The sequence below is a fragment of the Homarus americanus genome, unplaced genomic scaffold (genome assembly GCF_018991925.1).
Source record: "Homarus americanus isolate GMGI-L3 unplaced genomic scaffold, GMGI_Hamer_2.0 scaffold32531, whole genome shotgun sequence".
Lineage (NCBI taxonomy): Eukaryota > Metazoa > Arthropoda > Malacostraca > Decapoda > Nephropidae > Homarus > Homarus americanus.
In genome coordinates, this window is record NW_024755865.1 from 399,993 (window position 1) to 472,081 (window position 72,089).

At 39.6% G+C, this 72,089-nt stretch overlaps 1 protein-coding gene across 1 annotated transcript; it reads left to right on the forward strand.

Moving 5' to 3' along the window:
- The first annotated feature begins 8,860 nt into the window (after positions 1-8,860).
- Positions 8,861-48,318, forward strand: LOC121856686 (neural cell adhesion molecule 1-like). The gene is made up of 13 exons (XM_042352373.1): positions 8,861-9,009; positions 24,019-24,221; positions 27,661-27,771; positions 27,993-28,196; positions 29,075-29,226; positions 29,651-29,795; positions 32,380-32,510; positions 33,141-33,300; positions 38,907-39,200; positions 39,943-40,521; positions 42,842-42,906; positions 44,656-45,286; positions 46,539-48,318. The coding sequence occupies exons 1-12, from the start codon at positions 8,861-8,863 to the stop codon at positions 45,277-45,279; spliced, it is 2,817 nt and encodes a 938-aa protein (XP_042208307.1). The 3' UTR covers positions 45,280-45,286; positions 46,539-48,318.
- Positions 48,319-72,089: the final 23,771 nt, after the last annotated feature.

Consider the following 72,089-nt stretch of genomic DNA (forward strand, 5'->3'; position numbering starts at 1 on the left):
TCCTAGTGAGTGTTACCTAGCACCCTGATCATTCTACCTGCTGGGGTTATAAGCTCTCAGAAACAACAAGAATTCATCACGGGTCAGTAGGAAGTCTCCCCTTCTGCGGTAGTGCGTCCTTATGGCCTCAGTTAAGTGGCATGAAGGAGAGTATGACATCTTTACATGCTTGTTCTCCTAGACCAAAGATCGACAATTGATGTAACAACTTCCTACCCAGATAGTGGTTAAGGTGGAGTGAAGAGCTGTCAACTGTGGTTATTTGGTGAGAGAATTATAAAGAGCAAATTATAGCCAAGATGACCAAGATGGGCAAGATAACACGAGTTGATAATTTACCTGAAGTTCTCGATTATATCAAAACAAACACAGGACAATATTTCATCGTAATAAGGAAGGTGTTATGTTTTTTTCTCACTGTATTAATGGTTTAATTTATTTCAATCAATAATCATCATCGTATTGCATCAAGCGTTAAACACAACCTCAGATTTCCACATTTTGATTATATTACTACTATTGCAACCAATAACAGTAGTAGTATTTGTGGTAGTAGCAATAGTTGTGGTAGTAGCAGTAGTAGGAATAGTAGTAGTAGTAGGAATAATAGAAATAGTAGGTAATAGTAGAAGTAGCAGTATTAATGAAAAAACTACTATTACTACTTTTACTACTCCCCGTGTGTCCAGTAATATCAGTGAGGGAGGATCACTCACTACTCTACGGTACTGGCCCACCACGTTTCAATACATCTCTCTTCCTTTCTCTCTGTGGATTTTCCCTGGTCGTATTTGTGTTTTTCTTTCAGTCTTCCTCTCTGCTTCTCTTTCATTCTCCCTTTCTATTGTGTGTGTGTGTGTTTAAAGAATTGAGTTTGTATCAACTATTTACCCGTTGTTGAGAAATTACTGTGGGACCTCTCTCAGATGCATTACTTTTATAAAGAAACACCATACATGTTGGTGCAGAAGTTGCTCGGTTACCTGTTATCTGATGGGGAGTTCAGTGGTTAGGTGTGTGTGTGTGGGGGTGTGGGGAGGATGCAGGATCTGCTGGGGGTGGAGAGAATGTGTTGGGGTGGGGATAATTCTTTGTAGGTAGTGCAGGTGTGTATGTATGTATGTATGTATGTATGTATGTATGTATGTATGTATGTATGTATGTGTCTTGTTATTTACTACCACTGAACATCATTCTCCCCCTCTTCATATAATACAACTAACACATTACTTACGCTCCCCAGAAAACTAAACAAAAACAAAAAAATAATCCTAAAAATGTCATGAAAATTGGACCCTTTATCGTCTCTCTCTCCCCGAAAACGTACAATGTTACCAGAAATACCGCCCTTAGCTTACTGTTAACCTGGTCAGAGAACGGGAAAAAAAATCACTACAAAACTTTGATAAATAGGATATGCCGATGTCTCTCAATAGTGTATAAAGAAAGAGCCGATATTATATAGGCCTATACATATATCGTTGTTTATATAATGGTTTCTGGGAGGCTGGGATTTAGGCAGTATCCCCCCACTTCCCCTATACACACACCAGACTATTCAGTACCCTCTCATCCCCACTCACCCCACATACACACACACACACTATAGGGAATATTTACGTTTTGAGAACTGAAAATGGAAAGAATATAACAGAGAAAAACACTGAAATAACGTATCATGTGTTGTGATTTTTTTTTCTGTGTGTGTGTGTGTGTGTGTGTGTGTGTGTGTGTGTGTGTGTGTGTGGAATTGAGTCCTCAGATACAAGGGTCATCTGGGGTCTACTGAGGTCAGATCTGATGTCATTTTTCTCAGCTCTTGGGGGGTCGATTTAAGGCAGTTTGTCAAGGTTTAATGGAGGAAGTTGAGTTGCAAAGTTCAGCTGTTTTCACATTTTGACCATTAGAGAGGTCACAACACGAGTGGTCAGATGTATTTTTTTGAAGGTATAACAACCGAATTTAGTGTTTTTCTACGTATTCCAAATTCAATACAGCTGTAATTAAGTGTCTGTATTTATTCTAACAATCAACAACTGTATTTAAATCACTTGTATGCATTTCAAATTACATTACTAGAAAAATTTCACGGTGGTAGATGTATACATTTTAAGTATACTACAGCTGTATTTAATGACCCTTTATATAACCTTAATACTCACTACAGCTGTATCTAAATTACCTGTATACATTCTAACAAGACTACACCTGTATTTAAATCACACGTATGTATATCAAGTTACTCTACTATGTGAATTTAAGGTACCTGTATATATTGGCAGCGAGGGGAAGAGGTAGGAGCGATGAGAATCCAAAACAAGTTAGGCTTTTTTATTTAAAATCAGGAATTACTTGACAAGAACGTAAGACATACACGTAGAATACAAAATGGAAACCAGGAATTTCCCCTCCTTGATTATACTAGAGACAGTCAAGGAAAGAGAGATACATAGGGTGAAAGAGAGAGAGAGAGAGATTAATTGATACTGGGAGAGACAGACAGGAAAACAAAGAGAGAGAGAGAGAGAGAGAGAGAGAGAGAGATTAATTGATACTGGGAGAGACAGACAGGAAAACAAAGAGGAACAGAAGAGGGAGAGAGAGAGAGAGGTGGAGAAAAGTAGATAGATTAAATAACAGAGATAAATTAAGATACAGACAAACATAAAGAGGGAGAGAAAGATTAATAGATACAAGGAAAACAAATAGGAAGGTAGAGAGAGGAACGGAGACAGAATGATCAATGAAGAGAGATTAATAGACAAACTGAGAGACAGATAGAAAGAAACAGAGGTGGACATAGACGAAAAAAGAAAGATAAAAACTAAGAAAAAATAAACACAGGAATAAAGAGACAGTCAGAGATATAGACAGATCGAATGTAAGAGACATACAGACAGTTACAGACAGATCCATAGAGAGAGACAGATACAGACAGACAGACAGACAGACAGACAGAGATACACCAAGTGCCGCCAAGTCCTCGTCAAGTCTCCCTGTCTCTCTCTCTCTCTCATCTCTGTCTCTCTCTCATCTGTGTCTTTCTCTCTCATCTCTGTCTCTCTCTCTTTCCTCCCTTCACTAAATCCTGCTTGATGTCGCTATCATCCTTCCCTTGTGCCATTCACCTTCCCCTCCTTAGTATTATTCCTCCCCTTTATCGCCGTTCATCTGTTCCACTCTCCAGGCGTTCATCTCTTTCGTTCCCGGCGTTCATATGTCTCTCTCTGTCTATCTGCCTGTCTGCCTCTCTCTCTCTCTCTCATCCATTCCACATATCTTTTCATCTCTTTAGTTCACCCATTCCTTCTCTTCCTCTGTCTGTTCTATCCGGCATCTCACACCACAAGACCGTCCTTCCTCTTCCCCCCCTCCTCCTGTTATATATATATATATGTATGTATCTCTTCTTCCTATCCCCCTACGTGATCTCTCATTTGTCTTCCTTTCTTCCTCCCTCCCTACGTTCTTCTCCTCCTCCTCCTCCTCCTTCCTCTCCCCTCTCCCTCACCACACACTTCCTGCCTCCACTGATTGAGTATTGCAGAGGGTCAGATTCTCAACATTTTTCGTACGATAATTTATAAAACTATATCAAGATAGAGGGGGATATAAGAGAGTGTATATATATACAGAAGGGGAACCAAAAGCCCTTGGGTATAAAGTCTTGGTGTAATATCGACGCCATCTTGAATTGTTGACTTTGTGTCGTATCAGAAGGTTGGTTGGTTACGAGACGTGTATTACTTATGTCTTGTGGCTGTTGGGGGTCAGGTGGTTGAGGTGATGTTAGGTTTTATTTGTGTAGGGTAAGTTATAGTGACTGTGTGTGTGTGTGTGTGACTGTGTGTGTGTGTGTGTGTGTGTGTGTGTGTGTGTGTGTGTGTGTGTGTGTGTGTGTGTGTGTGTGTGTGTGTGTGTGTGTGTGACTGTGTGTGTGTGTGTGTGTGTGTGACTGTGTGTGTGTGTATGTGTGTGTGTGTGTGTGTGTGTGTGTGTGTGACTGTGTGTGTAGTATGTGTATGCATGTGACAGATGTGTATAGGTGTCTATCTGACTACACAGCTATTTATGCGGATGTACTTTGCCGTCCTGTGTATATTTCATCTGGTCTGTGCATTCCTGTATACACACACACACATAAGCTCTCACACGGGCTCACACATGTATACATACTTGAGAACACGAACACACACACACACACACAAACTATATAACATCCTAGGAAAAGAATCATTGTAATACCTTGAGATTACAACACAATATTCGTTACCTTCCCTCTGAAATACAATATACTACCAATACAAAGCAACAAATCTTATATAAACTAAAATACACAAGATAAGAAAATACACAAAGAATATACCATCATTGTAAGACCGATAATACTGGTAATACACAATAGATACACAGCGTTACTCCTACATATGTGTGAAAATGAATAGACGAAAAATATACAATGCAAATCTAGTTATCAGCTTTAATGGCCTAAAAATACACTGAAATACACCAGTTATGTCCCCTGCCCGATATTACATTTTCTATCTGATTTTCAAATAACTAGCTACGCCAGTCAGGTAGTCACTAATTTGTTACGTCATAGTCAGGTTAAGTAATTAACAAAAATAATTTACATCAACGTCTGTTTACCTTTAATAACATGATACGTCAGCTGGCCAACAATAACATTTGACGTCATAGACAGGAAATCAATAATAAAACATGTTAGTTCATCGTCATCATCATTATCATCATCATCAGGTAATTAACAATAACACGGAACTGACACACGCTGTGAATACATCTCAGACCTGATAAATATCTCATCTGCCTGGTAGGTGGGTGGTGGTGACGCGGTAGGTGGGTGTAGTGTACGTGGGTTGTAATAGGTTGGTGTTCAGTGGGTTTAGAACTATTAAAACAAAAACGAAAACTGAAACCATAAAAAAAACATTGAAAAATAAACCAATCGGCATGGGGAATAAAACGACATCGTCTTCACAGAGTCGTATAAGAGATTTGGAGTCAAATGAAGACCCGAGGGAGAATATAAAGGGACGGTGGCCGTGAGAGGCGCGGCCGGGTGCTAGACTGACGCTGTCATGAACAAGTCAACGCGAGTAAAGTCTCTTTCCTGGTGAAGAGGCGTGACGCAGTCTGGCGCAAGATACCAGGGGGAGGAGGCACTGAGAGAATGACACGTAATGAGAGAACGACACATACTCAGTGAATGAAACACACACACACACACACACAGGAACTCTCAGTGGATGACACATACGTGTACTCGGTGAATGAGACACACACTTAGTAAATGACACACTCTAAATAACTTGGAGTGAATGCAGTATAAGACACGTACTTAATAAATGATACAAAGTAAATGGCACATAATCAGTCACGACACACTCACAGTCAACGAAACACACTCAATGAATTATATGGATAACAAGTAACACACTGTGCAAATGACACAGACTAAGTGTATGACAAACTCTGAGAAAGAGACGTGTACAGGTCAAGAGTTAAGCTTCCGTAAAGAAACCAACAGCTGCGATGGCCAGTGAACATAGGAGCAGAAACTCTTCATTTCAGTGGTAAAAATAAGTTAATAAAGAAGTCTTATAGCCTTATTTTCTGATGAACGCATATATTAAAGTTCCATACGTTTGGCTGTCTGAGAATTTTAATGAAAAAGAATAGCCACATACTTTAAAGGGAAAGAATTAGGGGAAATGTAAATAAAAAAAATTAAAACGTATGTCTTTGTCTATTGATTTTTTTCTGTAAATATTATCGGGAAAGTGAACAATGATTGGTAATAATTAAAGTGGGGGAAGCGATTCTACACTTTCTGTAGTTTAATGAACACTTTTTTATGACGTTGTGTACCAATCTTCCTGAGTCTCAGTTTTTTTAAATTAATTATGTATTCGGAAGTAGCAAAAACTCAGTTACTTGATAAATATTTGCTTTGTCAGTAATTTTGGTATCACTCGTGTGTGTGTGTGTGTGCGTGTGTGTATGTGTGAGTGAGTGTGTGTGTGTGTGTGTGTAGTAGACATGAATTAATTTACCCAAAAGTGCTAGTTTTTTCCTCCCCAAACTTGTCCCCTGGGTTGTATTGTGTTGACCTCTCCTCCTCACACCATGAACCCCTATCCTTAATACATCACTCCTAACATCGTAAATACGTTATTAACATATAATTACGTTTACAGAGTCAATACCTGGTTGAGAAGAAAAAAGTTATTCTGTTTCGCGTGATAACTGCCTTAGAAAACTTGGTATGTCGCTGTACAAGGTGATTTTTTTTTATAATGCTGTTTAATAATCCATGAAATGATATGATTACACACAAGGGAGGGAATTATAGGTGAGTACTATACCAGCTGGACTAATAAAGAGTACAAGACTGCTAGAGTACAAGAAGGAGTGGAAGGATGTATGTGCACTGAAACCCAATTGTAAAGTAGAGAGAGTGAATCGAGTGAAGGAATAAGGAGGTGATAGGTAGTATAAAGGAGGGGAATAAGGAATTGGTGAGAATCAATGAAGGATGCAAGTACTGAGCTGGTTTGGTCAAGTAGAGAGAGAGAGAGAGAGAATGGATTGACACAGATTGACAGAGAGAAGATACCACGGGAGGAGAGAAAGGTTAGGAGGAATAACAGGCGACTGAGAGAGAGAGAGAGAGAGAGAGAGAGAGAGAGAGAGAGAGAGAGAGAGAGAGAGAGAGAGAGAGAGAGAGAGAGAGAGAGAGAGAGAGAGAGAGAGAGAGAGAGAGAGAGAGAGAGAGAGAGAGAGAGAGAGAGAGAGAGAGAGAGAGGAGCAAAAACATAAGACAACGCACATGTTTTAGTCATAGAAAAATAAATTATGTAACATGTCTAAACGTCAAGTCATAATGTAAAAAGCTTATACTTACATCTCTAGTTCAACATTGTTAACAAAAGACGTCAAGGATGTCATAATGTCGTGTTATGGAATGTTTGAGTGGCCGAGGCTCTGTAAATGATGTAATGGGATGACATCTGTGGAATAATTTTAAGTGTTATTATGAAATTATTACGATCTCTCTCTCTCTCTCTCTCTCTCTCTCTCTCTCCATTCAGTTACAGTATGAAAGAATCGTTGTTTGTTGGAGAGTTGTTAGTCACGCTACGTGTTTCTTTGTGGTGGTAGCGTGAACACACGTATTCAGTGGTGGAGATACGACCTCTTCCACACACACACGCACACACGCACACGCACACACACACACACGCACATCGTCTTGAAATGGTGGGCAGCTGTTTTGATTACGAGACCATTGTATTTGTGTGTGGGGGGGAGGAGGGGTGGGGGTTATACATTATGTGTGTGTGGGGGGAGGGGTGGGGGGTATATGTGTGTGTATGGGTGGGTAGGTATGTGTGTGTGTGGGGGGGAAGAAGGTATGTCTGTATGTACTTTATATGTTTGCTTTTTTTTTGTGTGTGTGTGTGTGTGTGTGAATGTTCCGTGAGTGCATTCCATACTAATAAAAACTGGCTAGACTGAATGTTAATATTTATACAAGACAATCTTTCCATGTGGCTAATATTTAATCAATATAACTATCCATCTGGTGAATGTTTATACAATTGAACCTGACTGTATGTTGAATGTTTATACAATAGAACCTGACTGTATGTTCAATGTTTACTGAGTGTATTAGTGGATACTGCAGGTTCTACAAATTATAGTATAGGTTATAACAGGCTATTAGAATTATCACAAGGTCTTTCAGGTTAATAGAGAATAAATGATGGTTTTGAACGTCATAAGAGCTGAGGGTTACAACACGACCAAAACCCGGAGCTGCAAGCTGTAGTTCAGGTCTTTAAACAGCGGTCTGGGGACTATATCGCAACATGCAGTGACAATCAATATGCTGAAGGCTTTATAAGGGTGATGACTATGTTTCAGGCAATTCGTTTGTAAATACATCTCTCTCTCTCTCTATCTCTCTCTCTCTCTCTCTCTCTCTCTCTCTCTCTCTCTCTCTCTCTCTCTCTCTCTCTCTCTCTCTCTCTCTGTATATACGAGTATCCATTTATTTATCTCTATATCTCTATCTCTCTTTCTAGCTCTATTAATTGCATTTCATTAAATAAGTTATTGATGTGTGTTGATGTATTAGAGACGTCTCCTATCTGAAATCGTGCAGTAGGATATGTAAATATATTTTTTTATTAATGTAGTTCGATCCAGTGATGATAAATGGAGAGGTTTCAAGTGAGTTGTTTTGTGTATCCAAGGCTGTGTGGATGTTGAGAGGTGATTATTATTTTATGTTGTGTTTATATTATCGCATTTCTCTTTCTCTCTCTCTCTTACTGTCTTCTCCCTGAGTGTGTTAAATTTCTCTTTCTCTCCCGTTCTCTCTCTTTTTATCTCTCTCTCGCTCTTACTCTCGTTCTTGCTCTTGCTCTAGCTCTCGCTCTCGCTTTCGCTCTCTTGCTCTTGCTCTCGCTCTCGCTCTCTCTGAACCTAAGGGTGTTATTCCTTTATTCAATACTCGTGTAGAAGAGGTCCAAGGTCGTCATCTGTAAGTCGATGATGGGTGTTGGCATGGGTGGCGAGTCAAGAGACAGGAGCTGGAGTAACGAGAAGCGTCCGGGTGTACAGACAAACGAACACTGCAATACTTTTAGTTTTATTTTGACATATTGTTTCTACCTTTCACTCGTATACTTAATTTTCTTTTTCTTTTTCACATTTCTTTTCCTTTCTTTGTTTTCTCCTTATTGTTTATCATTTTCTCCAATAAAGTGTAAAATATTGATAGGGAAGATGAAAACGAAAGGTCTAGAGGGGTGACTATGATAATGACAATATGCCGTTGTTTCCTCTCGCAGGTCGAGTGACGGAGGTGATAACTATTGTGGGGGGAAAAGCCCGTCTTCCGTGTGACGTCTCGCAGCCCGGCGACACACCCATCTTAGTCCTCATCTACAACGGAGCGACAGGAAGACCCGTCTACAGGTGAGTATGTTACCAGTAGATTCTTCTACAGGTGGGTGTAATACAGGTAAAACAGTCAACAGGTAGGTTCTTCTACAGGTAGGTATATTACAAATAGATCCATATACAGGTGGGCATTTTAAAGGTTTATTCGTGTACAGGTGAATGTATTACATGTATATCCCTCGATGATTGGGTAAAATACAGGTAGGTCCTTCTACAGGTAATGAGGTCAACTACTGAGATGGAAAACAAGACAAAAATATACCTATCACAGCCCGTCTATTCTGTTGGTTGTATTGATTGACTGACTGATTGATTGACTGACTGATTGATTGATTGATTGATTGATTCATTCATTCATTCATTCATCATTTTTTATTTAATTTATTCATTATTTCACGAGACATATAACTTATTCATTCAGTCGTTTATTGGTTCATTTCATTCATAGTACACAGTAATAATAGATTAGCAATATAATCTACGTAAAAATTAACAACACGACACCAAACTTTTAATGTGTATATGAGAACAAGACAAATATTTTTCTTTACATAGTTACATTTCCTTTAGTAAGTTAGTTATAAGTGGACCACACACACACACACACACACACACACACACACACACACACACACACAGAGAGAGAGGATGGAACTAAGATTAATTCACCAACCCGGGTTAGTTACAGAACGAATCTATTAGCGTCCAGAAGTAATTTATTTTCCATCTGATTATAGGTTATGAACATTTACATACTGAATTACGCTGCATTGGTCACAGGAACATTTTCTGTACAGGGAAGTGTATGATCTCTCATTGAGTTTTACTACAGTGAATTATTAGGACTCTCAGCGGGGGCCAGGGTAATATCTAGTCATGAAGTAGTTAGCGTGGGTGACTGAGAGAGAGGGGGGAGTGGGAAGGGGCGAGGGAGAGAGTGGGTAGAGAGTGAGAGTGGGGTTTTTGGAGTTAGTAGGAGAGAGAGAGAGAGAGAGAGAGAGAGAGAGAGAGAGAGAGAGAGAGAGAGAGAGAGAGAGAGAGAGAGAGAGAGGGAGGGAGGAGGGATGGACCCCCCAACCCACAGCCTATAGTGGTGGTCCAGGTAAGAACGCAATGTAAAATCGACTCTCTGGTGAGGAGGTTGAAAGGAGAATATTTCCGAGGTCCTTCCCAAGTCAAAACTTAATTTTCCCCACGAGAGATGAGGAAGGACCAATCTGCACGCGACCCCAACAACCACCCCCCAAAAAAGTGAGAAAAAAAAAGCGAGAAAAAAAACGAAAAAAAAGCATTATATACGACTTGATGCTTGTGATTTACAGGCGAAAAAAAATGGGGAGGTGGGTCATAAAAGGTTATTATTGACTCATGATAGGATGAAATGTATGATGAGGTTATGGTGGAAGAAAGTGATAGTGGTGGTGGTGATGATGGTGGTGATGGTGATGATGGTGGTGGTGATGATGATGATGGATGTATTAACACTGTGAGACATCTACCCGCTAGACGAATATCTACTGCATGAATAACAGGGAAATATCCATCAAGATAATATCCTTCAAATACTATCAACCGGGGGGAATATCCTTCATATGAATATACTTAAGAGTTTATATGAATATCCGCCAAGGGAATATCCGCCTAACTTCCTCCTCGTCCAGGTCATATAGTACGTGTCCTGGTATATACTGTTTATATTCCATACAAGTTGAAGCTGCACAGGGAGCAAGCTTAATTAAACTTGTAAAACTTATTAAGCTCTGGTACACTGAAATTATGATAAAGACGTCAACACATGGTACCGTCAACACATGGTACCGATTACTGTACCTCTATACCATTAAATTTGTAACTGTACTCTATACCATTAAATTTGTAACTGTACTCTATACCATAAATCATTATCTGTACTCTATACCAAAAATCATTATCTGTACTCTATACCATAAATCATTACCTGTACTCTATAACATAAATCTTTACCTGTACTCTAGACCATAAATCATTACCTGTACTCTATACCATAAATCATTACCTGTACTCTATACCATAAATCATTACCTGTACTCTAGACCTCAAATCATGTATGCTAATTAACCTTGAATGCTTAGCCCGGACATATTTACTACTGTATTGGAATAAATTACTCCATTTATTACTTATCCTGGTTGTAAATATCCTACGAACATAATATATGATGCGAGTTTATAGGGAAAAATTACCATCCATATGCTTATAAAAATTCAACAATCAGTAAATAAACAAAGATATGAAGTAGGGTTTTGTGATGCGTGTTTGTCAGCGCCATCTAGGTAATGTATCCTCAACTATTGGCAGGCCATTGTTGATTCTCTATATTGATGATATCTCCAGTTTTAATGCAGTTCTGAATTGTGATTGGCTGATCATTTTTCTTTCCATTGGGTGTATTTTTTATGAGTAACTGTCATAGAGTGCAATATCCACTCACAAAAAATATGGCCACACGAAAATTATATTGTAATTACGTGTACGTTATAATTTATAGAGTGCAAGATAAAATTACTTAATTCGAAAATTCCACATAATAACGTGTTTATTCTGAATATATCGGTGATAAATTGAAATACTCGTCAAGAACATTAAAACGATATTGTATTTTATCGATGTGGGTATAAAATATTCTGGGGATATTATCTACAGTTTATTGAGGTGTGATAATAGAAGTATAGTAGTAGTAGTAGTAGTAGTAGTAGTAGTAGTAGTAGTAGTAGTAGTAGTAGGAGTAGTAGTAGTTTCAGTGTCGGTAGTTGTAGTAGCAGAAGTAATAATAATAATAATAATAATAATAATAATAATAATAATAATAATAATAATAATAATAATAATAATAATAATAATAATAATAATAATAATAATAATAATAATAATAATAATAATAATAATAATAATAATAATAATAATAGTATCTTTAGTACTAATAGCAGTCAATACTATTAATGGTAAAAGTATTCGTACTAGTAAAAGCAGAAATAGGAGACAGGTGAGGAATAGAATAGTACCTGTCTAAAAGGTCGATGAATTTTCTTAAGTTTTTCAGATATAAAGGTCACTGGCGGCCCAAGTAGAGACTTCAACAGATCGATGGATTAAATCTTCATTTCGTATTTTGTCTCGTAATTCTGGGAGAGATACTGTAGATAGATGGGATTTAAAGGTCAGAGTTATCAGAGACGCGTCAGTAACATGATTAGGATACTCTTATGGATGAAGGTCATTGGAAATAAAACTTGATAAGGGATTATAGATTTTAGCCTTAGTGGGATTAAGGGCTGTTTTTCTTAATTCTAGTTTTCGCTATTGTGTTGGTAGGCTTAAAGGACTACTGATTGGAAAAAAATAATTATACATTGGTAAAAGTATTTGACATTGTTCTCTTAGGGTTAACGTACACACACAAACACGCACACGCACACACAAGCGCGCGCGCACCCAGCAACATCAAGAGGCAGTATATATAACATATTTCATCACAATACACTACCTACCTTCACCCTCGTGTCCCCTGTAAGTCAAGTATGTGGCCTTAGTACCCGGCCACCAGGAATTATTTCCCTCCCCCAGTGTCACGGCTCATTGTTCCCCGGGGAAATATTACCCCAGCGAGGGTTGTGGACGCTCTTGTCTGTCTAAATCTTTACCCAGAAATGAAAAGGAAAAAAAATACCCAGAAATGTTATGTTTGCCTGTGTGTCGGGGAAGGCGCGACCGGTGTGGGTATACGAGTATGTTAGATGTATATGAGCTCTCAATGCAAACATAGTGTAACGTAACCTAAATTAGACTGTGCTAGATTGTAAATTATAAATGACTCAGGTCGGAGGTAAGGCAGTAATTCCCCGTGACGCTGTTACTGGCTGCCTCTCTCTCATACTCAATGATGGGAGGTATATTGAAGCTAGTTGGGTCATCTTATGTCCTTCAATTCCTAGGCGAGTCCTTCAAATCCTTGGTGGGTCCTCCAAGTCCTAGGCGGGTTCTTGTAGTCCTTGGCGAGTCCTCCAAGTTCTAAGCGAAGTTGGAAAAATCAAAAGTTCCTGAGTCTCTCATTAGAAATGTTTCCCGGTGTCTTGCTTTCTGTCCTTATTTCCAGGTTTGCTTTGACTCGGTCGGCGTGGCAGCGGCAACAAACCCAGCGACTGTGACGGTGAATATCCCATTTCCAAGTCAGCGCCACTATTACATAAATTTCCTTGGTACATAGAGCTAAAAGCAAAGGAAATTAACGTCGACGTATTTTATGCATTCCATTAAAGGTGAAGGTAATATTTTTGGATTGAGTTTTTTACTAAAGGTCAGTGAATGTCAATAGCGGCGTAACTCAGCGGTGAAGAAGTTAAACCCGGGTCACGTATTGGCACAACCCCTTTCTTAGCCTTTGTTGCCAAGACTTGAAATATGTAATTACAAAGTGAGAGAACTGTAAGGTGGAAAATATATATTACAAGTTGCAGGAGTGATTAAGAGTTTGCATCGATTGTTGCTGTCACCCGAGACCTAGCTGGCCTAAATGTTCTTTTATTTAGACAATTACGGTCAAAGGTAACAACAGGGTGAGAGTAATGGCCACTGAAATATGAAGTACACACACACCAACACACACGAGACCACACCAAATCACTTATCTTCTTTCTAATTTACCTGCGACTAGTAACACAGGGGGTGTTCACTTGTTGCAGGTAACGCAAAGCTATCAGAACCAGGAAGTCTGTACACCACTACCGACTCTACTCACCTGACTCATAAACTCTGTAGATAAGACGTTAACTCTGAGATACAAAGACCATCAGGTAACGCAAAGCTATCAGAACCAGGAAGTCTGTACACCACTACCGACTCTACTCACCTGACTCATAAACTCTGTAGATAAGACGTTAACTCTGAGATACAAAGACCATCACGGAAGTCATAAAGAAAATAATGTTGCAGCAAGTACCAATCATTGCTGAAGAACCTTGAGAGTAACAAATGGTATAACAAATAGAGATAATTAGTCTATTTGGGTATAACTAAACTCCGGTAAAAGGGATAATACACACACACACGCTGGCGACATCTCTCAAGCACCCGGAGTAATCATGAATAATGTCAGCGATAAATGTCACAGAAGACGATTAATTACTGGACTCCAAGCAGAGCCTTCACTCCCTGGCATGTCTATTGTGGGGTAAATTCTAAATGTAACTGAGTATATCTCCTTTTTAAATGACATGAATGACTCGGCTTACAAATAGAGACTTTAATTTGTCTTCCAGGAGAGAAAGATGTCAGACCCGCCAGCAGGAGGGAATGTTTACTGATCCACAACAAAACAGACCTGAAAAGTCTTATTAAGGTGTAAGAAGGAGATGTCTAGTGTCTGTATGATGTAGGATGTCTCTAATATTCCAGCAAATCATATTTAAACTCTACTATTTATTTACCTATCTCTGGTGTGTTTTACAGACGATAGATGTTATATTTCATGATTACAAATTCTTTATTTTTTTTCCTATAAACATTAATTAATTCTGTCATCTCTTAGTTACTGTATGACGAGGCTCTGGGCTACGTGATCACCAGTAGAAAAAATTAAGTTATTTTTACACTATTCATTTGTAACTTTGTATCCTCTTAAACTATTAGTAAAGTTTTTTTCAAAACTTTAATAAATGTACTACAAGAGTCACATTACAACAGTACAAATAGGACAGTACATCATGGCATTTCTACTGGTCCGATATAGATATTGCAAAAAAAAACAAAAAAAAAATGTGATATACGAGTATGTTAATGATATGAAACTAATATCAATAATTAATTTCAAATATGCAGGATATGACAGCTATGAAACAAAATTATATTGAGTAGTATTAATTAAAATTGATGATGGAATAAATGACAGATTGTAACGGGCTGTACGCTGAAAAGTATCATTTCAGATATGCCATTGTGAATGTACAGTGTTTGTGAATGATGAGTTTTATCATAGGAATATAATGTGTAAAATAAATTGTATAACTTGGAATAAATTTGCATTTTTTGTGGTAGGGGTAATGGGGCTAATGTGTATTGTACTAAATCAAAACGTATCTCTCTCATCATCTTCATCACAACACGCCCCAGATAATTTGCTTATAATTCCAGTTGATGTCAGTTTAATGTATTCCGCTTCATGGTCTCCTGCACACGAATCCCCCCCACCACCACCACCATCACCATCACCACTGTCATTACCATTACCACCATCCACCACCACCACCACCACCGCTACCAACACTGACATCACCACCACCATCATCCACCGTCACTGGCATCAACCACCAGCATCATCACCATCATCCACCACCAACACTACCACTACCACCACCATCCACCGCCGCTGGCATCAACACCACCATCACCACCACCACCACCACAACCACTACCACCACCACTAATACCAATACCACTATCAATACCACTATCAATACCACTACCACCACCATCCACCGCCACTGGCATCACCACCACCACCGCCTTCCCCCACAGCCCAGACCTGGAAAACCATCGATTTTTAATGTGAAGTCATTGGGCTCTCTCTCTCTCTCTCTCTCTCTTTCCGAGCCTGTCTGTCTGTCTGTCTATCTGTCTGTCTGTCTCTCAAACAGGACATACAGGGGTCGTGAAGGGTGTGAGTCACTTCCCCCCAAAAGACTCTTGTTATCTGTTGTGACTTAGGGTGGATGGCCTAGGATTAATTACCTTCACTCTGTTATTCATTAGGTGGTTGAGACGCCCTGATAAGGTTGTATGTAAACACCCATGTCCTATGAGACCTGCCATGGCAACGAAGCTGGTAACCAACCCTACTTTGGGGAGAATGGCAACGTGAAGAGTTTAATGGCAACGTATAATATTTGTCTTATGAGAGGCAATTAAAATGTATATCCTCGTATGTGTGTATAGTTTATTGCCTACTTAAATTACATATCTATTTGTGCCAGTGTAGATTATGGCAATTTTATTATTATAGATTATATTAGCACTACACTATGGCAACTAATAACAGTATACATTAAATCCCCCCCCCCCCTCCCCAAAAAATAATTATGGCAATATAAGAAATGTATATAATGCCAACTTAAACGTGCCATATGACTTCCTTTTGCTATATATTATGGCAAATCTATAGTGCATTTTACAACAACCTCGTAATGTACTTTATGGCATCCTTAAAATATATATTAACCTTAAAATATACCAAATTATCTCCTAAAAAATGTACAGTGCAGTAACTTTAAAAGGTTCAAAATGTTCACTTAAAATGTACAATAGGACCACTTAAATTGTACAATAAGACCACTTAAAATGTACAATAGGACCACTTAATATGTACAATAGGACCACTTAAAATGTACAATAGGACCACTTAAAATGTACACCCGGAGTAATCAGTGTAATGTCAATGGAAACTTTCAACAGTTTAGTTTATTATCGCCCGAGTTTTATTATAACTATTTATTAACTCCATTTATTTGAGTCTTATTTATCCTGTGTATACACCGATAACGGATATATACACCGATAACAGGCATATACACCGATAATAGAGACATACACCGATAACAGATATATACACCGATAACGGAGGTATACACTGATAACAGATATATACACCGATAACAGAACAGAGACGTATACACCGATAACAGATATATACACCGATATCAGAGATATACACCGATAACAGAGACACATACATACATACATATATAAACACTGTTGCATTAACCAACACCATTTTTTCACACACACACACACACACACACACACACACACACACACACACACACTCCATTAGGTAATATATAGATGCTCGAAAAAGGAAAAAGATAAATGGCCTCAAAACAACACGAAGTAACCAGAAGATAATATGAAACCATCCATTATGACATCGAGTCTTAATGGATGGTAAGACGATATCATTGGCCATCAACTAAGAATTGACAAGATAACAGAGAGGAGATGGATGGATTAAGTGCCATCAATCGTCGAACAACCTGAATGAACTGCCACATTAGTGATATCAGTCTGATTAATTTCACCGAGAAAAGTTAAACGACGGTTATAATTTCTCCCAAGACCGATGACCGATAAAGTGAAAATCGGTAACTCACTGAAAGGAAGATGTAATCGGTTCGTTATCGTCACCTTTTAGTAAACATTATCTACCACTAGTGTCATTGGCTCTCTCTAAACAACAACCATATGTGAGGAGCTTCTTGAAATCTAATATGAAAATGTATGAATATATTAAACATCTCTGATAATCTCTGGACTGTGGGCTGCATCGTGACCCAGGGCAGGACTGAGAGATATTATACTCTGAATGATTTATCTATTGGAACGACGCATTGTATTGGTAAAGTAATAATTCGTCCTTGGTAATATCTTCTATACACATTTACACGATTATTATGGGTAATATTTATAGTATGTGAGTAAAACTGTAGACCTAACGCCTTTGGTGCTAGTGTCGATAAAGTATAGAATAAAAAGAGCCTACTTCCCCAAAACTTCCTTCCAGCTATTAAGATTAATTAGTCATTCACAGTTGGGTGAACCGTGGGTGCCCTTGGGGTGAAACAGCAATTCTAAGGACAAGAGGCGAATGATGTATCAACTGCGCCGCTGCTCCCCTTATTCATACCCTAACACGGGGTTAATATTCGTAAGTTCTGGCAAGGATAACAACAGCCAACAGTGCCTCCGGTGTTGGCTGTACTGTACGACATAAGACCTCTCTCACTCGTGTACAATAGAGAACCAGATGAATCCTGCTTTTATAATGCTGTTTTATATATATATATAGGGAATTAATTACTACCGTACCTGTTTTGATTTCTTGTCGACCTTTGAAACTGAAGTAGAGTGAGTTTGTTGAAGAGATTTAATTTATTTGAATATTTGACTTCATACGTTCATATCTAAACGAACAAAAATAATAACAACAACAAAAACAGGAACAACAACAATCACAATACTACTAATACTACTGCTAATACTACTACTACTACTACTACTACTACTACTAAGAACAACGATATTACAACTACTTTACTTTATGTTTTGTGAAAGAAAGGTAACGACAAGCATCAAGTAGCAACTAATCCCTTTATGCAGAGACAACGGACCGAGCTTTTATCACCCCTTGCCGCCGCCATTAGAATCTCCTTAGCGTAAAACTATTGGCTGAAATATATGGGATTAAGTTTACAATGTCAAACGCAAAAACAAAATCGTAATACATAGCATAATAGTGCAGGCAGAAGAAAGTAATACTCTCGCTGCTTATAAACAACTTTTACCTTTTCCTGAAGAGTTACATCATTAACAAGCAAGTGTCAGGGGGTACTAACATAAGCAAAAATATCATGTTGTATAGTGCTTCAGTTTGTTTCAATGTTTTATCTAACAATATTGTTGGGTAGACTGTACAATACAAACAGGCATGAGAATAAAGAGAGAGAGAGAGAGAGAGAGAGAGAGAGAGAGAGAGAGAGAGAGAGAGAGAGAGAGAGAGAGCAATGTGTCGAAACAGACAAGCATAAAGAAAAAAAAAAGACATACCAAATTGCAATATGAAATACATAGCTTACACAATTTTCCACCCCCACTGCTGGTATCGTCAGCACTCACTCGCAAAGCACAACACAGTCAGCCGGCCATGAAACAAGGCTGCCGGGCATTCGACAGACAATTGTGATTATGAAATCATGAAAAATGGGACGGGGGGAGACTGTCAAATTTTGTATGGTCAGGCAACCAACCTATGCAACCGGCCGACAGAGAGCATGACCTGCCCCTACTCCCTGACCTCCTACACCCTCACCCACTACACCCTCACCCACTACACCCTCACCCACTACACCTTCACCCCTTACACCCTCACCTCCTACACCTTGACCTTCTACAACCCTGACCTCTTACACCCCTGACCTGACCTCTTACACCCTGACCTCCTACACCCTCCCTCCCACACCTCACCTCTTACACCCTCACCCCTACACCCTGACCTCTTACACCCTGACATTCTACACCCTGACCTCTTACACCCTGACCTTCTACACCCTGACCCTCTTACACCCTCACCCCTACACCGTCACCAACCAACACTCCTCCATCATCCCTCAGGTGTACTCATCTCCCAGGTGCCCCATAACTCACCTACCCTCACTGCTTCACCTTCCCAAAAAAAATGTTCGACAACCAGGCGGATAATATTCATTTTTTCCATTTTTATTTTTACGTGAGTCAATCAAATCTTTGTACATCTATCATGACTTTTGACTGAGGGTAACTTTTTTTTTTAACCAATTCCTCTCCGCTACGACCAGTCTACGATAACACAGTAACAAGTTTGGTATTTGGTCATTCAGTCTTGTTTATCTGTAGTAAAGATTGTTGTTGTTGTTATTTATATTCTTCTGTTTCCTACGCAGGTATATGATATTTGCTCTTCCCAAAATATTTTATGGTGAATTTTGGGTTTTCCTCTCTCTCTCTCTCTCTCTCACACACACACACACACACACACACACACATCTAAGCTGCCATGAATAATCCCTGAATAATAATGAGACAATGAAAACCATTAATTTCCCAACTCACAAACTTTCACCCAAGAGACCATACGATATAAGGCTATTACATCTCATTAATTAACACGTGACAACTTTCCTAACAACTTCTTAATTAATTGCTCACCTGTTTGTGTTTGTGTGTTTTTTTTTCGTTACTTTAAGACGTTTGTAAAAATTTTGGTCTGGTGTCTTGGCTGTGGGGGAATGCTGAGAGAAGGTAGACTTAATATTTCTTACCTGTTATAGATCTAAAGGCTTACGTACCTAGATTATTCTCATTAATATCGAAGTTTGGTTAGGTTAGGTTATGTTAGGTTAGGTTAATGTTGAATTTGATTTTGGTTATGATAGGTTAGGTTACCTTAAGTTAGGTTAGCTTAAATTAGGTTAAGTTGATGTTTGGTTAGGTTAAGTTAAATTAAGTTAGGTTAGATTATTTTGATGTTACTGTAAATTAAATTAGGTTAAGTTAGATTAGGTTAAGGTCTACTTCTGGGTCCGGTAATTAAAGCCGTCACCTTCTGAGCTTTGGTACATAATGTTCCGCTCTTGAACGAGTTGAAATGAGGTTTTGATCTTTAAAGAACTACTCGCTAATTGCTAAGGTAAATAGCCTCATTATTACTCTCGTCAGGTCAACCTCGTTAATTTGAAACTCTTGAAATCGAGTTTAGTTAGGTTGAAAGACTTGTTAAGAAGCAATTAAATGTGAATACGTGATTTAGTATTGATGGAAGGTAATTAATCTAATTCGTGGCGTTTGGTGAGTCTTCCTTACGTATGTTTCTGAAGCATATCTAATGGTGTTTCTTCTCAGTATAAGTGACCTTTATGAAAACCAGTCCGCACTCACTCACTCACTCTAGTTACTCTTGTTCCTTTATTCATTATTTGTTTTCCATTCATATTCTGTTCCGTGATAAAGGTTCGTTAATAATGTTATAGTGTAGTTCATGGTAGTCGGTGTGATGGTTGTCTCATCATGTGTTTATTGTGCAGGAGACACAACACATCACGTGTGGTGCGGCACCTAAAAGGAATGTATGATGACAGTGAGTGAAGGAGAGACTGCGTTTATCTTGATTCCGGCCACCTACCCTGCCTCATGCAAGACAACCATTGTGTGTGAGAGAGAGAGAGAGAGAGAGAGAGAGAGAGAGAGAGAGAGAGAGAGAGAGAGAGAGAGGATACGGCGGCCGAATGAATACAGTGCTCGCTTCTTGTATATTCACACACACACACACATATATATATATATATATATATATATATATATATATATATATATATATATATATATATATATATATATATATATATATATATATATATATATATATATATATGTATATATATATATACATATACATATAAATAAAGGTTTATATCAGTTTTACGAGCATTAGACAAGTGGTAACACTAGCCAGAATTGTTTGCTTGTAAAACTTGAAATATTCACTAAATGTAAATTTTTGTATGCGAGATTCGAGGGAAATTATTATTTTTAATATAACAGATGCTGGTAGCGGCACTGTGGCCAAATATTCCTGTGGGCGCCGACGTGTCCGAAACGTCCCAGAATAAAGGGTTAGATTTTTGTGTATTTGGTTGGAAAAATTGTAGATGTAACCCATCACAGATATGCAAAATTTTGTCAATAAAAACCTGGCAGCGGGAAATTGGAAAAAACAGAATATTTGGTGAATCCCTGAGCGACCAGAGCACCATGGTGTGGCTACGAGGGTGTAGCTACAAGGGAGTGGCTCCTAGGGTGTGGCTGTGAGGATGTGCCTGTGAGGGTGTAGCTCCGAGGGTGTGGCTTCGAGGGTGTGGCCTTGAGGGTGTGGCTATAAGGGTGAAGCACTGAGTGTGTGGCCGTGTGGGTGTGGCTTACTCTCCTCAGAATCCTAGCTAGAATTACATTGATTGCAGGCAAGAAAATATGTGTTTGCTGCACTTGATTACAAATGATCTATTTTGTCCCTTGGGAGAAATGAATTCCTTTATAATGACCGAATTAGTATTTAGAGATCTAGAGTCATACTGACTGGCGTCTTATTACACTCAAACTCTTTTCTAAAAGGCAATCAATATCATAATGGTTTAGCTCGTAACTCTGGAGGCACAGTTTATAATTAATTCACCTGTACACAGAAAGCGAGTGCGTTGGTTATAACAAATGACTACCACCACTACCCAGATTTCGTAAACTTTTCTCTCATATTAGCGAGGAACAAAACTTTAACCGAAACTATCCGGGAAAGTTTATAAACACACTCATTTAACTTCTTTCATGGCCTTTAAATTTGGGAAAACTCTCTCTCTGATGACGTCAAGCTGTATGTAATAACCTGATAAATTTTGTTCTTACCCCCTGGCAACGCGGACGCCACCAGGGTGATGCTCCCCACAACTGACACTGACACACACACACACACACACACACACACACACACACACACACACACACACACCTAATTCGGTTTCTCAAGGGATCCGACGTCAAATTTCCTCTATCCTACCAACACCTCCCCTCCCACCGGGTGAATAAGCAAGAACATCTCTCTCTCTCTCTCTCTCTCTCTCTCTCTCTCTCCAGCCCCAAGCATACATCAAAGCCAACAACACTTACCCAACAGACTAACAGATGACGATTTTATTTCCAGAATTAAATATTATTAAAAAATTAGACATACTAAGATGAAAAGAGAATATACTCGTAGTCATTAATTAACTTTTGACATACACCTTTGATAACTGTGGATAGGGTGTAGAGAAATGACCTGCCACGTGATACCTTATATATGAATTTAATACCATGAGCCAATGTAAATATTATGACCAATTGCAAATACTAGTCGTCGATTCCTTTGTTAGTGTTATGACTAATTTAGAGCAAATGCCTACAGTTTTTTCCTTGAGTTATGTATTTAATAATGATATTCTGAAGAGAAAAAAAGCACTAATATGTTTCAAAAATTTTTGAGGCGTGAAATTACTTTATGATTATTAGGCTTAAGATCTATGACCGTAATTTGAGTCATTTTCTTGTTGAGTTGACCTGTAGGTTATGACGCGGAGTTTGTCTTTTTTAAGTTATGACGCAGTTAGTCTTTAAGTTATGACGCAGTTAGTCTTTAAGTTATGACGCAGAGTTGGTCTTTAAGTTATGACACAGAGTTGGTCTTTAAGTTATGACACAGAGTTGGTCTTTAAGTTATGACACAGAGTTGGTCTTTAAGTTATGACACAGAGTTGGTCTTTAAGTTATGACACAGAGTTGGTCTTTAAGTTATGACGCAGTTAGTTTTTAAGTTATTACTCAGAGTTTTCTTCCCTTATTATCTACTGATATAATTTTATCTTACCTGACATATACTGTATATACCTTTGACTTTTATGGGTATATGTCTCTCTTTCCTTCTTATATACTATTACTATATCCCGGTATAATATATTTCTATCTTTTATTGCACATGTAACTATATCTTCTCTAATGGCTTCTCTTATATTTGAATTTTATGGTATATTTGAAGTATTCTCAGCCAGGCTAATTTCAACTCATGTTTACCCTTTTCATCACATATATCGACTCTTGCATATATAATTTTCCCTTGCCTGACATACACATATACAGTATATAATCTTATCGTCCTTATCATCTCGTCTTGCTTGGCACCGAGACGCAGGCACAGGATGTCCTCAGTGCCACCATCATCCCTCGAGGCCTGAACTAATGAGATGCTTCTGACGGACTTCCAGGCAATGTTGTTGTATCCGGCTTGGAGGAGACTAGTAGGGATCTCTATGAAATGTCATATATCCGGCAAGGTTCACGTACACTGCGTACAGTATATATGTTTATCTAAGTAAATATATGTATCCAGCAGGTGGGAGGATGTACTGTACAGTATATATCCTGCAGGAGGGAGGATGTATATATCCGGCAGGAGAGGATTTTACAGTTATCTCCAAGGAAAATGGTGTACCTGCCAGGTAGAAAGACTGACAGGATAAAAAACTTGAGAAGTGTCGATGTTTGTTTATTTACGTATAGTGTATCTGACATCACAACAGCTCGAGGTATATAACGTTGAACACACCAAGTAAAAATTAATATAAAAAATGAATAAATTAAGTAAACGATGAACTCCACGAACTACTGTGAGAGTATCTAGAGAAAGTATTACTGTATGCAACCGTAGGGGGTGACTCTAGCAGTTAGTGGTTATGGCATTGTATAATATCTATGTTACTGATGTTTTTCTTTAACAGACACACCAGAACAGGGTGATTTATGATTGTTGTTATATCATTAGTTTACCAGGTAGGACGCAGGGCACAAAACATCATGGTAATGTTATATTCTTGTGTCCGGCAGCATTGACGCCCGCAGCGGGTCTTTGGAGAGCTCGGTACACTGGTCGGCCTTGGGGGACAGAGCCCACTTCGACGTCTCCTCCGACGATACCCAGAGTCTCGTCATTAGTCACGTCGAGGCTGAGGACGATGGTGATTACCGCTGCAGAGTCGACTTCAGGGCCTCCCCTACCAGGAACCTCAGGGTGAATCTACTGGTTGTAGGTAAGTAGAGTCAAGATGATAATCACACCTGCTGTAGAGTCGAGCTGACGTGTCCTCCCACTCCTGAATCCTCGGTACTGAAGCTGATGAGTGAGGGTGATGGCGGGGCAACTTTAGGGTCTCCTCCAGTAGTATTAGTCCATGGGAGTGTTGTTAGTGCTGGTGCTACACTGACTTAGAAGAGAGGTCCTCGCCTTTAGCATTCCCAGAACTACTTATGAAGTGTTCTCGATAATTTCAAATCTATTTACATTACATACATACAGTACATACATAAATACATACATATATACATACATATATAATAATAATAATAATAATGAAAGCCCCTCGAAATCGAGGATGGCCGGCCCAAGGGCCACCTAGGCGTGAATTTGTTTAAGGTGTAGAAGCTGTCGCCAACACAACAACCACACCATAAGTTAACGAGCTGCATGAACCAGTGTCAAGGAATATTCCGAGAAGACTGGACAACTCACCAACTGACTTGCTAACCATTACCCCGGAATACGATCCGCATATCGATTAACATCCAGGTTCCCAATTACTGCTGGGTAGACAGAGGCAAATGGAGTAAAGAAACTTGCCCATAGTTTCACATACACACATACATACATACAGTACATACATACAAAGACAAAATAAGAAGTTCGTGAGGGTAAAACAACTCATAATTACTATAAAGCTTGGGGTAAATTAACATACTCCTACAGGTTCTCTACGACAGTGATGGATGCTCAACGCTTCAGTCAGAGCTGGTGCCTCATCCTACCTAGGTATTATTTCACCCACTTGACATCCTATAAACCCAATGATATTAAAGACAAACCCACAGTAATGAGAATGTGAGTGTGTGTGAGTGTGTGTGTGTGTGTGTGTGTGAGTGTATGAGGTGTGTGAGTCAATTTGGAGTGTGTTATGACGTCTTTGTTTTGTGATACCTCCTACCTTACTCGTGTGTTGCCCTCTCCTCTGCCCACACACTCCAGATATGTGAGGAATTCCAGTGCCTGCTTCTGATTACATTCCTAAATACAGAGGAATTTTGACTAAAAAAAATAGAAAAAGAAATAAAAAAAATATATAATGTAAGTGAGTGAAGTCAAAGAGGAATATTTGTCTGTTTATTGGTTCGTTTTTGTTAATGAAATGGAAAAATATGCTGTGCCGGTTTATCCTTTATGAGACAATGGTAGAAGTAGTGTGTGAGTTTTTTTAATACAACCTTTGTCATCGTTGGTTCTCTATTCTCTGTTTTCTATCCTATGAAAAAAAAATTATGAAAGCAGAATCAAGCAACTGGAAAAAAAAATAAATCCTCTTTTTTTTTTTTTAAGGAATTTGTTGAAGAATTATATAACTGATTTATCTCATATTTGATGGCGGGTGAATTATATTTAAGTATTTGTTAATAAGCTTGATGTAATATATTTATAATTATTTGTTTATGGTCTGGATGATATATATTTTTCCACTATAAAGTATATTTCCCTTAATAATCCAAATGCTTCTCCCTGGGTACAACATCAGGTCATCAGGTCAGTTACACACCACCAAATCCTCAGATCAGTTACACAATACCAGGTCCTCAGGTTAGTTAAACAATACCAGGTCATCAGGTCAGGTCTCATAACAGGTCATCAGGTCAGTTACACACCACCAGGTTCCTCAGATCAGTTACACAACACCAGGTCCTCAGGTCAATTAAACAACACCAGGTCCTCAGGTTCAGGTCAGTTACACAATGCCAGGTCCTCAGGTCAGTTAAACAATACCAGGTCATCAGGTCAGGTCTCATAACAGGTCATCAGGTCAGTTACACACCACCAGGTTCCTCAGATCAGTTACACAACACCAGGTCCTCAGGTCAATTAAACAACACCAGATCAGCAGGTCAGTTTCATAACAGGTCATCAGGTCAGTTATACAACACCAGGTTCCTCAGGTCACACCAGGTCCTAGGGTCAGGTGCACACATGATTATATGGGAGAGGCGATGTGACATTTCTTTTAGCGGCATTTTCTTTAGCTAAGAAAAACAATAAGGATTACCTCCCCAAGACCTTTTTTCCCTCTGTTCCGACGCGGGTATGGAAGGTAGGCTTTCCTCATCTTTTTTTATTGCTTGGTTGATCTCTATGGGTAATCTTACCTAAGTAAATGTCATTTAACATCAAAGGTGGTACTCTCTCTCTCTCTCTCTCCTACCAATAGAAAGTCTACGGTCTTTGCGCACCCTCATTCAACTACTTTATTTCTCTCTCTAAAACAAACGCCTCTACACAAAATGGCTCTCTTTTTGTTCACACACACACACACACACACACACACCCACACACACACACACACACACACACACAGTTAGCTGCCTTGTGTTGGGGTGACCCTTGTCGACCACCTGTGACCTTGACCTTAGTTTGATGTTGACCAAAATTATGCAACGTTGAGCCAATGACAAGACGGACCAGCTGTGAAACTTGGGGAGAGATTGGCTCAAAATTGTTGGCACCACCTGACTAACAAACAACCATGACATGTACACATATTTATACTGTATACAATATTTATACACAAGAAATATACGCTCATACTGTACACCATATACACCCAAGACAAGGATATTCCCACGTACATACACATATACACTCATAAAACTAAATTACGTACACAACAGCTTACAAGACAAAAATCATACATCCAGAAAAGAAATATACGTACATACGACATACACACACATACAATATAAAGATATGCTACATACACTAGACAAAGACACATATATACACACACAAAACAAAAACATACACACAAACAGACACATCAAACAAAGACAGATAGACATATACACTAGACAAACATACATACACACACATACATACACTAGACAAAGACACATATACACACAAGATACATAATATTCTTCAACACTTGTATGAGTTTCCCTATATCTTCGAAGCGTGGTATTAACATGACACATATCTCTTTGTCTACTGTCGATAACATCTCTCCCTGTCTCCTCCCCACAGTGAGATACAACGCCTTGTTTCTCCCTCTCTCTCTCTCTCTCTCTCTCTCTCTCTCTCTCTCTCTCTCTCCCCACAGTAACCCACAATTTGTCTCTTGTAATGGTGTTTGATTATTCCCACAGCGTCCCACAGGAGTTATCGGTCTTCTAATTAAAGCCTTGGTCTTTCTCACAGTAACCCATGGTCTATTCTCCCACAGTAACCCATACCTTCAACCCGCATTAACCCATACCTCCCACAGCCTCACACACAGTAACCCATAGCCCCCACAGCCTCACCCACAGTAAGCTATAGCCCCCCACAGCAACCCATAGCCCCCACAGTCTCACCCACAGTAACACATAGCCCCACAGCCTCACCCCCCCACCCCCCACAGCCTCACCCACAGTAACCCACGGTCTCTCCTCCCACAGTGCCAACACAGCGCGTCAGTATTCTCAACGCACAAGAGGTGGAGGTAAATGGCGCTGTCGGCCCTTACTCACTCGGGACCAGCCTAGTGCTCACCTGTCAGGCCTCTGGAGGTAAGAGGTGCAGGTGTGTGTGTGTGTGTGTGTGTGTGTGTGTGTGTGTGTGTGTGTGTGTGTGAGAGATAGAGTGGGTGTGGATGAAAGTGTAGATGGAAATGTGGAGTAAGAACATAAACAGAGAGAGAGAGAGAGAGAGGTGACGAATATATGTAAGCTAATGAAAATGAAAATAAACCAAACAATAATTTCCTCTTCTCTTCCTCTCCCCCTTACAGGTCGACCGGCCCCGAAGGTGACCTGGTGGCACGAGGGGTCACTGCTGGATGACCTGATGGAGACCAACACAAGTGACGTCACCCGCAACACCTTGACCTTACCTAACCTGAGTCGTCATCACCTATACCGTGTCATCACCTGTCGGGTAGTTAACTCCAACATAACCAAAGAACAACATGTCTCTGTCACCATTGATATGAGCTGTAAGTAGACGACTAGTGCTCTTTATTACCATTAGATAGTTATATTAGATTAACCTAACCTAACGTAACCTAACCTAACGTAAAGTAAAGTAAACTAACCTAACCTAACCTAACCTAACATAACCTCATCTGAGCTAATTTGAAGTGACCCAGCCTCTTCATTCTTCCATCAAAATAGACATGACATTTGAATGACTCTGTTTTAGTCCGTAACAGGTGTACAGGCTGAACGAGGAATTAACTACTTGTGATTATTGGATTAGCTGGATCATTAACATTCAGTGGCAGTAGTTGTGTTTTTTGGGGGGGATGTCAGGATGAATGAATGTAAGTCGTAAATAATGACCTTAATGGCAACCTAAACATTAGTATATACAGACATTTATAGACAGGTTACATATCATATTATTCCCAGCGTAAAAGAAGAGGAAGTTTACCATAGGAATAAAGTGTGACAAGCTCCTCACAATTGGTTGATCGTCAATGCCAAAAAAAATATATATATATTATACAATTTTCTTCTGTTACTTCCAGCAAGATAAATGGTTCTATTTCCAGCGTCAATTTCACTTGATAGTTTAAGGAGTTATTTTAAGGAGTGTGGTGAGGCTTCGTGCCGTTGTCTACTCTTGTCTTCTGTTGATTTATTCTATTGTCTATAACTCTCTCCTGTGTCTATAACTCTCTCCTGTGTCTATAACTCTCTCCTGTGTCTATAACTCTCTCCTGTGTCTATAACTCTCTCCTGTGTCTATAACTCTCTCCTGTGTCTATAACTTTCTCCTGTGTCTATAACTTTCTCCTGTGTCTATAACTCTCTCTATTTCTTCGTAGGACAGTTATGATAAATCAAACAAAATTTCCTCCATTATTGACAGTCCCGCCCCTTGATGTGAGGATCCTGGGCACCAATATACCTATGTCTGAAGGCAAGAGGTACTCCTTCAAGTGTGAGGCAAGTGGTTCTCGACCCCCTGCTACCCTCTCGTGGTGGATGGACGGTGTGATGATGCCTGCTTCTCCAGATCAGGTACATATACACACAAACACACTCTCTCTTGCTCTCTTTTTTGCTTTATCTGTGTCTCTCTGTTTCTTTCTTTCTTTCTTTGCCTGTCCCTCTCTCTATCTGTTTTTCTCTCTCTTTCTGTGTTTCTGTCTGTTTTTATTCTCTCTCTCTCTCTCTCTCTCTCTCTCTCTCTCTTTGTACTCATCTTTGCCTTTCCTCGTGAATTGACGTCGTTCTAATGACCCCTATCTAGAACCAGGCATTAGTTTGACCTGAAAAACTCTATTCCTTCTCTCACTCCATCTACATACCTCTCTACCTATCTACCAACCAACCAATTTACTTCCCTATTTATCCAAGTACCTAAATATCTCACCTACCTAATCCAATTACATTACTTTCTCCTCCTCCTCCTCCTATCTCTCTCTCTCTCTCTTTCCTACAGGTGGTGTTAGAGAGCAACGTGAGCAAAACAACCCTAAATCTGACCCCAACTAGACAGAACGACGGGGCTATCGTCTCTTGCAGGGCAGAAAACCCAGCCATACCCGGAGCAGCTATGGAGGACATTATCAAGCTCTCTGTTCACTGTAAGTCATACGTTTCTTGTGTTTTTGTGTGTCAAGGAGGTGAGGGTGAATCTGTGGTTATGTCTGATGTTAAAGAGAAAGAAAGGATGTGTTTTTCGTGGCGTTTTCCATAAGGTTTGGTGAAGTGTGTTGTCTATTGGGTGGATTTATTTAAATGTTTGTGTTTGGTTATGTGAGTATGGGTAAGGGAGTTTGTTTTGTTGATTGGGTTGTATTATCAGGAGGTATGGTGTTTTTGTTTGGTTATAAATGGTTTCTCTCTCTTTTTCTCTCATCCACAAGCACACCCCCACCCCCCCCCCCCACACACACATACACTTTTAACAGAGAAAAAAATGAACTAATTGTTGTTTTTCGATGAAGATAACATTATTTCGTCAATTTTCTTGTAGTTTGACCATTGTTTTATGATATATATACACAATGCACTACAAGTTATTATCCGTAATCAGCTGAGGACATTTTAGTTAATTGGTCAAGGTCATTGTTGGTAATCAGCGCCTATTCCATGGTTCATGTCAGTTAGTGTCGTGTTTAGAACAGGTAGTTGCTATAAACACGTATATTAACCTTAAATGCAAAATCGTTTGGCCAATAGGATCGTGACATGAACTCTGGACGGTGAAGCGAAAAAAGAAATGCGTAAAAAAAGAGATTCAATAAAGAGTGAAAACATTAGCAGCTCTTGTTAGTTAATGGTAAGACTATGAAGTATATTGATTTCAGTTTATTTCCCTTGTGTGTGTGTGTGTGTGTGTGTGTGTGTGTGTGTGTGTGTGTGTGTGTGTGTGTGTGTGTGTGTGTGTGTGTGTGTGTGTGTGTGTGTGTGTATGTGTGTGTGTGTGTGTCATTCCCTTGTCTGTAAACTCTGTGAACTATTTTCCCCTTTTCTCAGGAATGTGTCAATAGATTGCTTTGAAACTTTACACCAACCAGCTTTCTACACCTATAGGGCATGACGCATAACAGGAAAAATAGTGTTGAAAATAGTTGGAAAAAAATAAGTCACAAATTATCGAAAATACCCCATTTATCTATTTTTTCATGAAAAATACTCATTTATTAGTCTTTCTTTCTCCCTCTCTCACACAGTATCTTGTTGACCCCACGAGGAATCCGCTACAATATTAAAAGCATTAGGATATTTTTTTCCCAGCATCACATTGACCGATAATTGGCGGCGAACACAACAACATTTTCGACGACCTCAGAACATAAACATTACGTTACACTGTTACCCGGAACTAAATACGAAAATGTTATGGTAGAATTGCATGTTTGATTATGTTTATTTGGTTACGTTAGGAGTATATTAGGTTACAGGTGCCAGGTTCGATACCCGGTACTCATAGATGATTATTTGTATATTTATTTATTTATTTATTTTATTTTTTAGAGGGGAAATAACAATCGTATAAAGAGAAAAAGAACATTACTATCATTTTTGCTCATGGTCGGTAGAGAAAGGAATCAGCTTTTAGGTTGAGAGAGAGAAGGGGAGGGGTAGGGACTGGGAGGCTGCTCCATTTTTGTTTTCATGCTGTTTTCGGCACTGGGAGGATAAAAATAGTAATCTGTTCTGTTATCATAAATACAAGTGGACGCTGGTTATCCCCCATCACGAGATATCTTTCTGGTTATTCTCATTTCACGATATATATATTTTTTTTCTCTGTGATATGACGAGCAATGTATTTTAGACGAACTATACTCCACTTTTCTTGCCTAGGGATCATTTCACCCACGAGAAAAACAATAACAAAATAAAAACATACATACGCACACAGAAAAACACACGCAAACACAACCACCATTCAGTGTATCAGGCAATCGTTTCCTCTTTTACTAGAACTGCTATGGATATTCTCTCTCTCTCTCTCTTCCCCCCTCTCTCTCTTTCTTTCTTTCTCTCTCTCTGTCTCTCCTTGTTTGAGCCAGTTATATCTGTTCTTTTTTTTTGTTTTTCCATTTTGCTGAGAGTGATCGCAACCGGGTTTTTTTTCTCATTCGTTTTGGTCGGGATTTTCGCGTTTATTGGAAGCGTGTTTCCGTTTCCTACGTCGCTGAAACTATATGTATGCATTGCGACTTTCCATCGGACTTGCAAATGATGTTCGTGTGTCTCTTTTTTGTGTGTGTGTGTGTGTCTGTGTTATTAAAACTCTTTCTTTCTTTCTTTCGTTTTCTCTATCTGACTCTCTTTCTTTTTTTCCTCGTTCATTATTTTAAGAGTTTTAGTGAGCTCTATGGAGGATGTGGCAACAGGTTTTGTTATCTGTGTGTGTGTGTGTGTGTGTGTGTGTGTGTGTGTGTGTGTGTGTGTATTTATGTGATCTACATTATGTTACTTTCATGTCATATGTAATGTATCAACATAGCACTAGCCAAACAGCACTATAACACGCTTACCACCACTATAACACCGCAACACTAACACCTCTTCTATAACACCACCAATTTATCACTAACATATCACTATCACAAACCCACCCACCCTGGCGTCTATAATGCTCCACTATCCCCTGACTAACTCCTTAACACCATTATAACTCTCCACTATCCCCCTCCCGTGACGTGGGTACAGACACGCCCCGGGTTCAGCTGCGGGCAGGGCAGAACCTCGTCCTGACCAACATCAAGGAGGGTGACGATGTTTACTTTGAGTGTGTGGTGAAGGCCAGCCCTCCCGCCCACACTGTCCATTGGTACCTCCAGGTGAGTGTATGCTACCTCTCACTCTATTTGATTTTTCTCTTTGTCTCTCTCTCTCTCTATATTTTTTTTATCTTTCTTTCTTTCTCTCTGCCCGTATCGTCCATTGATTCCTCAAAGACCTTATATGCGCTTTGCTCTTATACACTGGAATCCTTCACCTAATTCTCGAAAACAATATTCATTACTGTATATGTGAACCGTTGAGCTGGTATTATTGTTACACGAGAGTGAAGAATAGACTCTGGATACATGAGGAAGAATTAGGATAGAGATAAAGAGTTTGGGGGATAGAGTGAAACCTCCATATAACGAACTACTCTTTCTATATAATCCGCTAGATGGGGGTTTAAGGTTTTGAAATCTAACGGACACCACGATATAACGGAATTCCATCTTTTATATAGTACATAAGATGGAGGTTTCACATCTAACGGACCTTCGCTATAACGGACTTTCTTCTCTATATAATTCGCTAAATAGAGGTTTTACTGTATATATGATACTAAGTAAAAGGAAACAAATATTAAGTGGCAATAATGAGATGTGGAAAGATAGGGAACAGATGAGGGTTCAATCAGGTGATATATTCCCAATGTAACTCAAATACGGTGTTGTGTGGTGGTGTTACAGAGTCAGGAGATACGTCACAACACTTCAGGAGGGGTGATAATGACCAACCACAGCCTAGTGTTACAGAGTGTCAACAGGGAGTCTTCAGGGGCTTATACCTGCTCGGCAACCAACAAACATGGTTCAGCCACCTCCCAACCCATCCGTCTCAGCGTCAAGTGTGAGTACTCCACCTCGAAGTTCCTCCTTGTGATCCTGTGATTGCATTGTCCGTCCTTCTGTTCTCCTTGATGTACTTGAACGATATTCGAGTGGGATTGCGTGAAGCTTAGGTACCCGAGCATATTTCACCAGATGATTAAGCATTTTACAGTTACCTGGAGATGGTTAGGTTAGGTTAGGTTAGGTTAGGTTAGGTTAGGATAGGTTAGGTTAGGTTAGGTTAGGTTAGGATAGGTTAGGTTAGATGTTTAATCATTAGGTGAAATACACTGGAGCACAAGACCTAACTATAAATATTCGTCTTCATACCCCGCCTCAACTCTCGGTTAACCGTATTATCAGGTGCATCAAGTCTTATTAGAAGTCTTATATACCCTACGTCTGAGGCTGATAACACCACCGAGAACCTCTGTATGAGTATTTATCGCCAACATAATCCAATTCTCTTTAACCACTTCCTGCAGTTTATAGTCGCCTCTAACGTCACGTGGCTCGTAAATGGTGTTGGATCCGTCTTCCTGTGGATTCGGATTCTAATGTTTTCTAAATGAAGAGTTGGAGGTATAGTTTCGATACTATTTTGTTTGACGTTTATTGTGTTGTATCTTAATTCAGAGAGTAAGAGTCATTAGTTACAGGATAAACGTGAAGTGTTGGCGTCTCTTGTCTTCATTGATGATTCCTATACTATTGATGTTTGATGTACTGAGCATAATGCATATTTAGTGTACATCTGTGTCTTTGATGTACATATGTGCTCTGATGTATACATGTGTCTTCCCTGTACACACGAGTCTTGATGTACACACGTGTCTTTGCTGTACACACGAGTCCTGATGGTGGTGTACACATAAGAGGAACTACCACAGGATTGTAGCCGCCAGCAGGTGAAATACAGAGGTCCAGCTGGAAGACGTTGTAATACCAGAGGAAGGAGAGGAGGCTACAGCTTCTCCCTGTCAATACTTCAATACATAAACTCATTGTCGTGACGTAGAGTGGCAGGGGACAACACTCACCACGATATACACTCAAGAGAGATGTCTCCATAAATGAATACATATCTTCCTGTTTATATACGAGTATATATATTTCAAGATGCATTAAACGTGTATTATCCTCTTGTTTTATTTCATCTAATTGTCTAAATGTGATTAAGTCATACACATCACCTCTGTAGCGTCAGCCTCAGTAGGTTAGTAACTGCCGCTAACTGTAGCACCTAGTGTAAATGTTTTCCGTTCGCTGGTCAACACCTCAGGTATGAATTGCACGTCACTACCCAGAGATCTTAGAGTCGTTGGGGACCTGAGCACCTGTAATCCAATAAGATTTCTCATCGACCCAGTTTCAATAGTTATGGCGATTCACCGTCCCATTTAGATAGAATGGTACTAAATCACTAGTCACGAGATGGGACAACTATATTGGCTTTTCCATATCAAGTCTGTGTTCAAGCCACTTATTACATTCTACTCTAAGATCGAACCGTCCCAGTTAACTTAAGTAGGGAGGAATTAATTCACGTATAAAACATGTATCAACCAGATGACTAACTCTTTCCTCCTGATTAGTTATAACCAATGACTTGTTCTTGATTTTACTTTGTACGACAACAAGTAAGCTATGCCAACCAAATCTAACCACACGAAACTCTATCTATCTTAATCTAACTTAATCCAACCCACCTTTAGCTTAATCTAACCTTCATTTAACATAACCTAACTCATGTTGCTGAATATAACTGACACTTTTTTAAGTTATTATTCTACTTTTCATTCTCTTTAAAACTCCCCTTTTCCCCACAGCTGTTCTGACCATTTCCTCTCCTCTCTCTGACCAATTCTCCTATTCTCCAGCAACATTCTGTAATAGTGCACAACTGGCAATACGACCCTGAGAATAGTATAGCCTTTACGATTTCTTACTCCCATTCCCTTCGTTTTTTCCTGATGAAATTTATTCCTGAACACATCCCCGATATCCTCAAGATCAAAATGGAATAACATATATCTAAAAAAAATCAAGGAAATGTTTCCATCCCTCCTTTCCATCTCTCTCCCATCCATCCCTCCCTCTCCCAAGGCATCAATAGTATTAATAGCAAAAGCCATATTGACTCAACAAATCCAATTCCTCTGTACAAACATAAACAGAGATACCTGAATATAACGGACTTCTTCTCATATAATCCGTTAGAAGGAGGTTTCACATCTAATGGACCCTCGATATAAAGGAATCTCATCTCAATATACAGTAGTTCATTAGATGGAGGTTTCACATCTAACGGATCCTTAATATAACGGACTTTCATCTCTATATAGTTCATCAGATAGAGGTTTACACTTAATTACAACCAGACAAGAGTTATTAGGACATTATTAAGCTGTTCACATCCACAGTCTAGTGACCAATTCAAACCACAGTCAATTATTCTAGTTCAATTGTGATGTTTTGGTCTCCATCGTCACCAGCCATTCATTCTGTCTTCCTGTGGTTAGTGTGTCTCCTCTTATCACAATAATCTCCAATAGTTCAACACCTCCGGCTTCAGTTATCTCCCATCTTGGACACGGAGAAGCTCTGGTTGAAGAGACATGATCATGAAGCTTATCTGATCTCTCTCTTCGTCTACGTTATTTGTTTTTTATAAGAAAGAAGATTTTTTTTTTCTCGAAGTATATCTAAACAGACTCGAGGTATATATGACTGCTTGTGGGTCTGATAGTTAGTTTGGTCTGGGGATGATCAACACGAGGACGACCAACACGAGGATGACCAACACGAGGACGACCAACACGAGGCCACTCCTGTAATCACTTTGAAAACTTTCCCGGAAATTCTCTGTCATGACCGAGGCTTATCACGGTACAGGTGACCGAGCGCGTCTCACCTGCCTGTGTCTCACCTGAGTACAGACTTAAGGACAGACAAAAATGGAGGCACTGAAATACATACGGAGACTTAAATGAATAATTAATAGGTGTTAGTAAGTAGCACTTGGTGTTATTTGTGAAAAATATCGCCGTGATATTAGGGACATACTTGAAATAATGAGAAAATACGACCTATTTTTTTTTTAACGAAACAATTGATATTTAGTGGAATATGTTTACAATATCACCTTTGCTTGAAGTTATTGATATAAGAGGAAATAATTTGTTTGTACGGATGGTGCGAACTGCCTCACCTATTGACAACTTCCGAGGCTTCTTGAATAATGAGTGACAATATATTTTCTAGCCTACATTTCCTCTCCGTTCTTAAGAAATTTCAAGGAAGATCTCTGTTAAATGGTGCCACCGTCTCTCTTAGTGTTTACCTGAGACATGTTGGCTGACGAGGGCTTTATTCTCGTCTTATGTGTCGATGTTTTGCATATTTTAGTCTCTGCTCTTGAGAAATTCCCGGGATTCTTACTCTCTGAAAGGCGCTCGTCTCGCTCCCTCCACCTGAGAGACCCGTTGGCTGACGAACACCTTCAAGAAAACAAACTGCTAAGATTTGGCAGACAATCATCCCTATTATTGCTCTCTCTCTCTCTCTCTCTCTCTCTCTCTCTCTCTCTCTCTCTCTCTCTCTCTCTCTCTCTCTCTTTCTCTCTCTCTCTCTCTCCAGTACGTCACTTGCTCCCCTTTTATGTACCGGAGTACCGATATAGAGTCAACCTTCCCCTCTCATCCCCTCAACGCTCGGGGTAACATTTTAACAGTCGGACAGGCAAAGTAATCAACCAGTCAACCAAGATACAGATGGATAGTAATATGAGTTACCTTTTACGTAGCTGTGTATGAGGCTCAGTAATTAGTTGTGGAGAAAAGATAAGTCAACAACGACGACGCCAATAATAATAATAATAATAATAATAATAATAATAATAATAATAATAATAATAATAATAATAATAATAATAATAATAATAATAATAATAATAATAATAATAATAATAATAATAATAATAATAATAATAATAATAATATGCGTAGACAAACTCTCTTTAAATATATCGTTAAAACAGGTAAGGTTTCAAAGCTATTGAAATAGCGCTGAGGTACAATGTTTCCTGGGGTCTTGTATAAACAGATCACATAATCGAAACTACAATATTAAGCTTAATGAAACAGGTAACTTATTTCAATATGTTCACTGGAAAAAGCTAACGTGCAGCATTTAAGCTCTTTGAAAAAGCTAAGCTGCAGCATTAAGCTCTCTGAAACAGTTAAGTTGTGCGTGATGACCGGGCTTTGTGTATTTTGAGCGACGTTCCTCACCGTCGACACACAGGCGTCAGATCAGTATCCACGCCTTTGCTGCTGGATAATTTTATTACAAGGTAGGAAATTGGTTTAAGCCACTCAGTCAGGTAGACGACCTACCTTGTCCACTCTCTCACTAGGTAGGGGAGGAGGGTAAAGAGGAAGGGGAGAGGTGGGGAAGGGTGAGGGGGGAAGGCAGGTGTGAGTGGCGGTCCTCACCAGCAGGTGATAAAGCACACCTCCCCACCTGTGTGACCTGAGACTCTCTCCCGGCACTCTGCCTCAAGCGAGAGGCGCGGCAGGTGAGCACAGCACTTTCCTCCATTAATGATACATATATATAATTTATCATTATCACAATGTCTACCGTCATGCACAGTTAATCATATCCAATCATTAAGGATTAACATTTGGTTTTCTTAAATAATTCTAATAAAGAATCTGGAGGCGTCTGAAGATGTTCGAGGTTTACCTGGGCAGTAAAATGAATATAAACCGGGTAATATTATTTCAAATAGTAATACGCTGTACTAATAACAATAGTACTGGTAATAGTCGTAATAATAATAATAGAATAAAGAATAAATAAATTACAACATAAATAAATATGTTAAATGAATAAATAAAGAACTGTGATGCAGGATAGTGTTCAATTCAAGTCTAAAAATTGACTTTTGAAGAACAATGGACAACACAATCAAACTCAGTAACTGTCAAGTGTTGTGAGAGACTGTTTACCCCAACCCAACCTAACCTGACCTGACCTAATCTAACCTAACCTGACCTGACCTGACCTAACCTAACCTAACTTAACCTAACCTAACCTAACCTAACCTACAGTAGTCTTAAATAGAGGGTCACATCTTCCCTACCCCATCATAATGTTGAAAAGATATATGGTTATTATAGACTTTATATTATTTTTTCAATATATAGTAAGTTTTATATGTTGCTGTTTGCATAAGATAAACAAACTGTTACAGGGTGTTGAAACTGAGAGTGTAATAGAGAACTGATGGTCCAAAGTAAACAAAATTGACGTTAATATCACCAAACGAATGTGTAATGCTGTTTATAAATTCAACCAGAGCCTGGCGTCCTCCCCATCGGCCTCGTCATTACTCCAGCTGGAAAAAGAAATGACCTGCTCGTGCTGTAGATATAACTAATTTTTCCCCACTTTGGTTGATACAGCTGGGGGGTCATGTCCTCTCTCTCGTTCAGGGTGTCTGATTGTTCAGTATTTCGTCTGTGTCTCCCCGCGCATGTGTAGGTGTGCCTGCTGATCAAACAAACACATATACTAACAAAGAGACTTCGATTCATCTGTGTATCACTGCTTCATCAGACACGCCGGTGTGTATAGAGGAGCAGCAGTGGACGTACGGCGGGGGACGCGGTGACCAGGTGAACGTCAGTTGCCAGGTGGACGCCCATCCGGAGCCTCACACCTTCCGCTGGGCTTTCAATACCTCGGCTGAGATGCTGTACATCCCCAACGACCACGTACACCTCCAGCGGAGCGGCAGCGTGATGGCTTACACACCCAAGACACACCACGACTTTGGTACTTTGTTGTGCTGGGCCGTCAACGAAGTGGGCTCTCAGCCACTCCCTTGCGTGTACATGGTAGTGCCTGCAGGTAAGGTTCCTTTGTCACTACCTCTAAACATATGTGGTATTGTCAGTTAAGACATTCAGTAATGCAAAAATAAACGAGAAGAACTTAGTAATATAATTCATGGTACAAAATTTACATTCACAAACATTTTCCATTCTGATAAATCTTTAAATACTGAAGTTATGGGAATATGGAAATCTAGGAGACACTTTACGAGGATAGTCACTACGTTGTTCCTGAAGCTTTATAGCCACCGTAAACGATGGTACATAGCTAGTAGCAGGACACGTAAGCCTCAACATACACATTACACTAAAATCCCAATATAAAAATGCAGCAGATATGCAGCACGAGGGGAGGCAGCTCGTAAATTTAATTCTCTTATTTTTATTTTATTTTAGTGAGTGAAATTCGTAATATAAACCTTTAATTACACGCTCTGAACTGCAGTGTTTTGCATAGTTTGGCGTCCATGACTAATACTAGAACAGTAGTTAGTAGGACAAATATAAAACAAACAATGGCCAAAATATATTTGGAATATCCAGGAATTAACACATGCCAGTAGAGAGCGCTATAGCCAACCTAGATGGCTAGGTTAGGTTTTCTTGGTTCATGTTGCCTGTTTTCATCTAGAAACATGACATCAGTCTGCCTCCGGAAGGCGGACACTCCCTAGCCCCACAAGGTAAAGTTCTCGTACTTCTTGTGCAAAAGTATTGAACTATATAGGACATAGGACTGACAAACGTTTCCCTTACAGCGGCTCCTGACCCAGTACACAACTGTAGTGTGTGGCACAACGCCAGCGCCGCAGGGGAGGTGGTCGTGTCGTGTGAGGCGGGCTGGAGTGGCGGCCTTACTCAGACCTTCACTCTGGAGGTGCGGCAGATGACGGCGTCGGGGGAGGCGGGCCCCGTGATCACGTCCCTGCAGCAACAGACGCAGCCTCACTTCACCGTAACAGGTTTGGCCCCGGGCACCGAGTACCAGCTGGCCGTAGGAGCGTCCAACACCCAGGGAGCCGCGCCCTCCACCCTCCTTCTCCACCACACGCCCATAGACGTCGCCGAGAAACGCACCAGTGCAGCTGCGGCGGAGTCCTTTGGCGTGGGTCTTAATCAAGCGATGATTGCGGGGATCCTAGCGGTGGTCGCGGGCGCCGTGGGGTCCCTGGTGATCTGCTCAGTAGTACTGGTGCTGGTGATCCGTGGGCGCCTCAGACACGCCCACAACCAGCCTCGGGTGATGTACGATAAGGCGACGCCCCAGGCCAAGAGTTGTGATCACGGAGGCTTCGACCAACTGCACCGGGGTCCTGACCTCATCCTTGTGAAGACTGGTGAGTGTCTGATTACTCGACATATTAACAACGCATCAGGCACAGTAACTCACACGTCTCATCCACAAATAGCCAAATAGGTTGCTAGTTTGTAATGACTCATTTAAATATATTAAAAGCCTAAATTTCGAGTTTCCTGACCCATCTGGCAACACCGTTATATGAACTCAACACTTCAACAACCCCACCTGTCCCCTCTCCTACCTCACGTAGTTCCCAGAAGAGAACAATGAAGATGATTGAACACCCTGACCATGACCTCTCTTATAATACATACCCAACATTATGGTCATCAACCAGTCCATGATAAAAATAATGATAGCACAAGTAAATGTAAGACAAATATTGAAAAGTACAAAATGTGTTTAGTCACATAAGACAGCGTTTGTTTGTAGAATAATCACGACATAATTAGATGATTGCGGCTGGATAAATGTGACTCAAACTGTGGGTCTCGTCCTCTACACAGTGTCAAGAACTTCAATCTCGTAATTATAAATCAATTTGTGAATTGTTTATCAAAATTTGTAATTATGTTATTACGAGTCATTTATTCCTGTCTGTTATTATAACGTCCGCCATAAATTATATTTCAGATATAATTTGTGTTTTTCAGTAGTTCTTTTGTGTCACTGGTACAAATATTTTCCTTGTTCCATCTCCTCTTCGATCCAAAAGTCCATAGATAAAATACCTTTGGTTTTGTGGTGGCCATTTTTAATTATAACAATTCTTTTTTGATATGCCAAGGTTATATCTACAAGTATAACCAAACTACATGATGGGGCAGTTATGTTATGTGGCTTGTCATATGGGACCCAATTTTAATAGGTCACAGCCTTCATTAATCCACAACTAAACCTAAGCAGGAGAACTGGAGCAAGTTCTAGTCGGCCTCAGCGTTAATGAGCCCCAGTCATAATACATATGTGAAGTTGGGATCCATTAGCCCTGGGGCCCAACTGACCTACTCTGCAATTTCCCGATGACGTCACCTAACACAGCTCACCCACCGCCATTGTTGAGGTAAACAAACGAGTAATAACAAAGACTCAGTGATTGCGTGAAAATTAGATTTCATAACTTTTATACACACAAATACGGCTTTTGAATAACAGAGATTCGTTTACTAATTAATTTAAGAATTGAAAATGAGCGGAAATTGAAAGTTGTTGGGTTGTAATGTTGTTCATATTAGCATTCAAACGATAGCAACAAGAATTATCCAATAGAAATGGTCCGAAACACAATTTGGATTCAACTACTAATTCCTGATTAACACATCTGGCGTATTTATTGAGGAAAGAGTGTAGAAAAGTACAGACACAGACACACACACACACACACACACACACACACACACACACACACACACACACGAGACAAAACGAAGCGAGTTAGCTTTTTCATATAATATAGTATAAAAGTCATTGCAGGATAACAAGCCTACACTGTACACTTGGCCCCAGGTGTATGTCGTAATGGATCATTGATCTCCTTGTGCAGTAGCCCAACGAGTTTGCAAAAGCCCACAGCTAACAGTAAACCAAGAAAATATTGTAACAGCGGGAGGGAGCTCAACTAAGGCTGAAAAAATGTGATAGCCAGAGGGGCGAGTAGAGGGCCAGGCCAGGTGCAGTACTGACAGCCTCCCTCACCTCTATGTTGCACGTATATAAATATCTTGGAAAAGAGTATGTTTAAATAATGGCCTGTATTAAATATCTAGACAGCCTTAATGCTGCCGTAAAAGGTCGGATGTGTCTAGTTTAACAGGCAGGCCACAGCGCCACGCCCACCAATATATATCTGCCATAAGCTGTCGTCTTGCATTTCTCTTTAGCATTAGGAAAAAGTTAACTCACTTCGTTTGGTCACCTGTGTTTACTGCAGCGTTAAACACCAAATGATTTGGACATCTTACCTCAGGAAATAAGGTGTGACCAGAGTTTACAGCATAGAATATTAACAACCAATGCGTCATAATACTTTACCAGGACACTCACACACACACACACACACACACACACACACACCGCTGGTATAATGTAGATAATATACACACACCATCGTTAATATCAGATGATGGTCCACATTTTCCCCTCATATTTTTGCTTTAATATTAACCCATACTAATATAAATATATTTTTTTAGTAATTACGCTTTTCATATTTGGATATATTAAAAAAAGTTTTCATCATTTATTTTCCTTAAATTTTCATGTTTAATAATAGTTCTGGAGGCTTTAGGGAGACTGTAGTCCATCATGGCTGTTTATTCATATTTAAATTTTTAGTTGTTGTAATTTATTCATTTTAGGGAAGAAGGACAGTAGCCAACACCCAGCCGTGACCTGTGCAGCCACAACACCCGGCACTATAACTGTGAGTACCTCCCTTGTTGTTATAACCATGTTGTAGTGTTTACCTCATATACAAAGTTGATAACGCTCGTTTTAATCACAGGAAAACGCAATATCACCTAAAACTACGACAGAACTATACAATAGAAAGGTCTCGCTCGCCCCGGCCAGCCAGCCTCTACCACCCATCATTCCTCTCACATTCCTTACCCTACGACTTCCACCCTAAAAATAGAAGGAAAAAATGCCTTCCAATATTTCACTGCAGGACAAGTTGTAGTGGGGAAAAAAAGAATAGTCTTATATTTATTTCGAACATAGGAAAAGACTCTTGACCCACGACCTACTACCCACGACTTACTACCCACGACCTACTACCCACGACCTATTACCCACGACCTACTACAATCGATTCACTCTCCGCTGTGCAGGAAAATATTGTCAGGTCATAGAGATAATTACATGATAGTGATGATAATATTAACATGATTGATAACGACAATAAAGTAGTGTAAAAAGAAGTAATAATAACAATAACAATAACAATAATAATAATAATAATAATAATAATAATAATAATAATAATAATAATAACAAAACAACAGCATCCCAACGGAGATCTTTGTCGACAATTGCCCTGATAAATCTTCAGCTCAATTACATCTGGACGTAAAGGAGATAAATAGCTTAAGTGAGGTGGCTCCCTTAACAGTACTTCTGGTCTAGTCAGATGTCATTATTTAGTAAGAAACGTTTCCATAAGAATTAAAAAAAATACTTTACCCTGGTCGTTACACTGTCTAGGAGATATAATGGCAATAATCTAAGGCCATAAAGTTGATCTTAGGTGAGTTGTAGCTTCATTTTAGCCCTAAAGTGCAATAACAATTACGTAAGGGTTTCGTCTCGGCATAAACACGTAGTAATTGTGTGGGTTTTTTTTCTCCAGGATTGTCGCTAAATATTTTTTTCTGGTGTATACAGTAGGATGTAAATCTGGTGGAGGATTAACCAACACGGAATAGAAAATAAGTTTCGATAAATAATAAGGTTTTATGATCTTAATTTATGATCAAGGGACCTGTGATCTTTTATCTTCCATACCTGATTTTAAAACATTAGGTCAATATGATTATAGAACCTCATATAATATATCATTGTTGTTATAGACGTTACTAATTTTCTCCAGATTAATTATATACTTCTAAAGGTATAACAGTAATTAAGTCGACAGAGGTTATGATAATCACAATATTCCCAAGAGGCGGTTCCACATGGATAAGAAATTCAAGTTATCAAAACGAATTTAAAAGGTCTTCACAGTTTGACGGAAAGATATATTAATGTGAAGACTCTGAAAATACCTTCCTATTTGAATGAACAGCTTCAATGATTTGGTGGGGAAGACTTCAGAGAATGAAATTACGATCGGCTAGACACGAAGAGGCCATAATCTTGTTCCCATAAAGACAGTGACAGTTCTTAATCACTTATAGCCCGTGACAGCACTGTGTTATGTGCCTTGAGGTAACTGTCACTTGAAGGGGAGTGAAGTAGCCATATAGATCTCTTGTCGTAGTTGTAGTGCGAAGGAGGGAAACTAGAGGTATTGTAGCGAGAAGGAGAGGTTAGTAATTTAGATAATGAGAGGCTGAAAGGTACTAATTAAAATATAAAAGAATAGAAAGAGTAAGAGAGTTCCCTTTACAAATTTTCTCTGTAATTTGTGAATAAGATTAACGAATCTCTTTCTCTCTCGTCTTTGTTTCAGTGCGGCCATCAGGTGGGATCTTCATCTTCCATTAACCCTGTCGGTACCTGCATCACCAGCCCTTCCAGCATTCTTAACCTCGCTACCACCAGTAACGTCAACACCGGCAATGGCAGCGTCAACACCAGCAACAGCAGTATTAGTTCCACCAACAGCGTCGTTGGTACCAGCACAAGCACCACCAATAACCCAAACTCAGGCTCACCAATGACAACAAATAGCGGGACCATTTTAAGCCCCCCAAAAGGTACAGTTTTGAGCTCCAGCGGCAGCGGTACTGTGACAAATTCCAGCACCGATGCTCTCATAAATCCTTCGAGTGGCGCCATTGTGAGTCCCTGCGGTGCAGTCTTGGAAACAGGCAGCGGAAGCATTAGTGCAGTCACCAGCGCGGCCGTCATTCACTCCGGAGAGCCTCTGGAGAGCCAAAGACCTCGCCCAGTATCCATGGCGTCACCGGCCACGCTGGAAGACTTTCATAACCGGAAGGGTCACTCGTCCTCCAGTACTGGGCGGCGTCCCTCCTTCACCTCCTCCACTATGCCCCGCCGTTCCTCCACCGTGGCTCTCCACCCAGAGTTCCTCCCGCATGACCTCAGTACCAGCAGGGAGAGTTGCGTCTAGTTATTAGGTGAGGACGGTTGTTGTGGTTGACGGCATGTTTGTAGTGTACTTTCCCTCACACTAACATAATGACTATCACTGACACCTTCCAAGTAAGTGGATTAGTTTGCTCTTGCTGGTTTAAACAAAGTAACAGCTCCTGAAATCTTGTACACTAAATTGTTACTTGTTATTGAGTTTGGGAGAACAGAAAATGCTTTGATATTTGCCTGAGATTAGAGATGTCCTTACCCTGACAAACATTAGAATGTAAAACTCGAAAAAATAAACCAAGTCCACGTCTTCGATCAAATAAAATTCGCGTGAAAGTAATAAATAATTAAGACTAAATATCCTTGTAATTACTTAAGGTTCATACAGCCTCTAATGTTGAGTCGGATGCCTTCACCACTAAATAAAAACAATTACTATTTATACAACGAATTTTAGTTAATATCTCTGTTAAAAAATACAGTATGTTTATTTAACTTGGTATGGTACAGAAAGTTTGTTAATACGTACACTCCATTCAATGATATCCAGAAAAAAACAGTATTGGCCGTTTAATATATTCCATTAAATCATAAACACTCCAGGATACACCTAAATAAAGACTAAATATTGTAATTAAATTTGTCTAGTTCTGGATACAAAATAAAACAATATTTTTTAAAAGACTCGACACTATGTACACATATTGTATCAGAGGAGGGAAATATTACGGTCGTAGCAACATTGTGTAACCATTCATATGTAAATCTGTTAACATCGACTAGAGTTATTCGACAGCAAAAGAATGTAACTAGTAGTGACATGTTGTGAGACAGTTCTGAAATGTGATTTTGTAAACTCAGCTGTTTTGAAAAGTGATTATTTTTACAGTTAAATCTGATTCAGTTTATTGAAACCTTTTACGGTGTTGAAATATAGACTATTGTTCAGGTATTTCGTGATTAATTAAAATTGTTTATTATTAATATTATTATTATTATTAAAATTATTATTATTATTATTATTAAAATTATTAAAATTATTAAAATTATTAAAATTATTAAAATAATAATTATTATTATTATTATTATTATTATTATTATTATTATTATTATTATTATTATTATTATTATTATTATTATTATTATTATTATTATTATTATTATTATTATTATTATTATTATTTGGACTCTACGATGTTATTATGAAAGTATGTAATTATTCAGGTATAATTATTAATATTATTTTTCGTTCACGGTGTTCAAACAAAGGCCTGTTTCCTTCCACAGGTGTCTGGCTAATGAGACGTCGGTAAGGAACACACACCTGATTAGCTGCCCTCACTTAGTTAACACGGACCGCACGTTCTCCTGGTCCACGTGTGCACCTGGTCGACATGTTCTTCTGGGCCACGTGTTCTCATGGACCACAGATTCTCCATGGACCAGGGGAACAGAGGGACTAGGGTAGTATGTGAACCAGGCAGTGAACCGGTCCACAGAACCCCAGCCACACTCGACTCCCCAGATTTTACCCCCCTCCCCCCAGAGTAAACAAAGAGTGGCACTGACCCCAGATATTCCCCTGAGCTCTGTCTGTGACCTGTACAGTATATAAGTAAATGAATAAATGAATATATAAAATAATTATAGAAAGCTGTTATATAAAAAAAATATAAAGAATCTAAGAGCGGTACCATAGAGACAGCGCCAGGCGTACGTTCGCCCATCTTCTGTATAAGGAATGACGCTTGTCTATGGTATGAGCTTCTGTCCCAAGAGTGATCTTCCTTCCCTCTCCACTCATTACCCCCTTCTCCTCATTCCTCCCCATCCCCTCCCCCTTCTTTCCTCCTATCCTTTCCCCTCTCCTATTCTCCCCTCTTCAAATACCCTCTTGTCCTATTTCTACCCTTTTCCTCCCTTCCCACTCCATTCCATTCCTAGCCTCCATTATCCGCATTCTCCATCCATCTCCTCTTCTCTCCCCCCCTTCCCTCCTACCCTCCCACCCTCCCCTTTCCCAAATTAGAAACAAAAAAAAAGATGTGTACTGTCTTTCCATCATTTCCTAAACTTTTGTATAAAGAGACATTGCTCATATGTTAGAAGACTTACCGGTATGTACACAAGTATCTGTTAGCGTTTGTATGTATGTATTGTGTATATGTGTTTATCCCAATGTGTGTTTATATACCGTGAGAGAGAAGGACAAAAGATGATGCATTAGGAAGAGAAAGCGTCATTTTTGTATTCTCTTTGTCATACATATATTATAAATATATATATAAGTGTATATACATGTGTATGTGTGTGTGTGTGTGTGTGTAGGTTTGTCTGTCTTTCTGTACGTGTGTGCGCTTATGCTTATGTGTAATTTTCATGTGTGTGTGTGTGTGTGTGTGTGTGTGTGTGTGTGTGTGTGTGTGTGTGTGTGTTTCTTTCTGCATCTGTACAGTACGCGTATGTATGGTTTATTATACTTAGAGAAATACGACAAAAAATCAGCTTAAAGCGGTATAGAGAAGTACCAAATATACAATACGCGATTCTTAGATAAAGTTTACCCAAGATTTCGTTCTTGATTGACAGTCGGAACAGAAGGGATAATTTACAAAGCTCTCAATGTTACAAGAGTAAGTAGTCTGGTAAGGGACGATAACTTTCTACTCCGGGAAGTGTCAGGTATGAATAATATAAATGGAACAAAAAATTCACCAGACAGAATTAAAACTTTTGTTGTGGTAACGAAAACTATCCAAGTCGATTTAAGTGTTTGGAGTTAATATAAACATTATTTATATATTACAGAAATAAAATCAGGTATAAACATATCAAAAAAAAGATATATAAAATACCATAGAATCTACTAAAGTAATGGAATTGGAATAGTCATCGATCTTCTTTTCACCGCTAAGGTTGATGCCGTCTCCACCTGTCTCACCCGTCACACACCACCTGCGTCACCCGTCACACACCACAAATAACCTCATCCGTCACACACCACCAACCACCTCATCCGTCACACACCACCAATAACCTCACCCGTCACACACCACCAATAACCTCACCCGTCACACACCACCAACCACCTCACCCGTCACACACCACCAACCACCTCACCCGTCACACACCACCAACCACCTCACCCGTCACACACCACCAACCACCTCACCCGTCACACACCACCAATAACCTCACCCGTCACACACCACCAACCACCTCACCCGTCACACACACCTCCACACTCGAGTAACAAGATAGATATTGAATCAAATAATGAGAAATTCACATTATTTTTTTACAATATATATTTTTTTCTTATTCAGGAGACAAAACCATGACATCGTAAGCTTACACCTCCGACATCGTAAGCTTACACCCCTGACATCGTAAGCTTACATCTCTATTAAACTTGCATATATTTTCTATCTAATTTTATATTTTTGGTTAAATTTATGTTAAATATAAACAACTCGAAACAATAATAGTTCTCATCGTGGTATATTATTGTGATTAGTTAGTGGAAGCGAATATTGATAGGAGCTAACTTCTCTCATGTAAATTAAGCAATGAAACAAAGTAAAGTGGGAGTAAAATTGATGAAACAATATTGAAGGATTCTATGAAAAATATTACAGGTAATTTTGAGGCAGATGTGGTATATTTTGAGGTGAGTTGTATGTGTGTGTGTGTGTGTGTGTGTGTGTGTGTGTGTGTGGAGGAGTTCATGTACGCATGTGTGTGGGTATTCATGTACAGATATGTGTGGTTCATGTATGTGTCATGTACGTGTTCATGTACATGTGTGTGTGTTCATGCACGTATGTGTGTGGAGGTGTTCATGTACGTATGTGTGGTAGCGTTCATGTTCGTGTGTGGAGGTGTTCATGTACAATATGTGTGTGTGTGTGTGTGTGTGAATGTGTTCATGTACGTATATGTGGAGGTGTTTATGTACGTGTGTATGACATGTAGCTTTGTACTCAGTGTATGTCTTTTAAAGGAAAAAATAAATAAAAAAATATGTTGGTATATTCATTGTTTTTCTCACCTGAAGAACTAGTTTCACACACACACACACACACACCTTTCAAAAACACCAATAAATAACAAAACCAATATCATTATATGTTTGCTATCTAGAAAAATTATTAAGAAAATTACATTGATATCATTACTAGACTAAACAACCAATCAACTAGTATTTAGAAAATGAAGGAATAATTCTGCCATTCTATAATTACCAAACAACAACACAGTAACACAAACAATATATTTTCTGACATATACCTTAATAAGTTACACCTCAGTCGACCAATAAAAGGTAATCTGAATTAGTGTGTTGATTCAGAGAGGTGTGATACCGTGGCTGATATATTTTATGTTCTTATGTCTCTCTCTAAGCTCCTCTGTCTCTCCTTTCATAAGATTTTACATTTACACGAGTCTACAGAAATTCTTAGTCCCGACTCGTGCTGTGATTGGGTGAATATTAAACGTTTTGGTCCCAACTCGTGCTGTGATTGGGTGGCAGTAAACCTATTTGGTCCAAACTCGTTCTGTGAATGGATGGCTACCAAACTTAAATCTCAAACTCGGTCTGTGATTGGATGCCCTTGAAGCCTCCTTAAAGCTTATAGAGGCTTCAGCAAGAGAAAAAAAATCAAATCTAAGCTTCATATTTTTTTCTGCACTTTTTCTGGAGGTAAAAGTTTTAGACATATAAGTAAAATTCTTTGAAAAGCGGACCAGGAGCTTCAGCCCTTGGCCAGGAGACAAGTGGAACCATTTGTTGTACAGGCGTCATGGAAAACACATTCTGTTCACGTCCTCTCCTCCTTCTCTTATTCTTCTTCTTCTTCTTTTCCACTTGTTTCTGTTACCTGTCTTCTTTTTCTTCACGCCTTTTTTTTTTGCTCCTGTTCTCTTATTGCTCTTCTTCTCTTTTTTCTCTTCTTCTTGCTCTTGTTCTCTTCATTTTGCTCTTGTTCTCTTTATCTTGTTTTTGTTCTCTTCTTTTTATTCTTGTTCTCTTTTTCTTGTTCTCTTCTCTTTATTCATGTTCTCTTCTTGTTCCTGTTCTCTTCTTTTATCTCAACAGACCTAGAAATATCAACGCGTGAGAAAGAGGTAGGAGAAAAGTGAAGATGAGAGGAAGAGGGAAGGGAGAGAGAGACAGAGAAGCGTCAAATGAAAAAGGGGGAACAGAAAAAGAAGAGATAATATGTGAATGAGTCGAAAAGAAAGAAAGAAAGAAAGAAAGAAAGAAAAAACTATAAAAAATAAAGAAAAGAATTAATCCTTTTCCACCTCCTCCCTATGCCATAACAGGTAAGTGACCCCAGGAGTGTGATTTTTTTTTATTTATTGGAAAAGTTTCACATTTACCTAACTCTTAAAGACACAGTGAACAAGTACATCAAAAAATTAAAAGTCACTTAAATGAGAATGAGAAAAGGTTAGGTTAGGTGAGGTTAGGTTATATCAGGGGTAGGTTAGCGTAGGTTAGGTTTAGAGTCTAAGGATTGTGCGAATTCCTTTAATTATATCAATGGTTTTCAGAATAAGAGTAAAACTTGACAAAACATCACCGAAAGAATTAAAAAAAAACAATTATATGAAACGTAAAATTAGTCATGGAAAAATAAATATATATTTTTCAAGCCATTAACATAACTAGTTTCCATAATTACACCTTAATTTTTTTAACCCCAGAACTTTAATCAGCATTTGTAGAAGTGTCGTTGTTGGAACTCTGAAGGCAATCAAAATTATTCTAAAAAGATATAAACAAAGGGAAAAAAATTCGGGGGGAAAGGGGGGTGAGGCGGGAGGGTGAGGGGAGGTTAGGGGGAGGTGAGGGAGGTGAGGGGGAGGTTACGGGGGGGAGGTGAGGGGGGGAGGGTGAGCGGGAGGAGAAGCAGGATAGCACATTTTCTCTTTTTTTTTGAAGTGAAAATTAATGACGTCAAACTCTCCTTCATGTCATCTGTGTTAGGTGTTTGTGATGACTGATTTGTTTATGTAATGTTGTAATTATGGTGTTAACATTGTGTAATATAACATCATAGTGTTGAGGAAGCGTTTATTGATAGTGTGGTGGAGATATGGGTGCTCTCTCTCTCTCTCTCTCTCTCTCTCTCTCTCTCTCTCTCTCTCTCTCACACACACACACACACACAGAGACACACACACACACACAGTAATAGTCACCAACCCTTGCACAGTCTCAAGTCTCCTCCCAAGATTTCATCAACCTGTTTCTTGCAGCAGTTTGCATAATTGCTCAAGTAAAGCCAACAGTATTATTCCAAGTGACACATACATTAACTTAAGGTCTTTCAACGGGATTCACAAAGGCTCGTAAGATAATTATTCGTCGTTGGTAAAAATATAAGAATGCACTGGATTGTTTGAACTCAACGCAACTACACACACACACACACACACACACACACACACACACACACACAGAACACAGGTACGACGATGGCCACCTGAGTCACTGTATGTGGCTGTAACTTGAGTCTTTAGCACGACGCATATAATTTGCATAATGGGACTAAGAGTGTTATATGAAAGACTCCCCAAACACTCGTATTAGTTGTTCTTGGTTGTGTTCTGTTCATTTCCTTTCTCATAACCTCTCTTTTTATTCTTCCCTCGCTTCTATCCTCTTTCTCTTTCTCTTTCTCTTTCCCTATGTCATTTTCTTAATCTTTATTACCAATCTTTCCCCTTTACCTTTCCTGCTTTATTGCGTTCTCTCTTCCTTCCCTTCTTTTCTTTCTTCCTTCCTTCTTCCTTCTCCTCTTTTATCCTTTCTTCTTTATTCCTCCTCTCTTCCATTCTTTCTTTCCTCTCCATCCACTCCTCCTCTCCTCCCAGTTTGTTCTTCCATCTTCCCTTCCCACCTCACTCACTTTATTTATTCCCTTCCCATCTATCTACTCCCCTCCACCCCTTTCCATCCATCCTCACACCCTGCATCACTTTCCCCTTCCTCTTTCCTATCCACATTACATTTCACCACCCCCTTCTTCTTCTTTCCCTCCATCTTTCCTCATCCGTCCACCCTCGCTCCTTTCCTCTTTCCTACCCTCTATCCATTCCTCTCACCATCCATTCATTTACTCCCTCTTTCCCCCAATCTACCCTTCAATACTCGACCATCAACTTTCCCTCCCTTACCTTCCTCCTTCTCTCTTTCATTCATTCCCTCCATCCATCTATCCACCCTCGCCACTTCCCTCCCATAACACATCCATCCCTCTCATCACTCATCCAATCCTCTATTCTTCCCTCTTTCCCTCCGGTACACCATCTAGCTCTTCAGAAATAAATTACTTTTCAACAAAAAAAGCCACGACCATTTTGCAAAACTTGCCGCCACCTTGTTTTTATAGCGTACACTTTCATTAAAAAACTTCCGTAAGTGTAGCATTTACGCTCCAACTGGCTTTATTATGATTAAAATCTGGAAAATACGGGACGGTGTATCTGCGTTGCATGTGTGTGTGTGTGTATGTATGTGTGTGTGTGTAGGGTAGTGAGGTGACGAGATGGCGACCAGAGGTGGTGGTAAGTAGGGAAAGGAAGACGTGTTGAGTAGGGCAGAGAGTAGAGAAAGTAGTTAAAACAGAGAGAAGGTGAGAGAAGGTGAGAGATTTGGTGATGGAATGGCGAAAGGAGAGATATAGAGAGAAAGGAAGGGGAAGGGGGGCAGTGGGGAAGAGGGGAAGGAGGAGGAGGACGAAGTAGAAAAGGAGACAGAGAAGGAGGGAGGGAGGGCGAGGAAGTGGAGAGAAAGGCAACAAGGGAAAGAGGATTAGACAAAGGGAGAAAGAAAGATCAAGGGAAGACAAATCTGGATTGAAATCGGAAAGAAGAAACTGAGAACAAAGAGAGAGAAAGATTAAGAAAGATGGAACAAGGGTAAGGAGAGAGAGAGAGAGAGAGACCCACTGACCGACAGACACACACACACGGCAGTATAGTTACAAGCACCTCTTAACGCAAAAATAAAACCTTGTCGCTGTTGTTGTTCTTGTTGACTAACCATCCTCACACTGTTTAGTCATGTGGCTGATGTAAACACGAGGACAAGTGGCATTAAGATCGTACATACAACTTAAAACATCGTATCTATTGATGTTTTCGTTTGTCGTGGACCGTCACTAGCGACCTCTGGCAACAGTACTCAGCCAGCTGCCACTTACCATAAACACCAGGAAAGATGAACACTAACTGTTCTTTATAACGCAACTTTATAACGATTCTAAAATTATCCTGTCATATATGTAAGGTTGCTGAATATCTGGCCAAAATATGTAAACATTTATGTGTATTTGGGTACTAAATTCCTAAAGGAAGGGTTACCGTAAGCCTGGCAGGAAATCCGTTCATGGGAGAGCGAATCCCACCTCATCCGGTAATGTCCAGGAGGATATGTGGGCTGAATATATATGATGTCATTATAAAAAAGGGTGTATGGTGTGTTGACGTATGAGTGTGTGTGTGTGTGTGTGTGTGTGTGTGTGTGTGTGTGTGTGTGTGTGTGTGTGTGTGTGTGTGTGTGTATTCGACACACACGTCAACACACCATACACCCGCTTTTATAATAACATATATATTCAGACCACATATCCTCTAAGTTTACCGATAATACAATTAGGTGTAGAGTATAGCTGAACGATACGTTAAATACAATCATTGCTTAATTATCAATTGCTAATACACTATTCTAGCTCCCCCAACACATTTGGTTCAATCAAGATATTCGAACTAATGTCCAGCAAGACTCAGCGTCGGTGGCACCTGCGACATGTCAATTATTGCCTCGCAGGTGCCAACAATGTTGAGATGTCGGGGAACATCAATTTGAATACCTTGACTGAGCCAAATGTGTAGGAGGAGCTAGAATAGTGTAATAACGATGAGGCAGTGATTATACTTGATATTATACTGTACATAACATACCCACACGCACGCACTCACACACACATACACACACACACACTTACACACTCACACACACACACACACACTATGTATTGTTTATACTCTTGCTCAAACACCTGTCAGCTGCTATACTCTTAAGGTAATTTTTACTCAACACCAACGCCACTGCTGCCTTCGTCAACGCCTATCCCGCCCCTTGTCAACGCCTCTCAGAGCACCAGCCGAGCGTTAATCTTTCGCCCAACAAGTGTGATTTTCGCGAACTTGGTTTCCTTCTCTTCCTCTTCCTTCTCCTCTTCATTCTACTCCTCCGTCCCCCCCCCCCGCTCCCCTCCTCTCCCCCTCCTCATGGCGTCAATACAAAATTTCTCGAGAATTTTGATGTCGGAATTGGGTGGAATTTCACGAGTTTCTCTCCACTTATCAGAGTCTCCGTTCATGCACCTAATTTGAGCTCTGGTTTCCTCCTTCACTCTCCTCTACCACAGTTCTATCCTAATTTCCTTTCCCTTTTTTCCTCTTTGACCTACCTCCCCCTCCCTTCCGTCTCTCACTTTCCCCAAGCCACTTCCTCTCACGCCTTTCCTCTTATGAATCTCACTTTCTCTCATATTCTCTCACCTAGCCTAGATTCTTTGTATATTTTTTCGGTATGTCTCTCACCACACCGCAAACAAAATCTTCTCTTTCTTTTTTTCACAGTAATTCCTTATCTTCCCCTCCCTCACTTTATCCTTCCTTTTCCCAATCCCTTTCTACGTCTCCCCATTCCTTCCATCCTCGTCCTCCTCCTTTTTCATCTGTACTCTGCTCCCCCCTTTCCCCTTCTTCCTTTCCTTCCCACTTTCTTTTGTCCCTATCTCTCCTTTCGTTCACCTCACTCCCTCCCTCTTCTCTTCTCGTCGTCCCTCCACACCTGCCCCTCCTTCCCTCGTCGCACCATTACCTGCCTTCACACTTTTCTGTTACCCAAAACTTGTGGCTTTAAAGTTTACGTTATCCTGATCGGAAATACATATATATATATATATATATATATATATATATATATATATATATATATATATATATATATATATATATATATATATATATATATATATAGAGAGAGAGAGAGAGAGAGAGAGAGATACTTATATACGTATGTGTGTATGTGGGTGAGAGAATCTTTCTGTGCCATTTAATCTCTACAAGAGGGACATCTGACTCCCACGTAAGACAACCTGTTACATGAGACACTAAGAAGCGCCTCTCTCACTTGTACCTCACTCATGAGACGTGAGGGGCGAGAAGCACCGTCACGCACTAGTTCATCAACATGACAAGAACTTAGAAGTGTTCTCTCTCTACTTGGATGACGTAAGCGTTGTGTTGAGGGTGAGGAGATGTGTATCTTGACGGTGTTGATAGAAGACGCGAACGAAGATGACGAAAAAGAACATGACGACGAAGGCAACAGTAGGAATGTAGACACGTGTCGAGCGAAGATGACGACGACAAGACAACAACAAGAACCTTCGGAGACAGTGGTGGGGGCGAGGCAGCACCACGCACTGTGTCAACACCATTATGGTACAGGTAATGGAGCCAGAAATGCATGAAGATCCCCATGGTGCTATATAAGACAACACGAGCTGCCGAGATAGTCGCTGAGCAGGTGAGGATGATCCTCCCCGCCACACACACACACACACACATACACAAGCACCAGGTGTTGATGGCCCGGGCTGGTGACTACAGAGGTGGGGGTAAACTTGGTGAGCTGAGATATTTCACAGCTATTTAACAAACATCCTGATGTTCAAGGTTGCCAGTAAAGCAAGAAAAATCCTCCTTAGCTTCATCACAGCCACTTCAAGGAGCCATAACTCAGGTCGGTGGGGACAGGAAAAAGTGTTATTAGAAAAATCTGAGATCGTGTGATATATCCTCTTACCAAGTTTCCCTAAAATTCATTGTTATTTGTTCAGACTATTGTGTTCACAAGTCCCAAATGTACCGACAGCCACACGGCCATAAAAAAGTGATAAAAAATAGATTTATTACTGTACCCGCCCAATCCCGTCGTGTGTTTGATGCGTGGCGTCGGGCTCACGTGACTGATGCTCTGGCCTGACTCGTAAATCTGTCAACCTCGAGCGTTAAGGCGGGCGGTTCGTTGTCTTAGGTCGTTTCCTTTCATGAAAACGAAGCGAAATTTTGATGACTAATGAGTGAAAAAAATTAAAACAGATACATATAAGAAATTTATCATACATAAGGCTGTCATTACGCAAAAGGAATTTGATATACTGTATATATATATATAAAGGATTTAGTCCATTTAAGATGATTACAGTGTGTATTACAGTGTGTGTGTATGTGTGTGTGTGTGTGTGAGCAAATGTCCGGCCAAGGTCAGCATTTTACCAGAGCTCTCACTATTATCTGAGGTATGCAGGACCTAACATAGGGCTGAGCATTTACTGTACGGGAGGAGGTAAGTGAAGGCGTAATATCGTCCCTTAAGAAAAACTAACTACAGGTCATATAGAAACCCCAGTACTAATATACCCTAGTGTCATGACACTCAAACCTAACCTAACCTAAAGCACAGACGATGGAGTTCTGTACACAACACAAACTTCTTATCGAGACGCGACTCATGTAAGAATCTTAAGCGACCATTTCAGGTGTTCATAGTTGGTACGGACACTAATATCGAGGCTGGAGGACACTATAAACGTCTCCTTTATACACCAAAACATACATACAGACTCTCCAACCACCCCATTGTGCCAGATTTGAACCCCCCGAACCTCTCCCTATTGAACCAACACCCTCAAAACATTGGTGCATCGTAAATCCTTTGTTGGTATGTGACGTTATCTCGAATTTTCAGACTTACTGCAATCTTTACATCGAAAAAAAAAGGTCAGATCCCCAAACTGTAACTAAAATACACTACGATAAGAAACAAAAAACCCTCACGATATTGACTTTTAATTCCGGTCCTAAAATTCGTTCGAGTATCTATTGCATATAGGCGAATACATCCACCTGCATCTAGGAGAATATCAAGGAAAGATTATAGCGATAAACATCAGGTGCAGTTCCCACAGGAGTAAAATTATATGAAAACCATTCTATATGACTTATTTTATGCAGGTAAAAGAAGAGCTCACTATATCACCTGAATATCCACCTTAAATAACCTTAAATAACAACAGATTATAGTCATTCTTAAGCATTTCTCACAGGTATCTTATCAAAACTACAGAGAATAAAAGATAAAAAAAATAGGAAATTGGTTGTACGCGTCGAGGAGCCATGGCCGGTGAAGATTGATGGCAGTCATTGGTGAGTCGAGTAGAGTGTCTGTGTAGGAATTGTGGAGGTGTAATGATTCTCAGGGTGTCAGCACATTAACTTAAGTGAGTAAAGGAAGGATATAGCCAGGGAGGTACTGATTGATGGAGGAGGAGGAAGAGGAAGAGGATGAAGAGGAGGAGGTGAGTTGATACAGTAATGAATGTTTGGTCACTGTAAGATATAGAAATGGGTCTGTCTGTCTCTCTCTCTCTCTCTCTCTCTCTCTCTCTCTCTCTCTCTGAGGAGGAAGAGAGTGAAAAAATGGTATGTAAAACAGTGTTGAAATTCTCAGCAAAACTCAGTCGTCAGAGAAACTCATAAAACACCATCTGAATATATAAACAGAATTACTCCTTTCTTTTATATCCTTAAAAAAAAGTATACCCCACGATATACTTCATCCCTTTAATGTCCTTCTAGTTATACCGCGGAAGTTATATGAGAAGTGTGATTTCGTAAATGGAAAACGCAATCCAGTGAAGGTCTTATTTATCTGTTCCTGTTGTATCATCAATCACCATGAGCTTAATTTGTTTTCTCATCCACAGTCTGTGACACAACCCGGTTTTATATTGTCATGGGTGTTCAGGTTGAGTTATGTTATAGAATAAATAGCCCTTTTTGCGCAATGTTTCAGAAGCAGTTAAATGAGCAGGTTGAATGAGACTTACTGATGTAGAGCTTTTGACTGGAGACGTACGATGTTGTGGCCAGGTGTGTGTTTGTGGCGACACCTAGGTGAGATGTAAGGTGAGGCTGGTGATAAAGTCTCTCTCTCTCTCTCTCTCTCTCTCTCTCTCTCTCTCTCTCTCTCTCTTTCTCAGTGACACAGACGTGAGTAAAGTGTGAGGTGATTATGAGAGTAGCTTCTGCTCTCCTGGTGACACCATGATGGATGTGCTGTGTAAATTTTGCGGTGAACTGAGCGCCGCCCCATCAGTCATATGTGGGAGTCCCTGTACACACACACACACACACACACACAAACACACACACACAGACACACACACACACACACACACACACACACACACACACACACACACACACTGCTGTCGTTGGCCGATAACAAGCTGCAGCAGTTCAATGTAAGCCCCTTGTCCACCCCCCACACCCCCTACAGGTTATGTCTTGTCATTATAAGCTATAACATCTCCCCTAACTTCACCTCTGAACTTCCTCTCTCACTCCCAACACCTGTTCCTGGAGACAGGTAAGAAGCTCTAAACAGATAGAGCATCGTGAATAAGACGAAGCCACAGTTGTACACGAGCAAATGAAAAAAATATATACAATAAAAATTACTCACGAACACAGACAGATTACAATACCCTCCTCTTCTACTGCCTCTATTTTTTTTCTTAAATGTCAAGGTGAATGTAATCTAAAGACGCTTACGTGACCTTTAAGATACTAGATCCTGTTTTGCATAACCCTTTATGTTTTTGTTATCCCCGAACCTTTTAATATTAAACTTAAGGAGAAAAGTTTAAGAATTTTATGATTGATTTCGATAATAGATAGATAGATAGATAGCTATACAGGCAGAAAGAAATATGAGATTAAATAAAACACAGCAAACAAACAAACAGACAGACAGACTATCACCTTCTTTCTCATTATTATCCTCTTCATTAGCCCTACTATTGTCATCATCATCACTATCATTACCACCATCACCATAGCTGCCACAAACATCACTACTATTACTAGTGTCACCATCACCACCACCATCACCACAAGCATCACCACACATACCATCACCATCAGTATTCCTGCAACTATTGACACTATAAAAAACAAACATTATCACCATCACCTACTACTCTTATCACCATCACCTACTACTCTTATCACCATCACCTTATCACTACCACCATCTCTCGGTACCACTACCAACCCGCTCTCATTACGACCATTACCACCCCCCCTCCACCTCATTATCACCTCATAATGAGTCCTTCAAAGACAAAAATCCAGTTTTTGCTAATTACTCTTATGTGAGGGGTGGAACAAGGGGCTGGATGGAGGGCTAGACTGAGGGCTGGACTGAAGGTTAATCTGAGGGCTGGACTGAAGGTTAATTTGAGGGTTGGACTGAGAGGAGGGTGGGAAGGGGCTGGACTGAAACTGAGGGCTGGACTGAGGTTAATCTGAGGGCTGGACTGAAGGTTAATTTGAGGGTTGGACTGAAGGTTAATCCGAGGGCTGGACTGAAGGTTAATCCGAGGGCTGGACTGAAGGTTAATCCGTGGGCTGGACTGAAGGTTAATCCGAGGGCTGGACTGATGGTTAATCTGAGGGCTGGACTGATGGTTAATCTGGGGGCTGGACTGAAGGTTAATCTGAGGGCTGAATTGAAGGTTAATCTGGGGGGCTCTACTGAAGGTTAGTCTGAGGGCTGGACTGAAGGTTAATCTGAGGGCTGGACTGAAGGTTAATCTGAGGGCTGGACTGAAGGTTAATCTGAGGGCTGGACTGAAGGTTAATCTGAGGGCTGGGCAGAATGGTAGACTGAGGAACAGACTGACAGATAAACTTATGGATCTGATATCAAAATGTTAAAATTGTAATAAATAATAATCCTAATATTCCTTGAAGTTTGGAATTTGGGTCATTAAATACTCTAATTACCATGAACACATCAGAACTGCGACTCTTTGGCCACAGATCCTTAATCTACGCGTTGAGGGTCACCTGTACCGCACACAGAGTCAATAAAGTAAAACAAATATCTTTACCTTACGAATATTTTAAAAATTTTGTGGAGTGTCAGGTATTAATTATCCAGCCATCGTTATCTAAAAAAAACCTCGTAAGAATCTCTAGGAATGTCAGGAGGTAATTTGTCTACCAAAATGGCGTAAAAAGGTAAACATGACGTACTACCTGTTAAGCTTTGTTTCCCAGCGATGAAGGAGCCAAGTAAGCAGGTGGGTCTAATTAACAAGGTTTTCACCAGCCTTTTAAAACACAACAACGGTGCTAATGGAAGACTCTCTCGCATTTTTTTGACTGTTTAGTTCTGTTTTTTATTTGTATTCATACTATAGAAGGGTAGAGAGTTACTGTGTGTGTGTGTGTGTGTGTGTGTGTGGAAGGGAGAGCTTAAAATTCAATGAACTTATATTGATAAAACTTAGCGTATTGACTGTTGTACAGCCATGGTTCACAGGTCACAGGTCATGAATCACAGGTCACAGGTCATGGATCACAGGTCACAGGTCATAGGCCACTGATCTTGGGTCTGTGATCAAGAATAAGTCATGTGTTGACCACTACCTGACTCATTGTTTTATTTATCACTTTTATTACTTTCGTCTCTCTCTCTCTCTCTCTCTCTCTCTCTCTCTCTCTCTCTCTCAGCTGAAAAATTATATTATTCTGTTAATTCTTACTTTCGTAGTTATTTGTCGTTCATCCATCCACTTCGTTGCTTTTCATAATCATTAAATACTTAAAAAAGTTCATGTTTCTGTGGTAAGTTACTTGTCAAAACTTCTCTAAAAAAATAAAGATCTTGTCAAATAATTAAGAGCAACTTTACAACTTAGTGTAGGAGTTATTTTGTAAACTCTCTGTATCTGTTTGTATGTTTTGATATACATATGTGCGTGTGTGTGTGTGTGTGTGTGTGTGTGTGTGTGTGTGTGTGTGTGTTTAGAACAATCACAAACAAAAGTGTCCCACTACGTGACTGTAAAACGAAGGAGGTTGTAAACTTTCACAAATTTACGAAAATAGAGACAACGAGAGGAGACGCAAAAGTTGAGACGCAAAAGTTGAGACGCAAAAAAAAATGTCACAGGAGAGGAAGCAAAGACGAGGGAGAAATAGACAATTTTCTGTAAGAGTTATGACGTCTAGGAGTCCGTGGGGTGTGGGTTAGGTTAGGTTAGGTTAGGTAAATGGTGGTACACAATGTCATTATATAGCCATATAAATTAATGAGGGCATTATTATGCAAACATTATGTAAACATCACCATTTACTCCGTTATATAAGGCTCATATACACGATCATATACATCATCAATTATAATATCCAATAATCTATGAAATAAAATTATATCAAATACATAAATGAATACATAATAATGACCTATGTTGAATAATAATTTATCAAACCCATAATCAATAATAAGTGGAATATATTATCAGTACATTGTCATATATAATATCAAATACAATATACAAATTATCATTAGTAATCTATCAATACATGCAATACATATATCCAATACAGTACATTACACTGAACTCATTAAATATTCATCAACACATTTTTAATACGTCATCAAATTTATTTTATAGAGAATAATCAACAATAACTTCGCCATCATCTCTGGCAAAGACCACCTCGTTAAAAACACAATAATGATAAAATGGAAGAGAGAAAAGTTATCACTGTGAGAAGATGAAGTTCCACCAACATAAAATCAAGTAATGAAATTCCCTGTCTTGGTCTCCGAGTCTCGGGAAGTCGTACGTCAAGTTTTCTCCCCTTAACCGAGAACTGATCTTCTTTCCTTACATAATGCTACGACTCAAATATCGTAACTCAAAGATCCCTAAGTTGGAATTTTACCTTGAGTAGCGATGTGAGAATGGAGTCTATCTCGTTGACTTAATATACGACGCGATGATGGCAGACAAAATGGCGTAAAAATCGTACTGAAACTCTACTGTAACTAATGCGTTCTCTTATCCCTGGTTAAAAGGAAAAAAAAATATTTGAGAATTCAGACCAGAAGTTCAGAAGACAGTAAAAGTCTCGGAGATGGAGTTTTAAAGTTACAGATATTAAATTTTTACTCTTAACTGGTGATATGATAACGTATCTAAATGGATCATTAAAATATGTGAGTTTATTTGCATACATTTCATCAATATTACCTTAAAGACCAGACCTTAACCATTGATAATAAGTAATGGGAATTTAGAGGATAATTAAGTTTTGTCTTATCCTACCTGAGTGTATGGGGACGTGATTGACTTAGAATTAATTTTTAAGATTATGACGATATAAAGCGACTGAGACGGATAGATGGGATTGAATATCTCCAGTTAATTGTGATTTAAAGTGATCCAATCATCTGAGTTATTACTTTCACATCTACTTAAAAAAAAATCGACTGTCAACTATATCTCAACAGTGACTAAAGGCATGATACCAATTCAGTCAGTCAATTAGGCTCTAATACCTCAGATACTTATTAAAAAAAAAGATATCAAGTCAGGTAATAAAATGGACTCTTCTTTCTTTTGAGTACAAGATCTGTAAAGGCCAGATACTAAGAGTTAACCCCGAGTCCAGGTCCCCAACGAAACACGAAACGCTTTCATTATTTACCAAACTTCTCCATTGACTTTAAAATTACGGTAATTTTTCAGCCGGCGTTTCCAAGGCTAATTCCGGACACATCAAAAGTTTCTCAAGTCGAAATATTTCAAAGAATTTTCCTCCCAGCCAATAGAATTTTGATTGCATTCACAAACCTGATTCTGTTATTGTGTTTCCCGAGTGAATTTCTTTAACCATATGAAGGAGTGGGTTGGGTGTGTGTGTGTGTGTGTGTGTGTGTATTGTAGTATTTAATGGATACTAATATGATAAACTGAAAATAATCTAGACGGTGTATGTTAGTTTAGAAGAATTATTACCATCTGCTGTAGTTATAATCGTATGACAAACAGAGACATTATTAAACGAGAAAAAAGTAAATGAAAAACAATAGATTAAGTCGCTATTATAAACAATATCAACCAACAATGCCTTCTTAAATATGCATTCACCAATGTAACAATATACTACGAATCAGATGAGAGAAATACTATAAAAGAAAAAAAATCGCAGTGTTTTATTTTCATTTCACACTCACATGTTTACAAGATTAGAAAATGTTGTATTTTTTTCGGTATAAAAGCTCGGATTTTCACCACACTTTTGTCCCAGCGGCACACCAGATTTTATTTGTATATACCATAAAACAAAGAGGTTTTTGACTTTTGGTATATATGATCATCAACAAGATAAAGTACACGCACAAGCACACACACACACACAAAAACTCACACACGCACACACACACACACACACACACACACACACACACACACACACACACACACACACACACACCACAGGGTAAACACTGCTCCTTACACTGTCACTATGTTGAAATGAACTGTAGTTTGAGCTGATCCCCATCTAAGTTATTATATGTCTTATTTGTGTCACTTATGTTACTTGTATATTATTTGTAATTCGTAACCCATTCCCCAAATATGTAACTGTAAATTTTCAGCCTTCTGGCTGCCAAGCTCTTTCAATAAACCGTTAATTATTATTATTATTATTATTATTACACACACACACACACACACACACACACACACACACACACGATTACTTCAAGTAGTAATATTCCACAAAAACACAAAACAACAGCAGCAAAGAAGTGAGATCATTAGGCAAATGTCCAAGACCATTTTGTAACACGGAGGAATATTGTAAAATTCTGTATGTAACATTATGTAACGAGAGAGACCATTTATGATGTTACAACACAGACTTGCTTACAGTGATGACCGAAATGGAAAATTATGAGCAAATTACTGTTATATTGACAAATTAGGTGAAAACTTAGGCCATTATGTGAAAATAAAAGATCACTTAAGACCACTATGTAACGACTAATGAAGTTGCTATGTCAACGTAAATAACACAACTATGAAGAGGCTTTCGAGGGCATGTAACAAGGAATAACAAGCCATATGGAGGCACTACTCGGCGTTACGTGATGGCTTATGGAGTTGTGTGACGCAATAATACACTATGTGGAGGCTCTTAGCATTATGTGAGAGTCAAAATAGCGTACATAAGGAGGAGGAGGAGGAGCGTGTTGTAAGGACAGCCATTAAGCCAACGAACCCTCATTCACCAGAGAAGAGGACCCGAGCCTTTTGACAGCTCCTGTACGGTGCCCATTACAGAGGAGCCAAGGGAGGCAGGCTGGGGAGAGTGAGCATGAGGAGGAGGGAGAAGGGGGGGGGGACGAAGGAGAGAGAGGGCGATTGGGAGGGAGGGAGGGAGGAGGAAGAGGGAGGAAGAGAGGGTAGGAGGGAGGGAAGGGGTATGAGGATGAGTGGTAGAGGAGAGAGCATGAGTGGGAGAGACACAGAGAGACAGAGAAAGGTAAATAGAGAGTGCAAGAATGACTGGGAGAAAGAGAAGTAAAAATATAAAACAAATTAAAAAGGAGAAAGAGACTAAGAGAAAGACCGGGTAGCGAAATCACAGATGTAAACGGAAAAAAATTAAGAATGCAAATCGGAAAAAGAAAGATAGAGAGATTAAAGAGATGGAGAGAGAAACGTAATGAGATTAGAGAGAGAGAAAGAAAGAGAGATAGATTAAAGAAAGAGGGAGAGAAAAATAGAGAGAAATTATAGAGAGAAGGAGAGAGAAGAAGACACAATGCACCAAATCTCTCGGCTGAATATTATAGCCCAGTAATTTCCGAGTATTTCTTAACAAAGGCGAGAAAGAAAACAGAAGACCGTGATGTTTGGAGAGTGAGGTGGAGGACCCTTGAAGGAGGAGGCCACCGCCGTCGACCTCCAACATCTAGGAGGAAGGCCCTTAAGCGTGGAGGCTACCGTCGTCGACCTCCAAGAGTAAGATTGCAGACTTCGGGTATGGGGGCCACTTCTGTTAACCTCCAAAAATAATACGTAAGTCGTGAGAGTGAATGTCTCCTCCGTTAGCCCTCAGGAGTCCAAGCCTTTGACCTCAAGGGAGATTCCCTTACTAAGAGGAGATGGTGCTCTCACTCACTCTCTCTCTCGTTTCTTTAGTCGTCTGAGTGTTCGCATTCGTTAGTTACGTTTGTGTGAAATATAATAAAAGACACAGAGTGCACGAGAGAGAGACGAGACTAAATTACACAAAAGATCCTTACAAGTTTCTATAATACAGTTTATTCTAAGTTGTCTTGACTATAGAAGTTGATTTATGGGTCTTACGTTAAGCTGTACCTCATAAGAACAAGAGTATCACTAACAGTACAGCGATAATATGACCTTTGAGATGATTGATTAACGAGATAGAGTAGAAGGTTACATGGACGTAACTAAAGGTCATAATGAAAAATTAAATCACTACTATGATACTTTCTTCTTCTCGTGTGATCTCGACCTTTTGACTCAGGAGCAGAGTAGTCTAAGCCATTAAAGCAGAGGAACAGCTACTCTTCAGGGAAATCTAGGTAGAAAGGTTCTGAAAATAGGGTAGGATAAAATTGAGAAAAAGAAAAATAACTAATATAGATAACTTTTTTTTTGCTTAGAATGTAAGTCTTATGCACATATTTCACATCACATTTACTCTTTATCTGTTGTTGGTTGAGTTACATATGATACACTAAAAGAAATCTACGAAAACAAAAACACATGGAAATGTTTCGTAAAGGGAATTTAACATACATGGAAGAATTTACAAGGATTCAAATTGCTCGAGGGACACTTACAATACAGGAGGGAAATGTAGATAATGAAATTACTTGGGAGACACTGCAAATGGTGGTGTGGAGGAGGAGACAGTGAGATTGCTTGTGGTGGTGAGGGGATCACACAAAATTGAGGGATAGACTAAAACACTTGAAACTGCTGAGGTAAAATACAAGAGGGAAGCCAATATCAAACAGTACTTGGCTGGGGGGAATACGACCCTGATGTTGCCTGTGGGAGGATAAAGTTTAGAAATGTAGGGGAAATGAAGCTCACATTAAAACTTTTGGGAGTGGGGAGGAGGCAATGAAAAAAACACCAAACAAATGGAGAGGTAAACAACGACTATCCAGCAGTAGGGAAGCATTGTGAAGTCCTCTTAGTTAGACCATCGGTGAAAATTCAAGAGTAGTTGAATAAAAACACTAAAATATGTCTTGTGAGAGGAAAAGTTTTGGAAATGAAGGGAAGAAAGACACACAAACATCAAAATTACTGGTGGGGGAGTGTGGGAGGGTGTAAGAGGGGTGGGGAGTGAGAGGAAAGAACACCGCGGACACTGAAAAGTTTCCTGCGTACTGGAGGGGGAGGCAAACACTACTAACAGAGAGAGCGGAGATTGAAAATGCTGGAGGTAATCTGTGGTGGTGCAAACATGGCTGTGGGAGGCAGACACTGGAGGGGTGCAAACACTGAAATTGATTACAGAGAGACAAACACTAATTGCAGGGAAGGGGGGGGGGATGGGAGAGGCAAACATTGAATTTGATTAAAAGACACTGCAAATACAAAGAGGGAGGGAGGCCAGGTGCAGATATTTGGAAATTTCTGGGAGGAGCAAACGTTAACAATATCTTTATTTTTTGACTGACAGCAGCTATCCATCACACCTACAGAGGGATTTCCTTGATGCTCAAATCTGAATGCCAGAGAACCAATACTTCTTTGCTGGGAGGAAGGTTGAAAGGATGGCGGGATGAAGGCGGGATGAAAGCGGAAAGAAGGCAGGATTAAAGAACTCAAGAAGGTTTCGTGCCTTTATGTTAAGCTGTTTTAAAGAGTGTTAGGCAAAGTCGTCTCCTAGTGCCGTGGGACCTTCTTGTGAGAGCGCATACACGCGTCTCAAACTATGATATAACTTAAACAGTTCCGTCACCTTGTAAAAGTTACCCCATAGACAGGAGGACCCAGCTATTGTGTTTAACAGCTTCGTAGTTCAGCGCAGATGGACACTACATTCTACTTCCACTTGACTTTCTTCCTCATGAACTTTCTCTTTATTGTGTCTAAGATATTCCTCATTATCTTCATTATATTTCTCATTATCAATATATTTATCATTATTCCTCACCCCGTATTCCTTATTTTCTTGCGTCTTATAATCACAGGTTGTGCTAACTATCCCCCCCTTTTCTTTTACTTATTTCTTTACACATGCACCTCCCTCTCCCGTCTCCCTCATATTTCTCTTCTTATTCTCATAGCTTCTGTTTACTCGCCCGTTTTCTCCTCGCCTCGACACTCTTGGTAAATAAACCACTTATAAGCAAGTTTTTAGTTGACTTTTCGTGTTTTTCTGTGTTTATCCAAGCAGCCTCTCCTGACATACAGTACGACACAGTTTAAATGATAACTGCATTTTTTCCAGAGCTCCGGGACATTACACAGCTCCTCAGATTAATGCACTTTTACTAGAGATTTGATATATATCACACAGTTCATCAGATAATCATATATTTAACCATATAGCTGAACCTTTTAGCATATAACACGATATTCAACTTTTAGCAGTGCTTTTCACAATAATTCCACCCTGCTACAAGTACTCACAACTCTCTCCACTTTTTTTTTTGTTCACCAGGGTTCGTGGAGCTGCTGGCCGGAAAAGCTCACTTTCCCGGGAGCTGTAGCATGTTTCACTATTTTACGTCAATTGTAGTAGCACCAGCCCATAATTCTCACCTTAAGTGCATTTGTATATACAGATGACGCTTGGTCTATGTCTCTGCTGGATGGCACATAACTATATTGATATTTTTCACACACACACACACACACACACACACACACACACACACATACATACATACATACATACATACATACATACATACATACATACATACATACATACATACCTCATAGTATTCATATACATCATGTGAAGAGAGGATTTAAGTGAGTGTGTTCTTCATAAAGTAACTCACCTGTGAGTCAGACGGTGTTCAATGATCCTGAATAAATAAGGGAGTTGGCTCAGGCACGTGGAGTTTAATAGTGATATACAGAGGGGTAGTTTTGTCTATTACATTTGTGAATAAAAAGTAACGTAGCGAAACCTAACCTAACCTAACCTAACCTAACCTAACTTAATTAATTTTCTCCATCTCTTCCACAAAACAAACAAACAAACAAACACACAAACAAACAAACAAACAAACACACACAAACAAGCACACATACACACACACACACACACACACACCAAGAGCCATTAACACCCTTCCTCAACTCACTATTACTTTGGGGAAAAATTCAGAAGCAAAAACACAAAAGTTTTACATTTTCTTTTGCGTCAGGCCGTAGTAACTCTTGAATAGAATACATATTTCTGTAACCACATCGGTCGCCACCATGACTTACAGCAGCTCAGAGGCAATGTTACCAGACACCTCATAAATAACAGGTTTCAAATAATCCCTTTTTAATTGCACGCTGTTATTTCCTCATCTTTATTTGGTGATATTTGTCAAGATTGGGTGTTTTAGTGGCCGGTTCTATAGTCGTAACTCGCCACAGTTTAGGTAAAAAAAATAACGTGAAATTAAACGCTTGCCACTACTGATAACAATGGACGTGTCTGCAAACAAAAGGATAGAAAATCTTTATAAAACAATGTAGCGTTGGTAGGTGTCGCCAACATGGTAAAATACCGAGTAAATTGGCGTGAAGTGATGGTGTTTTTTATTGATGTAATCCGGTGGTGAATGATATGCCACTTGTTGCAAAATTCTTGTTCTCGGTGTTGAAATAAGTGTATTGCGGTGTTTGGGGTGTTTTATTGTGAGTGTGTGATAGTGCTTAACTAAAGGAATATTCACCAGCACTGAGAGAACAGTTGTACAGTCACCTGCAAAAGTACTGTCGCCTCTCCTCCTGAACCACGAACCCCGAGATTCAGACTAGTGAATCCGAAACATTTATGGACAGAATAAAACATTAACGTCTACTGCTTCGGGTTCACGAGTCTGTATTTCGGAGTTCGTGGAACAGCTGGAGAGGCGACAGGAATTTTCTGGGTGACTGTATCTACCAAAGAAACTTGACCCAACGCATGACGAACATTAGGACTTTGCTGCAATAAGTACAACATATAGACTACAGGAATACACTCAACTACTGAAACTGAAAATTATTATGAAGCAACACAACTATCAGCGAGGTGCACATAAATTCTGTCAGAGACGCATATAGTCATGTACTGTCATGCATTGTCATACACTGTTATATAGACATTATTACGCATTGACACACAGTTTCATGCCCTGTCTTACACTTTCACACACTGTCACACGCTACAATATCATACATCTTCATATATTGTCTCACCCTTCCACATACTTGTCATACATTATCAAAGACTATCGTACACGTTCACACACCCTGTCTCACACACTAACATATACTCACACACTGTCTCTTACACTATCAACACTATCACACGCTGCCGCCACTATACCCCCGAATTATAAATCCCGTGAGTGTCGGTAAACAAGAGAGGATTATACTAGCCCGACCCCAAAGTAAACACACACACACACACACACACACACACACACACACACACAGACGAACACTATTCCCCCTATCTCTGTATCTAATTCACTCATGTCTATCTGTGTCTCTATCTCTCTCTTTTTTCTCTCTCTTTCCTCAATTTTGTATACATTCATGGTCTCGTTAATGTTCCCAAACTCTTCACCATATCTCAGAATCATAAAATTAAAGTTTTTTTTACAGTATCATAAACATAGACTGTAGAAAATGTGTAACTTTCAGATTTCAGATTTTTTTTTATGGTCGGGAATTCTGGGGAAAACAAACTTTTGACAAATGAAGTTATGAGGCATTTTAGGGGAAAAAGGAAAAATAAAAAAAATGCTATTCCTTTGAGGGAGTTTATCAGATTAACTATATATAATTCAGGGAAAAGTTTACCCCGACGTTACCAACAATCTCGTCAACCTTCATACGTAGCCCATAGAATTTACGGTCTATTAAGCTCCATTGTTCTACTGGTTTACTCTATTGTTGACTCTATACACGTCTCTGTAGGTCTATGGAAGCTTTATACAAGGCTTAGAGTATCTGGTAACGATGTGTGGCTCTTTATAGACCTCTAACAACCCTCTATGAGCTCTATAGATCCTTTTAATTTTTTTCGTCACTCTAAAACATCATCACAGATCTCCAGCGGCACTATTGACCACCGGGGTAGCTCTATATAAGCCTCTATATCTCGCTAACAACTCTATTCTCATCTCCACGGGAGTTTAATGACTTTCAAGATATTCTGGTCGAGTCTAATGGTCAGGTGCTGAGAATATTCACTGTTCTGAGAAGCCCACAATAGACTGTCTTATCTGTAGCCTTACCTGTCTTCCTATAGCCCTATAATAGTGCTGTTAGTTTCTTAATGGCTCTATAGAACTCCCAACTAGCGCCTTAAAGCCTTTATGTACCAGTTTGGAAAAAAGGATTGAAAGTCTTAACCTACTTTTTTATCATAATTTTGTCTCTTTCTGTCTCTCTCTACGTCTCCATGTCTTCCTTCTTGTTCTTCCCTGTCTCTTCGTCTTTCTTCCTTCCTGAACCTTCCTGTTCCTCTTTAACCCATGTGTCATCTCCCTGCCCCGCTTCCTGTCTCTCTTTGTCGCTGTGTGTCATCGCCCTGTCGTCTCTCTGTCTCATTCCTGTATGTCTTTATCCAAGTATATCTCTCCCTGTCACTCTCTTTCCCTGCCTGTCTGTCCCTAGCCATTATTCTCCCTCTCTCTCCCTCTTCCTTCTTCCCTCCATCCCTCCCTCTCTCCCTCCCTAACCATTCTCACTGGCGGCTGTCATTGTTGACAACCTCCCTCCTCACACAGACCCACATTATAATGCCCATAAGACGACGCTTCTTCTTCCTATCCCTCCTCCCTCTCCATCCCTTCCTCTCGTATTGTCTTCCCCCTCAGGGCTCTCCTCCTTCTCCTCCTCGTCGTCCAGCACTCGGCTAAGTACGGTGGAGCAACAGAGACATAATGACTTCTTCTTCTTCTCAAACATTTCCTGCTATATGTTGTGGGCGGAGGTCCTGGTGGTTGGCCCAAAGAAACATTTATACATTTCCTGGTGCCACACAATACACCTTCACGACGCTGGGAGACAGAGAGACTCGATGACAAAAACAAACAAACAAATAAAAAACACAAACAAAACAAGAACTAAAAACAAAAATTGAAGAAAGACAGAAAAAGACAAAAAAAAGGAAACAAAAAATAATAGAAAGAAAACAGACAAGATAAATGTAGGAAAACACAAGAATGAACTAAAAATAGAAATGGTGGTGAGAAAAAGACCAAGAGAAACGCTAAAAGAAGAAAAGTAGTTAGAAGAGAATAGGGAACGACAATAATTGACCTCAAAGCAAGTAGAGAGAGAGTGGGACAGAAGCAAATAGACGTAAACAAAGATGGAGAAGGAGGGAGCTAAAAGAGAGAGAGAGAGAGAGAGAGAGACAGAGAGAGAGGGGGAAGAAAATGGAGAAAGCTGAAAACAAAAGAGAAGTTGACAGGATGGGACGGAGAAAGCAAGAAGAGAAGAGAAAAAGACGGGGATATAGACAATGTAGACGGGAAGAGAATGACAAAGAAAGACTGTAAAAGGAACAGAGAAGGAAAGGGATGGGACAGGAAGAGAAAGAGTAAAAGACTAGACAATTCAAGAAAGCACAGGAAGACAAAGAGGAAGA

Bases quoted from the DNA above. Each gene is read 5' to 3' on its own strand.
- LOC121856686 (XM_042352373.1), top strand. From the start codon at position 8,861: ATGCCGTTGTTTCCTCTCGCAGGTCGAGTGACGGAGGTGATAACTATT. The intron at 40,522-42,841 runs GTGAGTGTCTGA...TATTCATTTTAG, and splicing joins CCTCATCCTTGTGAAGACTG to GGAAGAAGGACAGTAGCCAA. The intron at 42,907-44,655 runs GTGAGTACCTCC...TCTTTGTTTCAG, and splicing joins CAACACCCGGCACTATAACT to TGCGGCCATCAGGTGGGATC.